The sequence below is a fragment of the Schistocerca serialis genome, unplaced genomic scaffold, assembly GCF_023864345.2.
Source record: "Schistocerca serialis cubense isolate TAMUIC-IGC-003099 unplaced genomic scaffold, iqSchSeri2.2 HiC_scaffold_1363, whole genome shotgun sequence".
In the NCBI taxonomy this organism is placed as follows: domain Eukaryota; kingdom Metazoa; phylum Arthropoda; class Insecta; order Orthoptera; family Acrididae; genus Schistocerca; species Schistocerca serialis.
The window spans coordinates 6,906,544-6,978,632 of record NW_026047584.1 but is presented as its reverse complement, the minus strand read 5'-3'; the positions used below and the strand labels follow the sequence as shown (position 1 = coordinate 6,978,632).

The 72,089-nt window shown below is 43.8% G+C and overlaps 1 protein-coding gene across 1 annotated transcript; it reads right to left on the bottom strand.

Moving 5' to 3' along the window:
* Positions 1-29,387: 29,387 nt before the first annotated feature.
* LOC126440395 (deleted in azoospermia protein 4-like) lies at positions 29,388-48,996 on the bottom strand. The gene is made up of 2 exons (XM_050090668.1): positions 48,952-48,996; positions 29,388-30,233 (listed from the first exon to the last, which is right to left on the bottom strand). The coding sequence occupies exons 1-2, from the start codon at positions 48,994-48,996 to the stop codon at positions 29,388-29,390; spliced, it is 891 nt and encodes a 296-aa protein (XP_049946625.1).
* Positions 48,997-72,089: the final 23,093 nt, after the last annotated feature.

The following is a 72,089-nucleotide window of genomic DNA, read 5'->3' as shown; positions in this document are numbered from 1 at the left end:
ATGGTAAATCTCTGTCCACTCTACACTACATACATGGGGTCGCGTCAGAGATATGAAGGTCAACTTTTTTTAAATAGGTTGCTATAGTTTGGTACTTATTTTCTGATCGCAGCTATTGAGTCAAATCCAGTAATGTGTAACAGTAAGGTCTTTGAAGGTCAATGAAGGTCACAAATACGGCATGAACGTCGTCCATTTACTGAAGGTATTTGAAGTGATGACCTTTGGTATCAATGCAGTGCTGCGATCTTATCATTTATGGAGTTGTATTCCTTATCACATCTGCACTCATCAAAGCACATGCGCTGACAATTCTCTCTTCCATATCTTCAGGTGTAGTTGGAACATGTTTATAAATAATGTGTCTGTATTTTTTATTGTAGGGATTCTCGAGAGACATTAAATCCGGCAAATGAGCCCGCCATGACACATCTCCTCTGTGTCCAATCCAATGATTTGGGAATTGTCTCTGCAACTAATTTACAGCCATCAGTGAAAAATGTGCTGGACACCCATCGTGTTGATAACACATTCTCTTCCTTGTTCATAGATTTCTCCCAATAACAGACCTAATGTTTATTGCAGAAATTTGGTTTACTTCCTACCATTAAGATTACCTCTGATAGAATAAGGGCCTATAATTCTGTCCTCCAGAATCCCACACCATACATTCACCAAACACATTTTTTGGGGTGCAACTTGCCGCAGCCAACATGGATTTGCAGCTGCCCAATAATACATGTTATGCAGATTAACATTCCCATGGATAATGTGAATGTAGCCTCATCAGTAAATAGTCAAATTAATAAATGTGCCGTCCCTCTGAATGTGAAGTTGAGCACATCAGCAGAACTCAATGCGATGGATACAATCTGTACCAGTTAATTCTTGGTGAAGACTGATATGGTAAGAATGATACTTATGGTGATACAGAACATGACAAACACTACTCTGGCTCGTGCCAGATTCCCTTGCAATTGGACATGAACTAACACAAGGACACCGAACAACAGTGGCAAGAGTGCTAATTTCTGTTTCCTCGTTAGTAACTTTCCTTTGCTGGATATGTTCCCAGTGCGTTAAAGATTCAGTTGTTCTCAATTTATCATACACACATTTAAATGTATGATGTGATGTGTAGGGTGAGTATGTTAAGGATGTATTTCAGTGTATAAGTCTCTAGCTCTCACTGAATTTCGTTGGCATTCTCCACAAATGAGAAACATATTGACCTGTTCTTTGAAGGAATACATCATTAACATTTGCTTGATTTGATAATAGTAGTCTTACCATTCCTATTAGTGTTGTATTGCAAAACTTTTGAATGGTGTTCACATGTCAATGGCACGTTAGATGGATACCCCGTGTGTTAGGTGAATATTTACTATTCGCACGATATATGAGAGATAATTGTCAGAGCGTGTGCTTTCATAAGTTCTGATGTGATAAGGAATACAACTCAATCCACAATAAGAATATCAAAGCACTGCCTTGATATCAATGGTCACCACTTCGAACACCTTCTGTAAAAGGACATTTGTGACCTTTGTTGACCTTCAAAGACCTACCTGTTACGCATCACTGGATTTGTCTTGATAGCCACTATCAAAACTTAGTGCCAAATTATAGCAACCCATTTAAAAAAACAAAGTTGACCTTCATATCTCTGATGTGACCCCACCTAGCAACAAAAAACAATCATATTATGACCGCCGGTGTACCATGCAACATTTATCCCACAAACTTTTCAGCTACTATCATACTTTGAGTAATGCTAGGTGGCAATAGTTAGTAACTTAGCCTGGATACTGGTTGATATTTACTTTTGCATTTTAGTTCTTCACAATTGAAACAGTCTAAACCTTCGTACAAGCAACCTGCCCTTGCTTCGCACATGTAGCACTACATTTCTACTGCTGGATGACTTGTCTGATGCAGTAGTAACTGATTATATGAACCAATCTCATGAATCAGTGAGTGAATGTGGTCGTGATAAATACATGAGAATATATAGTAGTTCCTGGTAATAACCTTCCAATACCTACTTCTACAGCTACATTATGCAAACCACTTTAAAGTACAATGGGGACCAAACATCCCACTGTACATGTTACTATGGTATTCCACCATATTGAGTGCAGAAAGAATGATGCGGAGGTTAGTCTGATCTTATCCTCATGATCACTATGGGAGTGATTTGTAAGATGTTGTACTATATGCATGGAGTCATCACTGAAAGCCAATTCATGAAACTTGCTAATTAGGCATTCTCAGGGTAATTGGCATCTAGTGTAGTGTGTCAGTCAGTTCAGCTTCTTCAACATCTCTGTCAAGCCCCCACAGGTCAAACAAACCTGTGACCATTCATGTTGTCCTCCTCTGTATGCTTTCAATGTCCCCAGTTAGTGCTATTAGGTACAGGTCCGATACTCGTGAACATTATTCTAGGCTGGGTCACCTGAGTGATTTACTAAGCAATCTCCTTTAAACTGATAGGATGTTGCTTTATTCTACCAATATGGGCACACACAGTAGTGCAGTAAGTGCTTCAGTTCATCACAGTACAGCCAGTACACATGAAACATTTCCAATATATCCAAAAACAAAGACGATGTGACTTACCAAATGAAAGTGCTGGCAGGTCGATAGACACACAAACATACACACAAAATTCTAGCTTTTGCAACCAACGGTTGCTTCATCAGGGAAGAGGGAAGGAGAGGGCAAGACGAAAGGATGTGGGTTTTAAGGGAGAGGGTAAGGAGTCATTCCAATCCTGGGAGCGGAAAGACTTACCTTCGGGGGGAAAAAGTACTCGCGTGCGCGCACCCAACCACACATATACAGACACAAGCAGACATTGTGTGTATGTTTGTGTTTGTTTGTGTGTCTATCGACCTGCCAGTGCTTTCGTTTCGTAATTCACATCATCTTCGTTTGTAGATATATTTTTCCCATGTGGAATGTTTCCTTCTATTATATTCATATCATTAATTTGAAACATTTCTAAACTACATATGAAACTTTTTTCATGAGTCAGTGAATCTGCTAGTAAACAATGGTTCCTGAGATTAGGCCACACATATAGAGAGAAAAGAACATTTTGATGGGGTTTAATTTAGTATAATGTACTGGTACTGTGCATTTCCATGTACTGGTTTTCATTTCTCCTAATGAGTGAGTGAGTGAGTGAGTGAGTGAGTGAGTGAGTGAGTGAGTCGTCTTCATTTTCTCTTCAGCATCTCAGTAGTTTTTATGGAACCATGGCAGACCTTGCAATTCTTTATGAAGCTCAGAGTTGGATTGAGGAATCATGGTCAGGGAATATTGAAGAATTGTGGTTCATGTGATGTGCTGTAGGTTACGTAGAGCTAATTATAGATGAAATTAAGATTATTGAAGTAAAGAGTACACTGGAAAAATTTGAAGCACAGTAGTTAAAAGGGTTAAACTACATTGAAAGACTGTCTGGTAATTGATATTGAGAAACAAAGTACGTATAATACTCAATAATGAGACATCAGTGGTGAACAGTTTTGTGGTGTCAACAAGCACGAATGACATATCTCTGCTGTCACAAGTTCTTTGACTTAGTAATCCAATAGCTCGTGCCATCTTGCTTATTCATTTTGCTATATGACATGCTATAATGTGGAAACCTCTATGTAATATACGGAGTCCTAAAAGACTGAGTGTGTTTTCCTTGGGCTTCAACCCAACAGATATACCACAGTTTCAGCACATGGAACTGTACTAAAATCAAGATGCAAGGGAGTGTTGTCAGGCACTTTACATTCCAATGAAAGGTAAGAATCTGGGTGCAGCAAACTTTTCAAGAAGCCCACAGACATCAAAGTGTTAGTGGAATCCATGCTGTATGGTTACAATTGTTAGGAAGTATTTTCCAGGAAATAACGTGAGAGGGTCATGAAGATACTACAACACCCATAGGAAAGAAGTGAGAACTGTTAGCACATGCTGTCATCATAAACTGTAGTTCTGCATCCATTGATGTTTCTAAAAGTTTAACAGGTCTTCACTTCTGAATAATGAAATCCTGTTCAAGTATCACTGCTGATTCTCTTCTTTTTGCAGATGACACTTCACTTGCTCATAAAATAGTTCCCATTATGACTGCCACTCCCGTCTGTTCCCTTACCCATCTGTAAGAAGAAAGTAGTAGTGTTGTGATGTATTGTAATTTCCTGCCTGATGTTGTAGTTTTAATGCAGAAACAACAAAAATATACTAAGCCATAAACTTGTCCTGTCATCATTTTGTGTGAGGTGACCATGGGAGAAAGTTCCATAACAACCAGAATGAAATTTTCACTCTGCATTAGTGTGTGAACCAATATGAAACTTTCTAGCAGATTAAAACTGTATGCCAGACACAAAAATATGTGTAGTCAGTAATTGCTTTCATTCTAAAGTTTTGGATGAATATAATGTGCATATTAATGTACAGTGTTTCGGACTGCACGACACGTGCACAAGTGCACATGCATGCATGCATGCATGCTCGAACATAGTTTACAACATGTATAATTCTTAAATTCAGTCAATAATTGTCTGAAATGCTGATACTTGACAGTTTTTTTGTCCCTTGACAATCTTTAGACGTGCAGCATGCAACAGATGTAAGAGTTTCAAGAACCTTAGATTGTCTTTGGGTCAATTTAAATTTGTGTGTAAAATCATTGACCTTGTTACAGTAACTCATTTTTTGTTTTTTGTTTTCTGTCAATCAGGAGAAGTCGCTCAACAAAGCAGCCGAAACAGGGTCAGGAGCCCCATGTTCAGGGTCAGGAGCCCCATGTTCAGGGTCAGGAGCCCCATGTTCAGGGTCAGGAGCCCCATGTTCAGGGTCAGGAGCCCCACGTTCAGGAGCAGGAGCCCCAGGAGCAGGAGCCCCACGTTCAGGGGCAGGAGCCCCACGTTCAGGGGCAGGAGCCCCAGGAGCAGGAGCCCCACGTTCAGGGGCAGGAGCCCCAGGAGCAGGAGCCCCATGTTCAGGGGCAGGAGCCCCAGGAGCAGGAGCCCCACGTTCAGGGGCAGGAGCCCCAGGAGCAGGAGCCCCACGTTCAGGGGCAGGAGCCCCAGGAGCAGGAGCCCCGCGTTCAGGGGCAGGAGCCCCAGGAGCAGGAGCCCCGCGTTCAGGGGCAGGAGCCCCAGGAGCAGGAGCCCCGCGTTCATGGGCAGGAGCCCCAGGAGCAGGAGCCCCGCGTTCATGGGCAGGAGCCCCAGGAGCAGGAGCCCCATGTTCAGGCGCAGGAGCTCCAGTGATTCTTCACAAGTAAGTTTAATTGGTGGTGGTGGTTGTGGTTGTGGTGGTGAAGCAGTAGCCATGGATTTACTTTGATATGCCATCAGAAAACTTTTATCATTTTAACAATGGTTTCTCCCCTTGCATCCACTTTTACCTCATGTTATGTGCACACAGGGCACCAGCCTTTGTAGTACTCATGTGCCATTATCATTTTATCTGGTAACTGCTTTTTGTAGAACTTAATGTTTGTCTGCAGAAATGTTACTTCCGGTCACACTACCTGTTTATTTCTTCAAATAATCAATCTCTACCATTCTCCAAATTTTATAGAAGTGAAAGCTGTGTTTGTGGGACATATTTAGCAGTATAGAACTTATTCCTTTGGCTTAGGGCTGGATTAACACTAGTGCCAGCCACCTATCACTTTGTATAACCCATTCTGTGAGTATTTGGAGGGTGGATGGTTGGGTCATCATGTACTGTAGCAGATATAGCCACTCCACAACTTGAGCACTGCACAAGGTGTAGTTATTTGGGTTTCCTGCACAAAACTCAATCAGTTGGGACTACCTGCTGTGACAGCTGTGGAAAAACCCCCCTCATGGTCAATTTTGTTGTTGATGCCAAAGAAAATGGAGAAATACTGTCCTGCCTGTGGAGAAACTGTAAGCATTAACTTCAACCAGCTGGGGTGTTGCCAATTGTTTGAATTTTTTGTGATTTTGCTGCCATAATTGCTGGAAACATTGGAGTGGGAACACACTATTATGTGAAGGTGGCAGCAATGTTATGAACTAACTGGACTCGTTGTTTCTAAGGGCCAGGGATTTTTCATTTCAATCCTCAGGCCATTCCTAAATATCCATTTACAGCTTCAGATTTGATATAACAACCTTTCAAAACAAAATAAAATACTGTACCATAGAAATGCACAAAAATTTCCTATAAGTTGACAGTTTTTTCTGAACCCTTTTTCTAACTGTCATTTTTCTGTACCGAGTGATAAAATTCATAATTTCTGTACTGTCATGCAGCATTCTCTTTAAATTGTCATATATCATGCTGTATGCAGTCTATGGGGATTCGTATCTGAATAACAGTCAAAAATTGATTTTTAGTTCGTCTGGAAAAATGGACCACAGAAAGTACCAAACTTGGAGGAATTTAGAAGTGGCTGGAAACACCATGACATTCTCATGACACACAGTCAGCTCCATTAAAAATAAACTTTGGCTCTCATTTGTTTCGTTTTGATGACTTTTTTAGTCCCTGAAGTTTGCTAACCTATGAGAGCTTTACAGTTGCTTATCTTCTGTTTATACAGACAGTTTAGTCAGCCGGCCGGAGTGGCCGTACGGTTCTAGGTGCTACAGTCCGGAGCCGAGCGACCACTCTGGTCGCAGGTTCGAATCCTGCCTTTGGCATGGATGTGTGTGAAGTCCTTAGGTTAGTTAGGTTTAATTAGTTCTAGGTTCTAGGCGACTGATGACCTCAGAAGTTAAGTTGCATAGTGATCAGAGCCATTTGAGCCCCGTTTAGTCATTGTTACCTGTTTTTTGGCGTGAATATTTTGTTTACAGTGAATAAATGTGTGCACGAGTTGCCTATTCCACTTGAAAGCAGTGTGAAGAATTAAGACATTCGGTGTCAAACAATGTAAATTTTATAGAAATTGGTTCACCAAACAGATTTACTCTGCTAATACTGAAATACAACATGATAAAACACTTAATCAGCTTCAACTTCTTAAAGTGCTTCAAAGCTAAAACTGAAATTTTTGGACAATGGACTTGACAGTATTAATGCTGGTAATATAGAGATGCCAACTATTGATTCAGATGGTCTTATTGTTGAACATTCTGCTCTATCTGAACTAATAAAGCTTTGCAGTATAAGGAATGTGGTAATAGTTGCGTGAAGGTAGTTGATGTGCTAGAACAACTTGTGCATAGAGATTAAGAATTGTTGGTAATTTTTGTAATGTAAGTGAATGTGGTTATACTTTTGGTTAACTAAACAGTGTGCATAACTCAAATATTAAACTTGCTTATGCATGAAGTATATAGGCAAATAGTACAGAAGTGCACAAATGTTCTGTGTTCTTATGGGCTTACCTCCCCCTACAGGGTTTGAGAGGTACAATTAAGTTTTTCTACAGGCTGTGGAAGTAGTAGCAAGTGAAAGTATGAAAAATGCTGTTCAGGTAAGTGTAGATGTGAATGACAGCAATACTTGTGTGTCTACAGCCCTGGCTGCATCCTTGCAATGATGAGGCCATAGTTCCCCAAATTGTGTAGTAACAGCTACTTCCTTGGACATTGGGAAAGTCATTGATGTGGAATGTATTGTCAAGTATTGTCATGACTTTGCTAGTGGAACTGAAAATAATAAATGTTTGATCAATTTTAGTGGTTGTAGTGGAGGGAAGGAATCTGAATGTGCTATTCAGATATTTCACAGGACAGTGAAGAGATATGGTGTGATGTATACATCTTATGTAGGAGATGGAGACTCAAAAGGGTACCAGAAAGTTATGCTGACACACAGATTACAAAAAATGGAATGTGCTGGATATGTCCAGGAAAGATTAGGTACAAGACTGAGGAATTTGAAGGGAAAGAAATTAGCTGAATGTAAGGGCATTAGTGGATGTGGTTGGCTTACAGGCAAAGAAATATATGGTTGCAGTATTATTATGGACAAGCCTTATGGCAAAATAAAAATGACCTTGAGGAAATGAAAAAGTCGGTATGAGCTACCTTCTTTCATAAATTCTCCACAGACAAAACTGAGGAGCAAATCTCCAACGTCATGAGACATGTCATTACATGTAATTAGTACATAAAAGTAATAACAGATAAAAATAAAGTTTCTGCAAGCCATGAACTTGGGTCATGAACTGCACTATTTGAAATCAAGCCAATGTTGCACACAACATGCTTTACTACCAAGCTAGTGTCATCAGCACACAGAAATATTGTAGAGTTATTCATAATACTAGAGGGCATGTATTTATATAAATAAGGAATGGGAGTGGCCCCAGCACTGATCCCTGGGGCACCCCCTACTTGTTACCCACTAGGACCCCACGTCACAGCCATTCCGAACGTTGTGAATAATGACCTTTTGCTGTCTGTTATTAAAGTAAGAGGTGAACCAATTGTGAGCTACTCCCCATATTCCTTAATGCCCCAACTTCTGGAGATATATCTTAGTTAAATCAAAAAATATGCCTAGCACTGAAGAACTTTTGTTTATCCCATCCAGTACCTCACAGAGAGAAGATAATATAACATTTTCAGTTAAGCGACTTCCATAGTTGAACTGTACATTTGATAGCAAATTGTGTGATATAAAATGATCAATTATCCTTGCATATGCATCCTTTTCAGTAACTTCAGCAAACACTGATGGCATAGAAGTAGGTCTAAAATTATTTACATTGCCCCTTTCTCATTTTTTATGGTGTAGCTTTACTACTAAGTACTTTAATCATTCAGGAAACTGACCATTCCAAAAGGAAAAATTACAAAATGGCTAAATACAAGGATAACATATGAAGCACAGTACTTCAATATCCCACTAGGCACTCCATCATAACCATGAGTCCTCAGTCCTCAGTGATTTAAGTACTGACTTTCTCCCCCTTGTCTGTATCACAGAGTAGTATTTCAGACATCAATCTCAGAAAGGCATTTGCCAGGAAAGTTATGATTCTTTGTAGAAACTAAATTCTAATTTAATTCACCAGCAATGCTCAGAAAATGATAGTTAAATGCTTTACGTATATCTGATTTATCAGTAACAGGAATATTTTTACTATGAACTGACTTCATATCGTCGATCTTGTGCTGCTGAACATGCACTTCCTTCACAACTGACCATATGCTTTTAATTTTATCCTGTGAATTAGCTATTCTATTTGAATACCACATACTCTTTGCCTAATAACATTTTTAATCACATTACAATATGGTTTGTAATGGGCCGATGCAGCTAGATTGTGACTACTTCTAACATTTTGATATAATTCCCACTTTGTTCTACATGATGTCCTTATCCCACTAGTCAGCCACCTGGGCTGCCTACTACTGCTAGTACCCTGCTTTGAACATTATAATGGAAAGCAACTCGCAAAGAGCATGAGAAATGTGTTAAGGAAAGCATTATATTTATCATTTATGGTGTAAGAACTGTAAACATCCTGCCACTCTTGCTTCTTGAGAAGGTTTAAAAACTCTCTATTGCTGTTGGATTAACTTTAGTACATAGTTTGTAATTACATGTGACATTTGTTTGAGTACAAAAGCCTTTTAGTGTTAAAATTTGTGCATCATGACCTGAAAGGCCATTCACTCTTTTACTAACAGAATGCCCATCTAGTAAAGAAGAATGAATAAAAATATTGTCTGACAGTGCTACTATTCTCCTCCACCCTAGCTGGAAAAAACACAGTGTGCACATAAGAATTTAGGATATATATACCAACATACTTTTTCTTGCACCATCATATACAAAATTTTTGTTGATGTCACCACACAACTAATTTCTGGTACTTCCTACAAAGTGAATTAAGAGCCCTCTCTAACTTGAGCAGAAAGGCTCTGAAGTCCAAGCTAGGGGACCTACAAACAACAACAATAAGAAGTTTAGTTTCACTAAATTCAGCTGTCACTGCACAACATTCAAATATTTGTTCAGCGTAGTGTTGTGCTAAGTCTATGGACCCAAATGGAATACTGTTTTTTCTGTACATAGCCACTCCCCCACCCCACAAGGAACTGCTTAACATCTATAAGAACTTCACTAACTTTATCTCTAATACCTCTTATATTCTGATGAAATATGCTAATTCCTTCTCTACTTGGAAACATGACATCCTCTGAAGGTGTGCCCTTATTTATAGGGACTTGCTTTAAGCAGGTAGGCCTATCAGCTGACTTCAGTCTAAAGAAGGTGCCGCTCTAACACCATTTTGCCATGAGTGATCCCACCTCCTGGAAAGAATTTCAAAGGTATGCCACACCTTCTTGAACTTCTACAAATTTCTGACTTAAATCTACAACATTGTTTCTACACAAAGCCGTGTTCTCTTACATTTCAATTTTACATTAATCACTTTACTGTCAGTTTCAGGAATTCCAATTCAGAATTACTTTCGTAAAATTACTTTCTAAGTTTAGCGTTTTCTTCATCCACATATTTCTGTAATTTTCTGAACCTCACTGTTTTCGGACAATTCTTGTGTGAAATTAGATTCAAAAGTTTCTACTCTTTCTTGTACTGCTCCCACAAGATTTTTGAGTACACTCTGCCCTGTCATGACAGTAATTTTTACTGCTGCCAGTCCCTCTTGAACTTCTTGGATTTGCTCAGTATTTTTGGTAACTGTTGATCTCAATTCTGAAATTTGCTGACTAATGTAATTTTTCACATGAGTTAATTGCTGACTTGGCTGACGAAAATAATTTTTCACCTGAGTTAAATGCTGACTTTGCTGACCAATATACTTCCTTATTTGCCCCATCTGCACTTTTGCTTCTTTCCTATGCTGAACCAATAAAATTAACAAGTTTTCTCCACTTGCTTTTTCCTGTGAAATTGGGGTACTATTAATAACATTTTCACTGGAAGCCCTCCCGCTGAAGCCTTGACCAACTTGTGGATTACTGGTAGTGCTTACCTTTGAAGATTGCTCACTGATACTATAGCCTAGGTTTGCAGTACTTTCTATTTGTTCACTGCCTAAAAGATTTTGCTCACTCATTTTTACATTCTCATTATCAACCACGGTAAACTGCAAAATAGAAAAATTTCCACACAGATATTTTGTCACTGCACAAAACAGTAAACAAATAAACTGGTACTCATGTGATTGTCAACAATGCTGTCTGAGAATTTGGTCCATTTTATCCACATCAGATTATAGTCTATGGTTTATCAACTCCATGTGGCAACATCCATTGGTTCTGTGTGTCCATAGTATAAATTATCCAAACAAATTATGTTTGGCAGTCATATTACATGCACCTGAAACAGTCACTTGTCACCTCTTAAACATAGTTCCATACACACACAAATCGATCTCTACTGTCCTCCACCACATGTAACTCTACCACTTTCTCTTCAATAATAAATATCCAAATGTCAAAATGATACAAGAGATGAGTGGAAGCAGACCTAAATTAATACATAACCTGTAGTATTTGTTGCTGCTTCCACCTTGTCGAATTCTTCTTCTGAAATATGCCTGGATCTGGATTTGCATGTAGAAACTATGTGAATGAAAGATTCAGGAGTATTTTCAATTTTGTTGTAGTTTGTTCTCTCCATGTTATAAACAGCATTACTAAAAGACCTACTGTCCAAAGCATGTAAAGACAAAACACACAGAAAGGAAACACTGAAACTGAGACAGGACTGAGCCAAATCAGCACTGCCGCATTCCTTTATATAGAATTTTGACAATGAATTTCAAAATAACCCATTATTAATTTGGTACAATTTTGATGTTACAAATAAAATTCACAAAACATAAAGAAACTGATGTTACAGCCGAATAAGGTATAAAATACAAAATTGAATGACATAATTTCTGTAGTATCATCTAATCTGAACTCTAATTACAATAATGTTTTTAGTATTATTGTAGTTACTAACATTTAATGACAGTACAGAACTTATGCTTTATCTAATCACATACATAAAATTCTCAAATATGGCCTCAAATTCAAGAAATCGGAAAGTTGAGTGGTGTAAACAGTGGAGAGTTAATGAGAAATGTAATTAGAAAGAATATTAATTACAAAGGACAAAAAATAAGTAACAAATGAAAATTGTTTGGTAATAACTTTTAAGCTATTTCTCAAGATAGTGAGGTTTCCTGTTATCAGATTTTTAGATAAGCATTTCATTACTTAGAAGCAATGATTTTTCAAGGTAATATTTCTGCAGTCTCTAGTTCCTTACTGCTACAGAATGATCACTAAAATTTTATGAAGTGACAACTAATTTGGCTTAGGCACAAGTTCTGTTAATGGTGTCAGTCAATTAATAATTAGGGATGTACTTGATGAATCTGGAATGTTACATTTACTTAGACTTTAGGACATGCAGCACTATAAGATACTCACTTAACTATACAGACAGTATCATAATGCTGATGTCAAGTTTTGGGAAGCAGTACTATTACAACCATAAAAACCCAAAGAAGTCAAACAGACGCAAAACGTCTTTTTCCTTTTCCGGATTGAATATCCTCTTCGAGTGTGTCACTATGTGATACACTTGCCTGGGTGATCTCCCTGCCACCAGAGTGCAACACCAATGGCTTCCCCACCCTCGTCTCGACAGGCTGACAACAGGAAAGTGCCAACATATCTGTAGATCTCAGGGAAGAGGATCCTCCTGCCTCTGTGCCCTGTAGCTGCAAGTCATCAAAGTCGTGCACTCGGCAGCTGACGAGGTGACACCCTTGATTTTTCCTTGTCCTGACTCTCCTCCAACAGAACACTTGAAGGTTTCAATTTCTTGAGGATTTATGGCTGTTCCTATAATCAGTGTCCACTTGTTCTCCGCCTTCAGGAAACAAAATTGCATCCTCACGATTGCTTTGAGGTCTTGCATTGCTTCCCAGTCTGTTTCGACCTTCCTCCTGACATGGACATTCATCCCATGGGGAAGTCTTGCTGCTCATATAGGATGATGATCCTAGGCAATCCATCTCCCTGACTACCCACCTTCAAGCTGTTGCATTTCTCCTTTTCCTTCCTCAGTTGACCTTTTGCCTTTGTACCATTTACAACCCTCTATCATACAATATCAGGGCAGACTTCCTCCAGCTTATTGAGCAGCTAACTCATCCCTTTCTGCTGCTTAGTGACTTTAATACACACCATCCTCTTTGCAGTTCTCCCAGAACGTGTCAAAGAAATGCCCTCTTGGCTGACCACCTCAATCAATATAATCTCCTCTGACTTAACACAGGATCAGCCACAAGCTTTTCAGACTCAATGCACACCTATTCCCATTTCGACCTATCATTCTGCACTGCCCAGCATGCATGCATGCATGCATGCATGCACGTGCACACCCAAATGGGAATGTACTAAGGTCAACTGGAGGCTTCACTCCCCCCTGGCGACCCTATTGAACAACATTTCCCCAGTTGTGACGCCTAGCTGGAATGTATTGTAAAAGTTACCCTCACCATCACAGTGTTCCATACCTCACACTTCCTCTTTACTCTGCCATGTCCCAGTCATTTGGTGGACTGAGGCATGCCGTGATGCAATTTGCACATAGAGACATGCTCTTCGTGTTTTTAACCATCATCCTACAATGGCAAACTGCATCCCTTATCAGATGAGTGCACAGTGTTGCTGCATTCTTTGGGATAGCAAAAAACTTTCTGGATTTCATTCACTAATTCCATAAACAGTTCCACTCCCTCTTCTGCCATTTGGGACAACCTGTGGCGACGCCCTGAAACAGAGATCCATTTCCTAATTTCCATCCTGACAGAAGTGGAAGATGTCATCGTGGACCTTAATGCTACCTCCAACATCTAGGGCTGCCATTTTGTGGAGATTTCAAGCTCTTCCCACTACCACCCTGCCTTCCTCCTTTGAAAACGAGTGGAGGCAGCTCAGGTGGTACCCTTCGCCAAATCGTGAGTGCTACAATGCCGCCTTTACTAAGAGGGAGCTAGATCATGCTCTCACTTCATCCTGATAATCTGCCCTGGGGCCAGACACTGTTTGCATTCAGATGACGCAGCACCCTTTTGTTGTGGGAAAGCATTTTATGGTTAATATATACAGCTGCATCTGACCAGAGGGCACATCTCCCTAACGCTGGCATGAAGCCACTGGACACCCATGCCTAAGCCCAGTAGGGACAAACACTTTCCTTCTAACTACCGCCCCATTCCTCTCACCAACTGTATTTGCCAGTGATTGAACATATTAATCATGTCCTGCTGGTGTTGTGGCTTGAGTCTCGTAATTTACTAACAATCATACAGTGTAGATTTAGATTGCGGCATTCCACAGTTAACCATATTGTCACTTCTGTCCACCCATGTCATGAATAATTTTTGTCAAAATCCCAGACTGTGGCCATTTTTTTTTCTTTTTTGTCAAACCGTATGACATCTGCTGGAGGACTTCTATCCTCCATATTCTCTACACTTGATTATTCTATGACTGACTGCCTCATTTTCTTCAGAAATTTTTAAAAGACAGTTTTCAACGTATGTGTGGGTCCTGCATTGTTGGACACATTTATGCAGGAAAACGGTATGCATCTATTGCAGTTCTCCATAGAGTTCCCTCATCTTCAGTGACATCTCAATTGTCTTTACTCAAGGAGCTTTCGTTTTTTCACTGAATAAACCATTTGTATGGATATCTGGCTGTGCAATAAGTTTCTTCCACCGTATCTTGGGCTCGTTGCTATCCTGTTCATCGTAACTACAAAATTCCATGGGGTCAAGCTTGACAGGAAATTTTCTTGGTCCTCCCATGTTTCTTACCTGGCACCCCACTGTATATGGTCCTTCAATATCCTGTGTATCCTCAATGGTACTTCCTGGGGTGCAGATAAAACAACCCTCCATTTGTACAGGACCCTTTTCTGTTTGAAACTAGACTAAGTGTGTTTTGTTTGCACATCTGCACGTCCGTCCCTCTTATTCTGTCTCAATACTGTGGCTCAGTCAGTAGAGCACTCGCCCGCGAGAGGTCCCGAGTTCGAGTCTCGGTCCGGCACACAGTTTTAATCTGCCAGGAAGTTTGTCTTCCATGCATGGCCACCCATACTATACCGAATTCCTCGATGACTCCTTTGACCACCAGTATGCGGCACATCCATCTTCTGTTACCTTGTGGAGTTTGCATCCAACTCTTGTCCTGGCAGCTTAACTTGATGCTACCTGCAACTTCCTTGGTGGGTGTGAACCCTTCACAATCTTGGCTTTGTGTGGTGACCTGTGTTCATCTTGCCCTTCATTTGTTTCCTAACGACATTACTCCAGTGTCACTCTGTCACCTTTAGTTTCACAAACTTCGTACGGTTCTCAGACTGACTGTGGTGGTGTTTGCCTTCATCATTGATACGCGTTTTTCAGTATTAGCTTCTGGAACAAGGCTCGGTAGTTACAGCAGAGTTCTTCACTCTGTATCAGGCCACACACTACATCCACTGGCAGAGGCTTTTCGATTCTGTGATGTGCTCCGACTCTCTGTGCCCTTCAAAGCTCATCGTGCTGTACACCATCCATCCCTTAGTGCAAAAGATTCAGGAGAGCTCTGACGTCCACATTCTTACAGAGCCACTGAGATGTTCATGTGGGGTCCCTACTCACATCGGTATGACAGGAAATGAGGCTACTGAGGCTACTGAGGCTGCTGTCAAGGCTGCAGTCCTCATACCTCAGCCCACTAGTTCTTACATTCCCTTTGGTGATCTCTGTGTTGTTGCATGTCAGCAGGTGGTGTCCCCTTTGCATCACCACTGGTTCTCCCTTCATGGGAACAAGTTCTGTGTTATTAAGCCTCTCCCAGCAGCCCGGATGACCACCTCTTGGCCCTCTCAATGTGGAGAGACCATTTTAACTAGGTTGTGTACTGGGCACTGTCTCTTTAACCATTACAATTTAAGTGGTTCTCCCCCACCACTTTGTGCTCATTGTCCTCAGTCTGACAGTCTGCCATTTCTTGATAGAATGTCCTTTTTTTTAACCACTTATGTTCTCATTTGTGTTTGCCATCTGAGTTATTGGCAATTTCAGCGAACAACATGCAGTGCATTCAACAGTGTTTTACTTTTTATCTATCTTTGCAATATGACAAAGAAATTGTTTGTTCAGGGCCTTTGTTTTTCTAAGGCCTATTTTATAAACATCTCTCCACATTCCTGTTTTTAGATGTCTTCTCTTCCATCGATTGTGATTAACAACTACCGAATTTAACTTCTTTGTCTTTGTGTTCCACAGTTTTGACATGGGCACATATGACCCTAGTTGTTTTTGTGGCCTGAGCCAAAAGAAAATAAAAATGGTGCTCTACTTGGACTTTTTTTTTAGGTTACCTAAAATTTCACCAAGCATTCATTAGGTACACAACTTCTAAACAAGTAGTATGATAGTACACTATATTTTTTTGGAACCTTTTTCTATTCATTCAAAGCAAAATTCATAGGGTCAAAACTGTCACTTCCATATATAGTTTGGTTCCTTATTGCAGAGTACTAGTACAAAGTATCAAGGCAGTAACTGTGAAAAGTGAGAACTGCAGACTAACAAAACTTTTAAAAGACTTTTGATGCACACACTTTGCTCACCTACTGGTAATTATCACAAAGGATACCAAAGCACAATTGATACTTTGATAAAGCCACAATGCAGTACCAACAGTCCATCCCAGTTGAATTGTCACATGTGGCAATGACCAGAAGAGTAAACACACAGTGGTATTTGCTTTGACATGACTACTGTATTGAGCGGTGTGGTGCCCGACTGCCGGCTCAGTTGCCACATATACTTTATTCCTATTATAGCAGCTAAATGATAACATAAAGGTGTTTGTGTTGTTTATTTACAGCACAGAAGTGAAATTACGCCTTTTGTGGCACTGATAACTCGGTCAATTCCTAATGTCATTAGTGGCAGCTGCACTGAAACTTGCAACGATTTAAATGAAAATATACAGTGGTATCTGAAATGGAAAAATTCGTAGTGTGATTAGGAAATATCATAATTTGGTACAAAATATGAATTTAGATTCAGCCTGGTGTAACACTAGAAATATTACTTCGCTGCAGTTGTCAGCAGTCAAAATTATGACAACTATCAACTTTTACTGATGTATCCATCGAGGTGAACAATCAGATTGAGCACAGTCGACAAGATGGACCACTGACACCTATGTTTCAGGTGGCAATGGGTGGAATATACTACCTTGATCATTATTTAGCCCTCATGTGAACAAATACACATGTGACAGGTTATCATTGATAATCAGAAATCTCGCCCCCCCCCCTCATTCCTTTTTTGCTTTTTTATGGTGGGGGCTGTGGGTTGTGAGGGGAGAAGTATCTCTGGTGGGGTTCCTACATCCTGGCAGCCTCCAGGTATGCCACTGACTGAATTATCTGCTAATTAAAATTTTGCTACCTGAGCCAGTATAGACAGAAAGCTATTTAACGTATGTGTACCCAATATTATTGGAATAACATTCAGAATCTGCACTACAGGATTTGCATTGCTGATAGCGTATCATGACTTGCTGCAGCAATGTAAAATTGGTACATGATAATCAGTGTTCCTCAAAGGTGCAGACAGTAAACATAGGTCTTGACAAGGTGAAGAGGGCATTACTTGGCATTTTAACAAAACATTGGCAATAGTGCTGCTTTTCTCAAGTATCAACACATTAAAGAGACAGTGTTAGGTGCTCTTTCTGCACCAGGGTCAAAGAATATAGTTCAGAAGTTCAAATAAACCGCCGATTTGTGGATTGCTCCTGGAAGAGGCCAACAGCCAATTGTGCCACAAATTGTTGCAAAAGTTACTCTTCCTATGACTGAGAATGCTGGATGCAGTGTGTATTTGATTTTGAAACAATGCACAGTCTATTGAAGATAAGTAGAGTAGGGCAAGTATCCAACATCCTACCAGAGATGCTTCTTGCAGCAGTACAGCAATCTGTAGTATAGTTCCAGGCTGTTGTGGAGGCAGATGATTGTTACTTTGAACAAAGTGTGTACCTTGGAATTTAAACATTGTGTGCAATTAAAAAATGTACCCTCTTGTGTGCAACATAAAATGTTTTGCAGTGGTTTAATCATTATTTCTCTTGCACATTTGTTTGCAAATGTTTCCATAAAATTTTGTATACGATCATCCACAGGCAGCAGATGTTCACTACTTATAACTGCCCTATAAAATGTGGAAAAGTGGGGTCCCAACTAACTTACTTCTGTGGTTCGAACATGAACTTAGCCTTGCATCTGTCAATGGCTTTTGGAAAAGAGGTAATGCCATTCATCATCCTTACTGAGAAATACTGAATCCATTAACAAATTTTGTTTGATGCCTGAATCTGCCATAATTTTTGAAGAATTTGTCATATAGCGTCAAATGTCTTAGACACATTGCCTCAACTTGTGGCTTTCTTTCTTTCTTTATTTATTTTTTTTGAGAGAAAAGCAAAATTTTATTTTCACGTGACTGATGTTTTCACAATTCATTCTAGTTGGAATCTAGGAGGTAATTCTATTCGATACACTTCATTATGTACGGTTTCACAATATTTTGTAGTATTCTGGAATGGATGGACATCAAACAGATATGAGAGTGCATTTGTGGTACACTTTTGGTACCCGTCCTGTAGGTGAGTATGTCCTGTACTTCCTTCCCGCTACTGGCCGCATTTTCTCCTTGTGATATCAACAATATACTGTATTACAATTAAAATTGGAGCTAACTCAGCTGTACATTGTGTATAGAATGACAGGGATTCCTTCAAGGCCCAAATCACCTGCCAATTTTAGTGGTTTTTAGCTGTTTCTCAATGCCGCCGACGCAAATATTTGTATCACTCATTTTTGTATTGGTGTGGGAAGTATAGTTCAGCAATTCATCTTCCTTAGAAATGGAATGGTGGAAAATGCAGCAGAGCATTTCTGATTTCCTTTTCTACCAGCGCACTCAAGAAAGACCAAAAATAGGGGAAAAATTGTGTAGTCGCAAATTTTTCTACCATGGCAGGAGGGAGTGTCATAAACAACATACTCTGAAGCCCCACCAGTACTGTGAGAGGGTGGTGGTGGTGGTGGAGGAGGACTAATTTTCACATTGTACGCAATGGACAAAATTGCAAATTAATAAAAATAGCATTTCATAGGTATAAAATTGGTAACTATTAAATTAAGTGGTTTAAGAACAAATATTAAATGTGTGTACCAGTGCAGTGAACCCATATTCTGGGAAAAATTATTCTGCGGCAGTAACAGGGTGGAGGGATAGTGTACAAATGTGGTAGTGTGAGGGGAGGTATGTTGCCAGATTGGGGGCATGCAGTTCACTATCATAGGACTGCATATGGACCAAATGTATGTAAATCTCTGGATACTGCTCTGCACTGTGAAAGGGAGATTGATTCTCAGCCATCCTTATGGCAGTTGCGGTGTACTTCCGAGAAACTTCCTCCATTAGAAGTGCTGCTGTTTGTAGTTTACAGATTTACTACACCTCCCGATCATTTCCTCCCCATTCCTCTGATGTGTGTGGTCGTAAATAACTTCACAGAGCTTGTGCTTATATACTAGTTATTTTCAGTCTATGAAGTGAGTACTTTATTGCAGTTGTTAAGTGAGCTGTCACAGAGAAAAGCTCAACAGCTGGAGCTATCAACTGTCTACCACACTGAAGAACCTGCCCCCCTAAGTGTAACATGCCATATATACACATGAGACAGCATAAGTTCTGTGCCACCTACCTCTGCCTGGAATACTTCTTTTAGTGTGAAGGATGTCAAATGCATCACACCAGCATTAAACTTCCCAACAAGTGATGAGGTCTGAATCTTGAATTCTCCCCCACTGTGTTAAGTCACATATATGGTACTCAACTTCATATATGAGGTTCATTCAAATGGAACCTTGTCAATGTGTCTACCTTTCCCTTACACGTAAGGTGGCACCACGTAACTGTTGGTGTGCTGGTGCCATCTATCAGTAGAGAGACTGACGTGCACACACCATTTGATATTGCATAGCACCAGTGTGGTTTCACGCTGAAGAGAATGTGGTCTCACAAGTTATCATCTGCTAGTGAACAGGAAGGCGAGTAAGCAGGAACAACGAGTGATGTTTCGATTTTTGGTGGCAGAGTGAGTTGGAGGCCATGAAATGTATCGATGGATGAAGGCTTTGCACGGTGAGTACAGTCAGTCATTCAAGTGTTGTGGAATGGTGCAAAACATTCCTTGAGGGACTCGAGTCACTGGAAGGCATTGCTCATCCTGCACAGGCTCATCGTATCATCACAATGCAAATGGTTGCAGAAGTGAATGCTTTAGTCTTGGACATGATCCATAGGTTTCTGCTTATTAGCATGGGCACAGCCCACACCATAATGACTGGATCCAACAGCTGCTTACTTGCTTCTTAAAGGACGGAATTGACCAGCTAGTGTGGCGGTGGTATAAATGTATCATCAGTTTGGGCGACTATTTTTGCATATCTGTACTGTTTATAACTAAATTTTTGAGTTAAGAAAATCATTACTGTTGCCTTACACTAGTGACTAGGTTTCATTTGAATGCCCCTTATATGTTGACATAATTTAAACAACGTATTACTGCAGATGACTGTTCTTCGCTCTTTACGTGAGTGCCAGCTATTCCTGAATGGAAGAGATTTATGCAGAAGTGAACTGGACAGGAAATGCTGCGAAGGTATAGTCTGTCTGTAACTTAAAAGAGGAGCACTTGCCATACTGGATGATGGAGTATCAATTTCCCATGTGACAGTGCAGAACAGTGTGCAGAGATTTACGTAGACTCTGCCTATAGCATCTATTGTGTAAGTATTAACAAACTCATTCATGTATTGAGTGTAGTGTCAATACACTTTGTATGAAATAAACAAGCCCAGACACCTCTGCACACAGTGACACCTGTGATTTGTAAGGCGATTTGGGGTGTGTAGATACAGCTTTGTGAAACTACCTGCAGTTGTTTCTTGCGGTGTAATTGGGTAGCTAAAGTGGAGAATCGCCTGCTCGATGTTAAACTTGAAGGCCTGTGAACAAGCAAACTTCATGCCCACAATCCGGCAATGTACCTCCCCTCAGACTACTGCCTTTGCACAGCTCTGCCACTGTTTGTCCCAGAACACAGTATATTTCTCTTAATCCTTCAAGTGCTGTGGGAATATATACACATACTGCTATGCCATTTCCCAGTTTCTGTGGATCTTTGTATGTACAGTGCTCAGGCTCTCTTACAGTGCTGTGGATGTCTGAATGTGTCCAGAGCTGCTGTTGCCTCACTGCTGTGAATCTACCACAGCAAAGAAAAAAGTTAAGAGTATTTATTGTATGACGTATGTGCCTCATTGCATGCGAAGATATGCAAAAAGCTTCGTTTCAATATCTTGAGTCATTTGAGATATGATGACTCTTAGGAATACACAATTCACAATATGTGAGGACAGGACTAGCCATGTTACATGCAATGGTCTTCGTGATATAAAACTCGATAACTAGAGAACAAAATGAGATATCGTTCTCCTCTGAATTTTAAATAAAATCTTGATATCTCACCTCGTTTCATTCACTGAATTGTGTGAGCTAAAATAAACTGTACACAATGTTTATGCAGTGAATTATTACTTCTATAAATTCTTTAAAATTCCATACAATGTTTTACTTAACTTGCTGCAGTACAGTAAGTATGATGGATAGAATGTTGAAAAATCAAATATTTTCATCTAATGTATTCTAAAAGATTGGATAAGTGTTTCATATGAGCAGGAGTTCTCTCTGTCAGCACAGGCACCATCATCTTGTGAGCAGTACAGGGCAAACAAATACTGTCTCAGCACGGAATACAAAGAGCATGTCTAGCATTGAAATGATTAATACTGCTCCACTGCATTTAGATGGCACATACACATTATTTGTTCCTAAATCCACTTCATTTAATGGTAAACATTTAGTTTCCACCATTAGAACACTATACTGAGTTCACAAGTAAATTGTGTGACAATAATTGCACTTGAAACTTTCTGGCAGAATAAAACTGTGTGCCCAACCGAGACTTGAACACAGGACCTTTGCCTTTCACAGGCAATTGCTCTACCATCTGAGCTACCGAAGCACGATTCACACCCGGTCCTCACAGCTTTACTTCTGCCAGTATCTCATCTCCCACCTTCCAAACTTCACAGAAGCTCTCCTGTGAACCTTGCAGAACTAGCACTCCTGAAAGAAAGGATACTGCGGAGACATGGCTTAGCCACAGCCTGGGGCTTGTTTAAGGTGTTAATTTACGCTTTACTGTCCTTTGTAGCATCTGAAGATGGCCTTTAAAGGCCTAAATCATTTATGATTGTATCATAAAGTGATTGTATCACAAAAAAAATTTACTAATATTAACAATCTCGAATTTTTTCATCTCCCACTATGTGGAAACTGTTAATCCTAGAGAAAAATCAATAGGACCTTTTCCTGTAGCAAATATAACAGTTTTTTTGTATTCGAACGGATGTTCACTAGAAGTAAATTTAATTAAGAAAGATATAGGAAAGTGAACAAGGCATCACCCCACCTCCCTCAGATGCTCCCAATCAGCAGTGTGAATTTTTAGTACATATTCTGTTAATAACACTCCCTCCTAGTACTGTACAAAATTTGGCGAGTACATTACTTTCCCTTAATTTTTCTTTGTTGACTGGACTACACTGTGAAATAGTTTCTCTGTAATCCTTTAATAACTGTATGCTACCTTGGTTGGTCCTGTTGTTGTTGGCATATCATAAGAATTTCTCTCTTCTTGAGAAATAATTGTTATGCTATGGTGGTCACTGGAGCCCCAATGCAGAATGAACCATGGATCTAGACTTGGTGAGGTAGCTTAGGTGCCTCAGCATAGATAGAGGTCAGACTAATTCATGGCTGCAAAATGACAGTGCCCTTTCAAATAGTTGCACGGCAGTAGTTTTCATGACTGAATATTGTGGTCTTCGAAAATCAACCTGCGTGGCCTTGCTGTTCTGATACTGCAAGTGTATCAAAGCAAGGGGAAATTGGAGCCAATACTTCTCCTGTGAGCATACAGGTCTACTGCTTGATGTAATGATAGGGCATCCTATTGATAAAGTATTGTTGTTGTTGTTGTTGTTGTTGTGGTCTTCAGTCCTGAGACTGGTTTAATGCAGCTCTCCATGCTACTCTATCCTGTGCAAGCTTCTTCATCTCCCAGTACCTACTGCAACCTACATCCTTCTGAATCTGCTTAGTGCATTCATCTCTTGGTCTCCCCCTATAATTTTTACCCTCCACGCTGCCCTCAAATACTAAATTGGTGATCCCTTGATGCCTCAGAACATGTCCTACCAACCGATCCCTTCTTCTGGTCAAGTTGTGCCACAAACTTCTCTTCTCCACAATCCTATTCAATACTTCCTCATTAGTTATGTGATCTACCCATCTAATCTTCAGCATTCTTCTGTAGCACCACATTTCAAAAGCTTCTATTCTCTTCTTGTCCAAACTACACTCCTGGAAATTGAAATAAGAACACCGTGAATTCATTGTCCCAGGAAGGGGAAACTTCATTGACACATTCCTGGGGTCAGATACATCACATGATCACACTGACAGAACTACAGGCACATAGACACAGGCAACAGAGCATGCACAATGTCAGCACTAGTACAGTGTATATCCACCTTTCGCAGCAATGCAGGCTGCTATTCTCCCATGGAGACGATCGTAGAGATGCTGGATGTAGTCCTGTGGAACGGCTTGCCATGCTATTTCCACCTGGCGCCTCAGTTGGACCAGCGTTCGTGCTGGACGTGCAGACCGCGTGAGACGACGCTTCATCCAGTCCCAAACATGCTCAATGGGGGACAGATCCGGAGATCTTGCTGGCCAGGGTAGTTGACTTACACCTTCTAGAGCACGTTGGGTGGCACGGGATACATGCGGACGTGCATTGTCCTGTTGGAACAGCAAGTTCCCTTGCCGGTTTAGGAATGGTAGAACGATGGGTTCGATGACGGTTTGGATGTACCGTGCACTATTCAGTGTCCCCTCGACGATCACCAGTGGTGTACGGCCAGTGTAGGAGATCGCTCCCCACACCATGATGCCGGGTGTTGGCCCTGTGTGCCTCGGTCGTATGCAGTCCTGATTGTGGCGCTCACCTGCACGGCGCCAAACACGCATACGACCATCATTGGCACCAAGGCAGAAGCGACTCTCATCGCTGAAGACGATACCTCTCCATTCGTCCCTCCATTCACGCCTGTCGCGACACCACTGGAGGCGGGCTGCACGATGTTGGGGCGTGAGCGGAAGACGGCCTAACGGTGTGCGGGACCGTAGCCCAGCTTCATGGAGACGGTTGCGAATGGTCCTCGCCAATACCCCAGGAGCAACAGTGTCCCTAATTTGCTGGGAAGTGGCGGTGCGGTCCCCTACGGCACTGCGTAGGATCCTACGGTCTTGGCGTGCATCCGTGCGTCGCTGCGGTCCGGTCCCAGGTCGACGGGCACGTGCACCTTCCGCCGACCACTGGCGACAACATCGATGTACTGTGGAGACCTCACGCCCCACGTGTTGAGCAGTTCGGCGGTACGTCCACCCGGCGTCCCGCATGCCCACTATACGCCCTCGCTCAAAGTCCGTCAACTGCACATACGGTTCACGTCCACGCTGTCGCGGCATGCTACCAGTGTTAAAGACTGCGATGGAGCTCCGTATGCCACGGCAAACTGGCTGACACTGACGGCGGCGGTGCACAATTGCTGCGCAGCTAGTGCCATTCGACGGCCAACAGCACGGTTCCTGGTCTGTCCGCTGTGCCGTGCGTGTGATCATTGCTTGTACAGCCCTCTCGCAGTGTCCGGAGCAAGTATGGTGGGTCTGACACACCGGTGTCAATGTGTTCTTTTTTCTATTTGCAGGAGTGAATTTACCGTCCATGTTTCACTTCCATACATGGCTACACTCCATACAAATACTTTCAGAAATAACTTCCTGACACTTAAATCTATACTCGATGTTATCAAATTTCTCTTCTTCAGAAACGCTTTCCTTGCCATTGCCAGTCTACATTTTATATCCTCTCTACTTTGTCCATCATCAGTTATTTTGCTCCCCAAACAGCAAAACTCCTTTACTACTTTAAGTGTCTCATTTCCTAATCTAATACCCTCAGCATCACCCGACTTAATTCGACTACATTGCATTATCCTCGTTTTACTTTTGTTGATGTTCATCTTATATCCTCCCTTCAAGACACTGTCCATCCGTTCAACTGCTCTTCCTAGTCCTTTGCTGTCTCTGACAGAATTACAATGTCAACGGCGAACGTCAAAGTTTTTATTTCTTCTCCATGGATTTTAATACCTACTCCAAATTTTTGTTTTGTTTCCTTTACTGCTTGCTCAATATACAGATTGAATAACATTGTTGAGAGGCTACAACCCTGCCTTACTCCCTTTCCAACCACGGCCTCCCTTTCACATCCCTCAACTGGTTTCTGTAAAAGTTGTAAATAGCCTTTCGCTCCCTGTATTTTACCCCTGTCATGTATTGAGGAAACAGGGAACAGACATTCTAAAATTTGGCATCTGGATTGTTATGGCCCTCATTCAGGTTGCCAGGTTACAGAATGTAAATATGGAAGTAAAGGGTATTTTAAAGCTAGAAGTAACGTGAATTTGTGAAGTGTTGAGGCAAGGAAGACTTGGACTGACTATTGGTCAGGTTGGTCAGAGTCTAAAAACTCTCAATTAAATGAGGATAGTCCCCCCCCATGAACCATGGACCTTGCCGTTGATGGGGAGGCTTGCGTGCTTCAGCGATTCAGATAGCCATACCGTAGGTGCAACCACAACGGAGGGGTATCTGTTGAGAGGCCAGACAAACATGTGGTTCCTGAATAGGGGCAGCAGCCTTTTCAGTAGTTGCAAGGGCAACAGTCTGGATGATTGACTGATCTGGCCTTGTAACAATAACCAAAACGGCCTTGCTGGGCTGGTACTGCAAACGGCTGAAAGCAAGGGGAAACTACAGCCGTAATTTTTCCCGAGAGCATGCAGCTTTACTGTATGATTAAATGATGGTGGTGTCCTCTTGCATAAAATATTCCGGAGGTAAAATAGTCCCCCATTTGGATTGCCGGGTGGGGACTACTCAAGAGGATGTCATTATCAGGAGAAAGAAAACTGGCATTCTATGGATCGGAGTGTGGAATGTCAGATCCCTTAATCGGGCAGGTGAGTTAGAAAATGTAAAAAGGGAAATGGATAGGTTAAAGTTAGATATAGTGGGAATTAGTGAAGTTTGGTGGCAGGAGGAACAAGACTCCTGGTCAGGTGACTACAGGGTTATAAACACAAAATCAAATAGGGGTAATGCAGGAGTCGGTTTAATAATCAATAGGAAAATAGGAATGCGGGTAAGCTATTACAAACAGCATAGTGAACGCATTATTGTGGCCAAGATAGATACGAAGCCCACACCTACTACAGTAGTACAAGTTTATATGCCAACTAGCTCTGCAGATGACGAAGAAATTGAAGAAATGTATGATGAAATAAAAGAAACTATTCAGATAGAGAAGGGTGACGAAAATTTAATAGCCATGGGTGACTGGAATTAGAGTGTAGGAAAAGGGAGAGAAGGAAACGTAGTAGGTGAATATGGATTGGGGCTTAGAAATGAAAGAGGAAGCCGCCTGGTAGAATTTTGCACAGAGCACAATATAATCATAGCTAACACTTGGTTTAAGAATCATGAAAGAACGTTGTATACATGGAAGAACCCTGGAGATACTAAAAGGTATCAGATAGATTATATAATGGTAAGACAGAGATTTAGGAACCAGGTTTTAAATTGTAAGACATTTCCAGGGGCAGATGTGGACTCTGACCACAGTCTATTGGTTAAGACCTGTAGATTAAAACTGAAGAAACTGCAAAAAGGTGGGAATTTAAGGAGATGGGACCTGGATAAACTGAAAGAGCCAGAGGTTGTACAGAGTTTCAGGGAGAGCATTAGGGAACAATTGACAGGATTGGGGGAAAGAAATACAGTAGAAGAAGAATGGGTAGCTTTGAGAGATGCAGTAGTGAAGGCAGCAGAGGATCAAGTAGGTAAAAAGACAAGGGCTAGTAGAAATCCTTGGATAACAGAAGAAATATTAAATTTAATTGATGACAGGAGAAAATATAAAAATGCAGTAAATGAAGCAGGCAAAAAGAAATACAAACGTCTCAAAAATGAGATCGACAGGAAGTGCAAAATGGCTAAGCAGGGATGACTAGAGGACAATTGTAAGGATGTAGAGGCTTATCTAACTAGGGGTAAGATAGATACTGCCTACAGGAAAATTAAAGAGACCTTTGGAGATAAGAGAACGACTTGTATGAACATCAAGAGCTCAGATGGAAACCCAGTTCTAAGCAAAGAATGGAAAGCAGAAAGCACAAAGGTGGAAGGAGTATATAGAGGGTCTATACAAGGGCGATGTATCTGAGGACAATATTATGGAAATGGAAGAGGAGGTAGATGACGATGAAATAGGTGATATGATACTGCGTGAAGAGTTTGACAGAGCACTGAAAGACCTGAGTCGAAACAAGGCCCCGGGAGTAGACAACATTCCATTAGATCTACTAATGGCCTTGGGAGAGCCAGTCCTGACAAAACTCTACCATCTGGTGAGCAAGATGTATGAAACAGGCGAAATACCCTCAGACTTCAAGAACAATATAATAATTCCAATCCCAAAGAAAGCAGGTGTTGACAGATGTGAAAATTACCGAACAATCAGTTTAATAAGCCACAGCTGCAAAATACTAACACAAACTCTTAACAGAAGAATGGAAAAACTAGTAGAAGGCGACCTTGGGGAAGATCAGTTTGGATTCCGTAGAAACACTGGAACACGTGAGGGAATACTGACCTTACGACTTATCTTAGAAGGTAGATTAAGGAAAGGCAAACTTACGTTTGTAGCATTTGTAGACTTGGAGAAAGCTTTTGACTATGTTGACTGGAATACTCTCTTTCAAATTCTAAAGGTGGCAGGGGTAAAATACAGGGAGCGAAAGGCTATTTACAACTTGTATGGAAACCAGATGGCAGTTATAAGAGTCGAGGGACATGAAAGGGAAGCAGTGGTTGAGAAGGGAGTAAGACAGGGTTGTAGCCTCTCCCCGATGTTATTCAATCTGTATATTGAGCAAGCAGTAAAGGAAACAATAGAAAAATTTGGAGTAGGTATTAAAATCCATGGAGAAGAAATAAAAACTTTGAGGTTCTCCGATGACATTGTAATTCTGTTAGAGAGAGCAAAGGACTTGGAAGAGCAGTTGAACGGAATGGGCAGTGTCTTGAAAGGAGGATATAAGATGAACATCAACAAAAGCAAAACAAGGATAATGGAATGTACTCGAATTAAGTCGGGTGATGCTGAGGGAATTAGATTAGGAAATGAAACACTCAAAGTAGTAAAGGAGTTTTGCAATTAGGGGAGCAAAATAACTGATTATGGTCGAAGTAGAGAGGATATAAAAAGTAGACTGGCAATGGCAAGGAAAGCGTTTCTGAAGAAGAGAAATTTGTTAACATCAAGGATAGATTTAAGTGTCAGGAAGTCATTTCTGAAAGTATTTGTATGGAGTGTAGCCATGTATGGAAGTGAAACATGGACGATAAATGGTTTGGACAAAAAGAGAACAGAAGCTTTCGAAATGTGGTGCTACAGAAGAATGCTGAAGATCAGATGGGTAGATCACATAACTAATGAGGAAGTATTGAATAGGATTGGGGAGAAGAGAAGTTTGTGGCACAACTTGACCAGAAGAAGGGATCAGTTGGTAGGACATGTTCTGAGGCATCAAGGAATCACCAATTTAGTATTAGAGGGCAGTGTGGATGGTATAAATCCTAGAGGGTATAAATCGTAGAGGGAGACCAAGAGATGAATACACTAAGCAGATTCAGAAGGATGTAGGTTGAAGTAGGTACTGGGAGATGAAGAAGCTTGCACAGGATTGAGTAGCATGGAGAGCTGCATCAAACCAGTCTCAGGACTGAAGACAACAACAACAACAACAACAACAACAACAACAACAACATTCCAGAAGTAAGCTTAAACCCTTCAGATCCACTAGTAAAGAAATATTGTTATCCATCTTCAATAATATTTCTGTTACTTTGAATCGCTTGACCAACAAGGTTCATAGAATGTTGTTTTAAAAAATTAATGGCTAGATTTCTAAAAATATTTTTGTACATGACACATTGGCATTATAGACCAGCAAATTATAAAAATCGAAGTGGTTAATACACTGTTTGTGTGTTCTGTAAACTAGTAACCAAAGGGGGACTGGTAACCGAACGGGGACTGGTAACCGAACGGGGACTGGTAACCGAACGGGGACTGGTAACCGAACGGGGACTGGTAACCGAACGGGGACTGGTAACCGAACGGGGACTGGTAACCGAACGGGGACTGGTAACCGAACGGGGACTGGTAACCGAACGGGGACTGGTAACCGAACGGGGACTGGTAACCGAACGGGGACTGGTAACCGAACGGGGACTGGTAACCGAACGGGGACTGGTAACCGAACGGGGACTGGTAACCGAACGGGGACTGGTAACCGAACGGGGACTGGTAACCGAACGGGGACTGGTAACCGAACGGGGACTGGTAACCGAACGGGGACTGGTAACCGAACGGGGACTGGTAACCGAACGGGGACTGGTAACCGAACGGGGACTGGTAACCGAACGGGGACTGGTAACCGAACGGGGACTGGTAACCGAACGGGGACTGGTAACCGAACGGGGACTGGTAACCGAACGGGGACTGGTAACCGAACGGGGACTGGTAACCGAACGGGGACTGGTAACCGAACGGGGACTGGTAACCGAACGGGGACTGGTAACCGAACGGGGACTGGTAACCGAACGGGGACTGGTAACCGAACGGGGACTGGTAACCGAACGGGGACTGGTAACCGAACGGGGACTGGTAACCGAACGGGGACTGGTAACCGAACGGGGACTGGTAACCGAACGGGGACTGGTAACCGAACGGGGACTGGTAACCGAACGGGGACTGGTAACCGAACGGGGACTGGTAACCGAACGGGGACTGGTAACCGAACGGGGACTGGTAACCGAACGGGGACTGGTAACCGAACGGGGACTGGTAACCGAACGGGGACTGGTACAGTATTTAAATAAAACATGGTTCCTTGAGTAATTGTTTTACTGTCATATAGTGGATGTAAATCTTCAGCTGTTGTGTTTAATGAGTTGCCTCTATGGACAAATGACATACAGATAGATGAGTTCAAACATATCTGTGCTGATGTATGTTATGAAGTTCCGGTGGGGCTAATTTTTCCCATGTGCATCTTTAAAAGGTATAGTACTTGGCAAGGACTGAAACACATCTGTATGTCACCAAGCAGGTTAATTTCATCATTTTGGCAGAAGTAATTGTGGATTGGTCACATCTGAGTTATCATCAGATGACAAAACTACCGATCTTGGGTCGGTAGGTGTGAAAAGTAATCACCATCCTTTGATGGATATCTATCCCAGACTGATGAAGTGTCAGTCAAATGGTTTACCCTGCTTGTGACATCTCGTCTCCTGACACTAAGTGTAAATATTTATCTGTTTTACCATCTATAAAATCACCATTCTTTTCTTGTTATTGACACACATGTGAAAGTCGCACAACAAAGTATTGAAAAGTGCTAACTTAGTGCTTAACGGAGCTGATATTCTGTCAACAATAAAATAGCATCAGTTGAAAGTAGTTAGCCTGAGAATGAATGAACAAGAACACACACTTATAGAACCTAGATATTCTTTTGCTGTTCTTCCACTGCAGGCATTAGGTGAATCTTACCACTCAGGATGCTGAAGGTTGCTCTGGTGAATCACGATACCTCATGGAAGCTATCAGCACATGTATCTTTGGTGTTACACGGATTCTGTATGCAGACAAAAGTTACGAGTTTTGTGTCTTTTAGTGGGGGAGGTACAAAATTAAGTATATAGGCTTGGATACATTGTAGGAACCACAGAGCTTAGTTTGAGGGAGTGTTAGGCAACTTTGTACTAAAAAAGGGAAATTAATACAGTAGATGATGAACAGGTAGATTTGAGAGACAAAATATATAAGGCAGCAGAATCTCACTTATGTAAGAATGAATAAATTAAATAAATAAAAAAATAATTAAAATTGATTGATGAAAGGAGAACATATGAAATATGAAGCAGGCAGTAGCGAACATAATGTCTGAGGTAACGTTGTGTCCTTACTACCAAAAAATCCTCAGTCCAGTCATAAATTAAGTCTTATTTCTCAAATTTCACCTCGTTAACCAATGATCATACTTTGCATAATAAGTGTAGACATAGTACTGAGTTTAACGCATTTTGGAAATTGAGAAGTACTGCAGCTACGTGACTTCATTGACCCGTGGCTTTCAGTAAGTCAAATGAGAAACACATGACTTGGGTTTCACTTGATCAGTGTTCCTGATTTTCATGGAGGACATAATTTTGTTATTGATATTTCATTACATTTGAGATCTTAATATGTTCCATGAGTCTACAACTGAAAGATAAAAGCTGTGCAAACTTCGAAGGAGACTAAGGTGAAATTTGGAAACGGAATTGAATTTCAGGGAGAATAAATATAAACATTGAGGTTTACAGTTGACATTACAGTTGTCAGATGGCAATATACTTTGGAGAATAGTTAAATGTGATGTACAGCATTTTGAGACGGTGAACATAAACAAAAGCAAAACAAGGTAGTGTGGTAGTAGTAGTAGTATGCATTTTGCTATTTGGGCAGCAAAATGAAGATTTGCAAAGTGGAGGGGATATCAAAAGCAGACTGGTGGTAGCAAGGAAGAGGAATTGGATAACATCCAATATCAATTTAAATATCAGGAGTTTTCTGAAGGTGTGTTTCTGGATTAAATGAAATGTGCATAATTAGCAGTTTCTAAGACGAGACAAACTTTTTGAAATGTGGTGACATATAAGAAAGGGTAGATCAAATAAGAGATTAGGAGAAACTGAACAGTAAATTTATGGCATAACTTTATTAAAAGAATGGTTCAGATAATAGAACACCCAATGTGAGGTATCAATAAGTAGTCAGTCTGGTAATAGAGGACAATTCGTGGAGAAAAAGTAAGACACACACAAAGGCTTCAGTACAGTAAGAGGCCCCAGATGGATGGATGTATGTTGTTCTGTAGAGATGAGGGGTTGTGTGCTGGTTGTACCACAAAGAGAACTGCATCAAACTAGTCTTGAAGATGACAACAACGATGACGACAATAACAAGTCATCAAAGTTTCATGTTTAGACCTCTTGAGAGCGAAACATGATCACTGCAGTATCTCTCTCTCTCTCTCTCTCTCTCTCTCTCTCTCTCTCTCTCTCTCTCTCTACAAACCTATGCTTTATTTTATACCTACTATGCAGTAGTTCATGTTGCCATACAGTGACTGTGTATGCTGGAGCATCCACCCCATCACAAGCTGTGGTTCTAGGATTTGAAGAACAAATTTTGAGCTGGAGAGAGTGTACAAAGAAAATGTGAAAATTCTTTGGCAGGTAATGAAAACCTCATAACTCCACTTTGTTAAATTTTACTGCTTTTTAAAAACTAATATAAAGTGAACAGAAAGTTGCTACACATTTAACTTTATAGTGGAAGCCTAACTATGTATGGATTAGAGAAATTGACACAGTTTCAAACCACAATTTGATTATGGAGTTACTGGAATTAAGATTTGCAGAAAGATGGAGTTTGGAGGTTTCCATTGTATCTCTTTGATATGTGACACTATTTTGACTGTATTTTTGTCTAGTTTTATAGCTTCTGACTATATGTCTACCGTTTATGTCTGACCTGCACTAACTGACCTGTGTCCATCTTCCCTTCTTCCATACTATAATAATAGGTGTCGGGACCACTGGACCACACAAGAAATGCTAACACTCTCTGTGGGGTTATGAATATACTTAATTCAGTTTCTTTCCATGTAGTTATGGCAATTAGAGAATAGACAGATGTTCTATTTATAAAATTTTATATCTTGTAGCTCTTGTATTTAAACCAGCTGTGAACAAATCAGTTTAAATGGTATTTTCATCACGTTCAGTTTGGAAGCTTCAAAGTGTTTGCATTGGATGTAGTATGCTGTCCTCAATGCTTGGGTGTGTACAGATGAATGTTACGTAGGTGGAATTACTGATGTAATTAAAGTGTTCAAATGTGTGTCTATGCTCCTAAACGCGCACACAATGCACCTCCTAAATGACCTGTAAGTGAGATATAATGTAATCAGTGTCATAGGGAGTGACAAACTTCAGTAACAACCTTCATTGAAGCACCATTCAAAGTTGTCTGGGGTGGTGAGTTCAGTGACCTGAAAAGATTCTTTAGATATTTCCACATAAAAAAAAGCACTATGTTAAATCCAGAACCTTCACAGGTCATTCATGAAGAACATGGTGCTCCAGCTATCGTCCTGGGAATCTATTGTTCAGTTCTTCCCCATCACTGTGTACAGAATGTGTTTGAAGTCCATGGTGCTGCATTGACATACAATCTCTAATGTCTAGATAAACATTTTTGAGGTTATAACATAAGTTGTCAACAATAAAACCTCGGTACATCTCACCTGTCAGTCTATGTATGAAGTTGTGTGGACCAATGATTTCATCACCAAAGATTCCACACCACACATCAATGGATCACTATATTAACTATCAACAGGATGTACCCATCTAGGATTGACTGTGGTCCAGTAATGGATATTATGATGGTTCACTGCGCCATAATTTGTGAATGCTGATTCATCAGAGCTCATAATTCCTTATAAGGTGTTCAGAGCAAAATGACATATGTCCCGTTCACAGACAGTAACTCTCAGATTAATATAATTCCCATGCCCTTCGTGTGTCAGTGACAGCATGTGGTACAGTGAAACCTGTGACCCTGTACTATACAGAACACCTGTGTAAGGCTCAATATCAGTATAGCATCAGCATTTTATAAGCTGACACAAGGATCATGGTGTGTTGTAGCTAAAACAAGCACCTGCATCTCCTCACTTCTTGCTGGTATTTCTCAGGTATTGCTGCACTTTATCCAACTACACATCTGGCAGTTTCCAGCAACTATAAGAAGCTGTATGGTGCTGGCATGAAAGACTCATTTGTCCCCCTTCACCATTGAACTTGCTTGGAGGTAATTTGATCATCTTCTTTTCAGGATAGCCAGCTGCGTCGATCTCCCCAACTTCTTCTCCGAAGATATATTGCTGTTTGGATGAATTTTCTCTACTCTCAATATGATTCCATACACTCAAGACACTTCTAAATAAGTCCCACTATATTTTCACTTCCACAAACAGAACACCACATAAGTTTTCACATTCCTCGTACTACCTCTTCTTCACGTCGCGTTTCCGGCCCCTGGTGGAATGAGGCTTGTAGAGATGCTATCCCTGCTCGACGACGTGCTTTACCAAACTTTCGCCGCCATCCTACGTTGGCGATTTGTATTGGATACAATCGACTCTGAGCGCAATGCCGTAGAGTCATCAAAGACAGCAAAAAAGCTTGTTGGGCCTCTTTCACCAGCTCCTTTAACCGTTTTACTCCCTCTTCTGTCTTTTATTAAGGCCCACTCCTCGGTACCTGGCCTGATTTCAGGTAATGAGGTCATTGTTGATCCTGTGGCTGTCTCAAACACCTTCGGCCGCTTTTTCGCAGAGGTTCCTAGCTCCGCCCATTACCACCCTGTTTTCCTTCCCAGGAAAGAGGCGGAAGAGGCTCGGCGACCTTCCTTCCACTCGCTGAATCTGGAAACTTATAATGCCCCCGTTACTATGCGGGAACTCGAACGTGCGCTTGCACTGTCCCGGTCCTCTGCTCCGGGGCCAGATGCCATTCACGTTCAGATGCTGGCACACCTTTCTCCAGCAGGCAAAAGCTTCCTTCTTTGTACCTACAATCATGTCTGAACCGAAGGTCCGGTCCCCATGCGTTGGCGTGACTGGTCGTTGTTCCTATACCCAAACCTGGGAAAGATAGACACCTTCCTCCTAGTTACCGCTCGATTTCTCCTACAAGCTGTGTCTGTAAGGTGAAGGAGCTCATGGTTAATGCTCGTTTAGTTTGCATTCTTGAATCTCGACAGCTACTTACCAATGTTCAATGCGGCTTTCGTCGCCGCCGCTCCGCTGTTGACCACCTTGTGACCTTGTCGACATTCATCATGAACAACTTTTTGCGAAGGCGCCAAACGGTAGCCGTGTTCTTCGACTTGGAGAAGGCTTATGATACCTGTTGGAGAGGAGGTATCCTCCGCACTATGCACAAGTGGGGCCTACACGGTCGTCTGCCCCTTTTTATTGATTCCTTTTTAACGGATCGAAAGTTTAGGGTACGTGTGGGTTCCGTATTGTCCGACGTCTTCCTCCAGGAGAACGGAGTGCCTCAGGGCTCCGTCTTGAGCGTAGCCCTTTTTGCCATCGCGATCAATCCAATTATGGATTGCATTCCACCTAATGTCTCAAGCTCTCTCTTTGTCGATGACTTCGCGATCTACTGCAGTGCCCAGAGAACATGCCTCCTGGAGCGCTGCCTCCAGCGTTGTCTAGACAGCTTCTACTCATGGAGCGTGGCAAATGGCTTCCGGTTCTCTGAAGAGAAGACGGTTTGTATCAACTTTTGGCGATATAAAGCGTTCCTTCCGCCATCCTTACATCTCGGTCCCGTTGTTCTCCCATTCGTGGACACAACTAAGTTTCTAGGGCTCACGTTGGACCGGAAACTGTGTTGGTCTCCACATGTCTCTTATTTGGCGGCCCGTTGTACACGTTCCCTTAATGTCCTCAGAGTTCTTAGCGGTTCATCTTGGGGAGCGGATCGCACTGTCCTGCTTCGCTTGTATCGGTCCATAGTCCGATCGAAGCTGGATTATGGGAGCTTCGTCTACTCGTCCGCTCGGCCATCCCTCTTACGCCGGCTCAACTCCATCCACCATCGGGGGATACGTCTTGCGACCGGAGCCTTCTACACTAGTCCTGTCGAGAGTCTTTACGCTGAAGCTGCCGAGTTACCGTTGACCTACCGGCGCGACATACTGCTGTGTCGGTATGCCTGCCGGCTGTTGTCTATGCCCGAACACCCCTCTTACAAGTCCTTCTTCGCCGATTCTCTCGACCGTCAGTACGGGTTATATGTGTCTGCCCTGCTGCCCCCCGGAGTCCGCTTCCGTCGCCTGCTTCGACAATTGGATTTTGCCCTCCCTACCACCTTCAGAGAGGGTGGGAGCCCGACACCACCTTGGCTCCAGGCTCCGGTTCGTATTTATCTCGACCTCAGCTCACTCCCGAAGGAGGGTACTCCGGCTGCAGTGTATTCCTCACGGTTTGTCGAACTTCGTGCTCGACTTGCTGGTCACACCTTTATTTACACCGATGGCTCCAAAACTGACGATGGTGTCGGCTGTGCCTTTGTCGTCTGGACTGCCACCTTTAAATACCGGCTCCTTGACCAATGTTCCAGCTTTACGGCCGAGCTTTTTGCTCTCCATCAGGCCATTCAGTATGCCCGCCGCCACCGCCATTCATCGTATGTCCTCTGCACTGACTCACTCAGTGCTCTTCAGAGCCTTGGGGCTCCCTATCCGGTCCATCCCTTGATTCAACGAATACAGCAGTCCCTCCATTGTTTCGCTGATAATGGCGGTTCTGTCAGCTTTCTGTGGGTCCCCGGACATGTAGGAGTGCCTGGGAATGAGGCTGCGGATGCTGCAGCCAAGGCTGCAGTCCTCCAGCCTCGGCCAGCCTCCCATTGTGTCCCATCATCTGACGTTTGTGGGGATGTATGTAAGAGGCTTGTGTCCTTGTGGTGGGATGCTTGGTCATCCCTCCAAGGAAACAAGCTCCAGGCAGTAAAACCGCTCCCAACTGCTTGGACAACTTCCTCCCGACCATCTCGGCGCGAGGAGGTCCTTCTGACCAGTTTGCGGATTGGGCATTGCCGGTTTAGCCACCGCTACCTGCTCTCTGGTGACCCAGCCCCGCAGTGCCCTTGTGGTCAGGCATTAACGGTGCGCCATGTTTTATTGTCGTGTCCCCGTTTTAGTCAATTTCGTGTTGTCCTGTCCCTGCCATCTACCTTACCGGATGTTTTAGCTGATGACGCTCGAGCAGCTGCTCGTCTTCTGCGTTTTATAACTTTAACTGGCTTGACCAAAGACATTTAACCTTTTTACTTATTTCATCTGCATCTTTGTCAGGTCCTTTTGATGTCCCCCCATCCCCTTGAGTTTTAGCAGGTTCCTTGTGCTCTAACACCAGTGACTGGGCGCTAATGACCTCAGCAGTTGAGCGCCCTTAAACCCCACCAAAAAAAAAAAAAAAAAAAAATCCTTATATCTCGGTCCTGTTGTTCTCCCATTTGTGGAAGCAACTAAGTTTCTAGGGCTCACATTGGACAGGAAACTTTGTTGGTCTCCACATGTCTCTTATTTGGCGGCCCGTTGTACACGTTCCCTTAATGTCCTCAGGGTTCTTAGTGGTTCATCTTGGGGAGTGGATCACACTGTCCTGCTTCGCTTGTATCGGTCCATAGTCCGATCGAAGCTGGATTACGGGAGCTTCGTCTACACGTCTCCTCGGCCATCCCTCTTACGTCGTCTCAACTCCATCCACCATGGGGGGTTACGTCTTGGAACCGGACCCTTCTACACTAGTCCTGTCGAGAGTCTTTATGCTGAAGCTGCCGAATTACCGTTGACGTACGGGCATGACGTACTGCTTTGTCGGTATGCCTGAAGGTTGTTGTCAATGCCCGACAACCCCTCTTACCAGTCCTTCTTCACCGATTCTCTCGACCGTCAGTATGGTTTGTATGTGTCTGCCCTACTGCCCCCTGGAGTCTGCTTTCGTCGCCTGCTTCGACAATTGGATTTTGCCCTCCCTACCAACTTCAGAGAGCGTGAGAGCCTGACACCACATTGGCTCTAGGCTCCAGTTCATATTTATCTTGACGTCAGCTCGCTCCCGAAGGAGGGTACTCCGGCTGTAGTGCATTGCTCACGGTTTGTCGAACTTCGTGCTCGACTTGCCACTCACACCTTTATTTACACTGATGGCTCCAAAATTGATGATGGTGTCGGCTGTGCCTTTGTTGTCGGGGCCGTCACCTTTAAATACCGTCTCCTCTACCAATGGCTTTATGGCGGAGCTTTTTGCTCTCCATCAGGCCATTCAGTATGCCCGCTGCCACCGCCATTCATCGTATGTACTCTGCACTGACTCACTGAGTGCTCTTCAGAGCCTTGGGGCTCCCTATCCGGTCCATCCCTTGATTCAACGGATACAGCAGTCCCTCCATTCTTTCGCTGATAATGGCGGTTCTGTCAGCTTTCTGTGGGTTCCCGGACATGTAGGAGTGCCTGGGAATGAGGCTGCGGATGCTGCAGCCAAGGCTGCAGTCCTCCCGCCTCGGCCGGCCTCCCATTGTGTCCCGTCATCTGACGTTAGTGGGGTTGTTTGGAAGAGGCTTGTGTCGTTGTGGTGGAATACTTGGTCATCACTTCAAGGAAACAAGCTCCGCGCAGTAAAACTGTTCCCAACTGCTTGGACAACGTCCTCCTGACCATCTTGGCGAGAAGAGGTCCTCCTGACCAGGTTGCAGATTGGGCATTGCCGGTTTAGCCACCGCTACCTGCTCTTCGGTGACCCAGCCCCACAGTGCCATTGTGGTCAAGCATTAATAGTGTGCCATGTTTTATTGTCGTGTCCACGTTTTAGTCAATCTCGTGTTGTCCTGTCTCTGCCATCTACTTTACCAGATATTTCAGCTGATGACACTCGAGCAGCTGCTCATGTTCTTCATTTCATTACTTTGACTGTCTGTCCAAAGACATCTAACCCTTTCACTTATTTTATCTGCATCTTTGTAAGAACTTTCTGGTGCCCCCCCCCCCCCTCCCTTGAGTTTTACTAGATTCTATGTGCTCTAATCATTGTGGCTGGGCGCTAATGACCTCAGTAGTTGAGCGCCCTTAAACCAAAAAAAAAAAACTTAATCCCAAACTAAATATGATAGAAATGTAATTACACAGTTAGTTTAAATACATTGAGTACATTACATAGAAACTAATGTTGTATTTAAACAATTTTATCATGTCGCTGTAGATTCCGGAAAATAACTCAAGTGTTTATGCTCGCAACCTCTACAGCAATAGTAACATTATGTATCCGGACCTATCTCAATAAATATGCCAGTCACCTTTTCTTTTGGAATCTAGAGCGGTGCACACATTATTTGAAAATCCCCTTGTATAAATCACATGGTCTACCTAGTTTTTGGCACTCTGGCAGGGAATGCCAAAGTACACTGCTTAATATTTTCACTTCCATACCCAGTGCTTCTTACCATTGACAGTCTCTCAGTTTGTCAGGTGTTATTATTGATACATGCAGACTTTCTTTTCCAGCTACGTTCCTGTCCACTCCCCCTTTCCCTATTTTTGCTTTCAGATTACCAAGGCTCCTCTTTGTGTCATGCCTTTGAATGTTTCAGAATTCCTCCTCTAGTTTGCAATATAAAGCATTATTTTCATTTTCATCTTCATCTGATTCCTCCATGGGGGCATATGCACACATCATTATAACATTAAACAATTTTCATCTAAACCTCGAAGAACACAACCTGTCTGTAAATGTTTTGGAACTAATGATATTTGTCTTCATTGAGTTATGCATAAGAAAGCCAGTAATGTTATGGCCCATCTCCCCTCCACTATACATCAGTATTTGTTTCTCCGAGGAAATTATCCTGTCATTTCCTTCACATTTATTGTAATGCAGGTGTTTTCATCTATACTTATCCATTTCTTCTCTGATTTCTTGCAGTTTCCCAGAACTCTCAAAGTGCCTTGACATTCTGGCTCGCTGTCAAGATGTCCGTTTTAAATTTTGATAGAAATTTTCTTTGGTTTATCACCTATGAATCCTTATCCTTGTGAGGCTGATGTATGGTATCAGTGACACATCTAATTTGAGGTTGAGTTGTTAGCCCTACACCCAACTCCCGACGTGGAAAATGAGAATTTCCAGTTGTGTTTTAGTCCCAAAACGGAGGGAGGTGACTTCACTACACCTACAGAGCTATGCCCCCCCACCCTCCCCTCCCATGCACTATGTGGCACCCAATTGGTGTGGCTGCTCTGTATAGGTCAGTCTGGCTCGGGTGACCCTGGCAGTAGCTGTGTGACCACTGACATAACCCTAGATTTCTGTGGAGTGTGTAGACCATCCCATCTGACACTGAATGCTGTGAGCTGGCTTTTGCTTCTGCTCACTGAATGAATACAGAACCAGTAAAAGAATGCACATTGTAATGGTCCCAGATTAATGTTGCGAATAGCACAACTAAAGATGTGGACTGATAAAATGACAGAAAATGCAAATTGCATATCATGACCTGACAAATGTTCTGTGCTGTGTGATTAGTTAATATTCTTGCACTACCACCTCAAATTACTGAAGGATTAGGTTGTATGGTAATAGAAATATAAAGATATTGAAAATTAGTATCAGGTGTCTGTCCAATTGCAGAGTGGTGCCCTGTTTGAATGATGCACTTCTCCCACAAAAATGTTGAAACATGAAACTAGCAGCACAATGATTATTAACGTATAAGTATGTGGACTGGTAAAAGTGTTGAAACACATCTCAAATTCAAGTTAGCTCAGATATACACTGCTGGCCACCGTAAATGCAACACCCTGAAGGAAGCATCCGAATCGAGTGAAATTTACACCATGAGTTTGCAGCGATGAGATATAAAACCGATGAGAATTTCAGCGCAGATGCACATCACGTGCGCCTGTGGCGCCACCTCACAGCACCATTTAAGGCTTGGTGATTTCGACGAGTGTACGTTCGGCACGTGTGTTTACTTTGTGGTTGTTTCACAAGACGATCAGTTAAGCCGCGTAGATAACAGCGAACATCTTTTGATCAAGAATCCGAGTTCGACAGAGGAAGGATAATGGCTTACCGAGATTGTGGATTATCATACAGAGAAATCGCTAGTCGTGTCGGACGAAACCAAACAACTGTAATGCGGATTGTGACCGTTGGATGCAGGAGGGCACGACGGACCGACGTGGTCGATCGCATTCACCTCGGTGCACCACTGCATGTGCTGATAGGCAAATTGTGTGAATGGCAGTGAAGGATTGCTCAGTGACATCCCAAACCATAGCACAGCACATTGTGTCTGTAACGCATCATCCAGTGTCTGCGCGTACCATTCAACGCCGTTTACAGCTGAGTGGTCTGTCCGCAAGACGTCCATTGCTTGGTCTACCATTGACGCAGAACCACAGACGTCTCTGTCGCCAATGGTGTGATGACAGATGGATGTGGATGGCAGAATGGAATGATGTTGTCTTTACTGACGAGGCACGCTTCTGTCTGCAGCACCACGATGGTTGGATTCGAGTGTGGAGACACAGTGGAGAGAGGATGCTGGACAGCTGCATTATGCACCACCACACTGGTCTTGCACTGGGTATTACGGTATGGGGCGGTATTGGATATTACTCTCGCACACCTCCAGTATGCATTGCCGGTACTTTAAATAGCCGGCGCTGCATATCCGAGGTGCTGGAGCCAGTTGTCCTTCCTTTCCTTCAGGGCTCGGCCACAGCCATATTTCAATAGGATAATGCATGACCACACGTGGCACGCATTGCCCAAAGGTTCTTTGTCAATAACAACATTGAATTGCTTCCCTAGCCGGCTCGCTCTCTGGATCTTTCGCCGATAGAAAACATGTGGTCCATGGTTGCTCAACGAGTGACCCAGATTACATCCACAGCTGCCACACCAGATGATCTTTGGCAACGTGTGGAAGCTGCTTGGGCTGCTGTACCCCAGGAACACGTCCAACGTCTCTTTGACTCAATGCCGAGACGTGTCGCAGTGGTGATCTCCAACAATGGCGGCTACTCTGGCTACTGATTCTGACAGGAACCACATGTCACAGACGTCTGTAAACGTAATCATTTGATACTTGGTCAACATGTTATCTACAAAATAAATTTTGTTGTGCTACCTCTTGTGTTTATTGGTGTTGCATTTACAGTGGCCAGCAGTGTATTATAAATTATTCAGAGTTGCAGACAACAATGCTTAAATGATGGCCAGAATGGTGAAAGATGAAAACAAACAGCCAGGCACCTCCTAGCTGCCCTCAAAACAAAATTGAATGCCACACCCTTATTTATTTGTACAGATGGTATATGTATGACCATGTGGACTCTTCTCCTCATTCACACGGTGAGGTCCTTACAAAGTGCCTTTGACAAAGTTATATTTTGTGGGAGTAGTTTAGTGGACCAGTATTAAATGGGAAATCTAAAAGCATTCATCAGCTCCCGTCTCCTCCAGCCACCCTCTCTCCCCCCCCCCCCCCCCCCCCCTTCTCTTCGTATAGGGGCCACATAGACAAGACTGCACTAATAACACCACTCAGTCATTTAAGCAGTTATTCTTTCCTTACTTGCATGTGAATGTACTGGAAAGTAACATCCAAATCGGTATAATGAAAAGCATTCACAGTCCTGTAGTTCACAGTTGTCTGTACAGAATAGGTAAATGTTTATTATGTGGTGTTGTTTTAATTTACATAAACTTTGTTTGATAAAGTAAAGTTCTTTCTCATTTAAAGTTTTCAGTAAGAAATAACTGAAGCAAAATAATTTTGTTTCCTATGAAAAAAGCCTCAAGATTACCAAAATATTGTCAGGGGTGATGGTAAATTTGTTTAGGGAAAATTCCGCCATAGTATAAAGCTGTTATCTTACATTGTTTTAGTCTTCATTATATTACATTTTTCCCAGATGATACTGCAAAATAACTGGCCAACAACTGCAATCCACCCTGAAGAAATAAGTACTTTTGAGTTATGTAGTACCTGTTGCACATTGATTACATAACTTTTCCAGATGTTCTGACCCACATTATTGTGCACATTTTGTGAATCTCACTTAGTTGTGGAGTCTTGTTTGCCTACTACATCAGCAGATGAGGTGAGATAGAAAGTCGGTCTGAATGTTACAACTGATTTTTCTGAAGATTCCTTAAACCGTTCCTGAGGAGTTCTTTGATGATTATATCAAACAGACCTTTGTCATCCAGAATCTTGTTTGTCATCTGGTTTGAACCACCTCCTCCTACTCCTCCTCATACTTCTACTACTCAGTCTCTAGCACTCTTAGGTAAGGTCTAAGACTTTCCACTTCTTAACTTTCCTTCTTCCATTCTCAAGTGACAAATATGTAACATTGCTTGTTATTTGTAAATTTACTTTTTATGCTATATAACTTACACAGAACTACTGCATTTCAGGCTGAAGAATATCTCAGTACCTGGAGTCCTCTAATTGACCAGGAGGGTGATCTTTGCATCAAGGGAACCTGGTAAGATTAAGGATTTCCACATCTGATACATATAATTTATTTCCTGTTATTTTTTTATGTGAACAGTTGTCCTTATGTCCAGGTTTATAACCTTAGCAGGTTGTGAGTTTACTTTTTTCCTTATATCCTACCCATTTTTACGATTGGTTTCACTTTTTCAAGACATCACAAGTAATTGTGGCTGTAGTGATGCAGACTTAAGGCAGGACATGATGCTGAAATCCAGGCACTTGCTGACACCCGCTGTCTCAGCTGTCTCAGCTGTCTCAGCTGTCTCAGCTGTCTCAGCTGTCTCAGCTGTCTCAGCTGTCTCAGCTGTCTCAGCTGTCTCAGCTGTCTCAGCTGTCTCAGCTGTCTCAGCTGTCTCAGCTGTCTCAGCTGTCTCAGCTGTCTCAGCTGTCTCAGCTGTCTCAGCTGTCTCAGCTGTCTCAGCTGTCTCAGCTGTCTCAGCTGTCTCAGCTGTCTCAGCTGTCTCAGCTGTCTCAGCTGTCTCAGCTGTCGCAGTACACAGTTGGATGTGTGGTGGTGACATGTGATGGAGCAGTAACTGGAACTAGACATTTTCACAGTGTTCGGCAGGTGGAATATGCAGTCTCAGTTTCAACCAAACCTGCCTTTGTGTGTGTAAAATTTGGCTTTCTGGCAAAGCCAGCCTAGGCAAGGCAAGGCGAGCTCCAACAGCTGAGCTTTGAATTGGTGTGTGCTGTGTGCCGGCAGCCCTCACAAGTCTGCTGACTTTGCTCTATCACAATGGGACTGCCAGCTAGGTCTAACTATAGCCCAATTGGTACAGTCTTTGAGTTGATGTAATTTCAGATCAGAACCAATGGGATGTGTGACATGAAATGTTGAAGTGTTCAGTCCTTCGGGGGTTTATAGGAAAGAACACTTCTGTGTAGTATTGGAAAGAACTTAATGGGGTAACACAGAAACAGGGCTCTAGTGTCAAGTTTTGTGGATCACATAGAGACGATAAACATTAATATGTATAAATTGATAGGTGATGACATTATTAATAGCCGTTTGGGAAGACACAAAACAAAGAGAGATACATGCATTTTTGTGAGCTTTGCCTACAGATAGGTAACAGGAATTGCATTTAAAATTTCCAAAAGCCGTAAAAACAGTAGCAACATCTGTGGTAACTTTTACTGAGGTTTATGCAATGACCGAGTCTAAAGGGAGGAAAGTAGTTTTTAACAGCAAGTGTTTGTTATAAATGTGGTCTGGACCACGTATCGTGATACTGTTGAAAATTGCAGTGTAAGAAGTGTAAATCGGTTGGACTCTCTCAGTGAAATTGCCAGTGCAGGGACATATGAATGAGAGAGTGGAAGTCATGAGGTGGATCTCACACAGCAGTGTAAGATGAAAGATGAAATGGTGCAGTCAGTGTCCAGCATTCCCATTGACTGTTGGCACGAGGCACTGTGTGCAGAATTGGTGGCAGTTGTTTAACCTGATGTCTAGAAGGAAGGAGTATGCAAAGTATGCTAGATATGAGAAAGCAGGTATTCTTTGAAAGTCAAAACGTAATTGGTATAACAAATTTAAAGCCATCTTGTTGTAGGAAAAGTTAAATAGGTGGGGGGTAGCATTCGTTCAGTCAGTTTGGATGTGTAGGGTTTCCAAATTTTCTGTCAGATGTGATTATGGTGGGGGAAATGGAGAGAGAGGAAGGGGGGAGAGGGGGTGCAAGGCTTTGAGGCCTGCATGGAAGTTCTCCATAATGATGTAGGCATAAGCTGCAACATTATAGTTTGCCTTAATTTTCTGATTAAACATAACCTCAAAGCTGGTCTACATCAGAGTGTAGTGAACCTGGATGGGACATTCTTCCATCAATTTTGCTGTTGAAAGAATTGAACTGATCCAAGGTAGAAGACAGCCATAGTAAAGATGGCCGAACTGTGTTCTATGTCTTTTAGGCTCAACTTGCGAACTGTACCCAAAGGTACAAGGGAGGTAGTCTGGATGGATGTGGGAGTGGAATCCGAACTGATACTCTGGCTGACCCCTTGATGGAAAATAAAGAACTATATAAGGTACACTGTTTTATTAAGTACAGTTTATCCCACTTGTCAGAGGCTGGCAGAAGCTGGATAGTGCTGTCTGTACAGACAGTTTCAGTTCACTACAGGTGGGGCTGTCATGAGGAGTACTGGTAGTTGACTTGGAATTGTTGGAGGAAGAAGAATTAAATAGCAATTTCAGGGAAGAGTATTTGGAGCTGGGATGGTCTATCAATCTTAAATGCAAAGAAGGTGTCACTTTCAGAAGGATATGATAAGGAGGAGATAGAAACATTATTAGAAAAGTGTGAAGTTTCTTCAACCATCCCAGATCATTGCCAGCTATGCCATTAATGCACTGTAGGAGTGAAGCACCAATGTGTAGGAAACCATACGGAATTCCACACCATGTGCAACCAGTGATGGAGGAATTTATTATTTCTTACAGTTCAGTCATGTGGCACTGTGCACAACAAAAAGTTGGGTGGATTGTACCCTATTCACCGACCCCTGTTAACGCAAGTAACTAATTATTACTGTTGGTCTCCATTGCACACAAGTGAATTTTAAACTGAATTCTATAAATGATTTAATGGATGGATATCCTTGAAAGTAAGGATATGAAATGATTCTTTTATTCAAAAGAAGCAAATATATGTGTTTTTAGAACTGTGCAGTTTTACTCCTGGCAGTCATCCAAATTCATTTTCATTTAATTCCAAAGTCGAAAGTGAAGACAATAGATATTCAAAACTTTGAATCACATGTTTCATTCATCTTCATTACAATAATGTTGGTTATCAAATGTGATAAGCTTTCCATAAAAAATTAAAAGATTGAGAAAAATATGTGGCACCTCAGTCAAAACTTCTCAAGCTGCCTTTTTGCTTGGTTGTAATATTTTCTACAATATTACATGCCCATTACATCAGTTCATTGAGTTTGAAGCATGTTGCAACAGCATCATTCAAGAGCAGAATGCTGTGATGCTTTTCATCTTTTCTGATAAGCACTTTTTCATGCTGCTACTGCAGTGTGTAATGAAAGCCTTATGAGAAAACAAGAAGTTAATGTGAATCATTTTAGACCTGCATAGCTCATGTATCAAATTAATAACATATGTACACATTTTAAAGGTGCTCTGTACTTCTTTCTAATTATGATAATCAGATTATGGCATCCGGCTTTTGCTTCCTCCAGACCAGTGCTCACATTTCCCTGTTAAAAAAAAAAAAATTCCTCATATGACTGGTGATCCACAAAACGAATGTTGCTAGAAAAGTGGCAGTTGTCAATACTTTAATGACTACCATATCAGAGTCCAAAATGTAGAAAATGCCACGTATATACTCAATATATTGATTGGCAATGACATTATAGAAGATAAAGAAAGCTTTTAAAAGTAAAAGGTGCTGAAGTCCAAATCCTACTTCAGCACTTGGAAACTATCAGATCCACTTGTTTGCAGTGGCCAGGAAATTCTTATTAACTTTTACTGTCAATATAAATATTATTGTAAAATCAGGTCTCCTTTTATTATTATTTTAAATCTAAACAAATAAATGGTTACGATGGAATTAGAGATTAAAATAATCTTTATCGTGGAGTAAACAAATTTTATGATATCCACAGTTTTTAGCAAGATTAGGTATGTTTATACATCAGTTTCCTTTATATACTGAATATATGTGGGTAATCATTCGAATATTTCCACAGTGGCAATTTTGTGACATTTTAGTAGTTGCAGCTGTATACTCAATACAACCAGAGTATCTGATGAGGCACATTTTGAAGAGAGATAATATAATCATCACATAAGTTAAGGACTGCTGAACACTGTGAGGGTGCAGATTGGGTGTGGATGAGTGGTCATCTGGTGGAGGGGCAGAGTATGTGGATAAAACAAAGGCAACCAGTGGTGACAAATAATTTACTGGCCTTTGTCAGACATGATTAGGTGTTGTTCTGACAGATGCGGTTGGTGAACTTGGGTCGTGCAGGTGGGTGATTACAGACTGGTGTTGGTGCATTTCATCAGTAGGGTTCAGCTGTGACTTTAGTACTGCCCCAGTGCTGCAAGAGATGACAGCACTTCTGCCCAGACAACTGTGGTCATGGCAAGCTGATGTAAGATCCCGACAGTAGTCGGCAGTGACACATGGTCGACTCCTATGACTGGTGGCTGGACAGGAGGACTGGTTGTGGTGGACCCCCCAAAGGTTTGGAGGTGAGAGGACATTGGCTTGAACCCTGTGCCATCTGGGCGGTGTTAAGCACCCAAACTAACAGCCCCATTGGTGGAAGAATGTCAGCTGTGTCTCACAGCAGCTGGCAGAAAAAAGACACAGAATGGGAAACCCAGCCTGGTTAGGTGGCCAGCTTTTTTACACAACATGGCAGGTCCCATTTCAGCTCAGGCCAGGATGTGGTGTGCTGAATGCCACTGAAACATCTCAAATGCTGGTTATTGCTCCAGCACCCCTGCAAAACATGCAGAGTCACTAGCATGGTGTAACCACTGAGCTGGCAGGTGTTGGCAAGTGCCTGGATTTTGGCACTGGACACCTGCTCAAGCATACTCTGCTACTCACTTCCCTCTTCAAATAATCTGACCAGCCACATTTCTGACTGGACTGAGTCTACCTCTTACAGAGATACTGTAACCTTTGCAGTTAAAAAAACCCCCAGTCAAAACATGAATCCAAAATACAGTTTCTAGGTTATTAGCTATTTGCCTATACTCCCAATTTCCCTATTTGTATTTACATTATTTACATCATTGTTCGTTGTGGTCTTCAGTCCTGAGACTGGTTTCATGCGGCTCTCCATGCTACTATATCCTGTGCAAGCTTCATCATCTCCCACTACCTACTGCAGTCTACATCCTTCTGTATCTGTTACACATTCAATTACACATACTGAGCCACTGATTCTCGATTTCTACCTTATTTTAGTTTAATATAATAATACTTCAGTCATATCCTTACCCTTGCTGACTACTACTGACACATGGCCACTCTGGGTGGCCAGCATTTGATCCACGAAGGCTGCAAGTGATGGGTCTGAGAGGTCACTTAGGATTAGTTTAATGGAGCTTCAAAATATCCTAAAGTAGTGTGTGGGTGGTGTTGTGCTGTGTTTCTGAAGACAGTGGTGTGTAAGAGGGAGGTAGTTCCTGAGATTTCGCAACCATAACCAGTGGTAGACAGCCCTCAACCTGGCATTCGTAAGTGCTATTTACTACAAAAGTGTCTTCAGTCATAACAGGTACAAATGATTTCCATAGGGTTGTGTACTGGAAAGAGGCAGTTTGATCCTTCTATTTGGAAGAGGTACTTTTCACTTGCACTTACCTCCTTAGGGCTCACACAACAGATTGAGCTTGCATGAGCTTGCATGAGGTTGCTACTGTATGTATTATTCTTTGAGGCATACTGTAGCTTGCTTTGCCTGACACTGCAGCTAACCTGAAGTGAACAGTACTGCATGAGACTTCCTGTCAACTGCTAGCAGAAGTATCTTGTGTACTGTCATGTCTAATAATTTTCTCAGCTCCCCAATCATGTTAAATCAGCAAATTGATCCAGGAAACAGTATTTTTCAGAAAATAGCCTTTAAATTTGAAACTCAATACTCAATACTTAATACTGACATACTCACATCTACATACTCACATACAATGGCAACCAGCCAAGCCGAATCCAGATTTTCTTAAGGAAAAAAGGTTCTACAAAAACCACTGTAACAAATATGTTGGAATATTGCATTATGTGGTAGCACTGTTTCCTATCAGACTAAACTATATGCACTTTCAACTATCAACAACAACACTATAAATGGAAATGTCACTTAAGTTTCTACAACCTATCCCCACCGTCAAGCACAATAATATGTTTGCATAAGTATCACCAATGACAATTGGAGAAACACAGATAAATTTCACATATGTCCTTCACTTCAGAAGAAAAGGTAATCCACTGTCCCCTCACAAGGCCACCTTTGATCTTAGGGCATATACATACGTTGAAATAATCACAGATGTATCTTCTTACTTTTGTCTGACCTTATTTTTCCATTTCCCTTCCCCCTTTTCAAAGTAACTGCTGGTAACTAATGTAGTTCTTCAGAGGTGCTTGTAAACTGGTAGATTCAACCTACTTGTACAGCCATTGTGTAAGACAAAGTGTTGTAGTTTTACTTTAAGCAGAGATATCATATCAGCTCCTGTATAATGCCCTCAGTAGTAGGTAAGCAACATCTTTATTTTCCATTTAAGCACATAGTAATGAGTTAACGTTGCCCACTGTGATGTGATACTAGGGTACCTTGACCTTTTTCTTGCACATGCTCTGACCACTCCAGGGCTTCTTTATTCATCTCATGAACCTGATGAGATATAGTCTTCTATCTCTCAGCAAAATTCCAAATAGAGTATATATGTTTCTGAGGGGATAGTTTACACAGTTCACTAAGGGATAGCCTCTTTTGTCCATATAAAACTTTGTGTGATGTTAAGCCTTTACTCACAAGTACTTTCCGATTGTAGGCCACTATTACGTCCAGTAGTAGAGTGTACCAGTATAATCAAATACCTCAAGCAGCCAAATTCAGCAACTTTTGCTGTTTGCATATCAGCTAGTTCAGGTGACAAATGGGTTCACATTTTAAGATGTTTCACATCAAGGTCACTCCATTTTGGGTTTTTGAGTGTGGGACAGTGTTGGTTGATGAAATTTAATTGTACTGTACAAACAGCCTTTATTTTGCAAAATAATGGCTGTTGCTACCATAGTATTATATTTCACATACTGACGTTATTGCCTTGTAGTATAGGTTTCTGGGATGTCTCATCACCCAGAAAAACAGTATTGACTTCATGATGTGGGCAGTGGGAATAAAAGTTTAGGTCATCCACAGCCAACTAGTAGAAGCACCTTCAAGGATTGACGCTTTCTAACTGCTCCTTAAAGATGCATAAGTAATCCACAATAATATGTGAAAAATTGCATTCTTCACAGTTACACAGCTATTATGATTTGATACATCATTTTGTTAAAGTTTGCTTCTTTCCTAGTTCTTCTTTCATAATAAGAGTGAGTAGTTTCTTTGCATGGATTTCCACATGGTCAGAGTTTCTACAATGAGAAGCTAGTCCTCATCACTAGCCTAGTGTTAAGTAAAATCACTGCTGTATCCTATGGTCCATAATGCTGCAAGAAAACTTACATATAGGTTAAACAAAAACGAAAATTCATAGCTGGAAAAATACATAAAATAAGGGAAAGGCCATCACTTATGTACAGAGGATTTGTGCATGGTGCACAACATAGAAAACAGTTAACATTAGCTTTCAAACTCTTGTGCTGTTTTTGTAGTTAGAGCATGTGTACACACACACACACACACACACACACACACACACACACACACACACACACACACACACACACACACTTGCAATACTTATTATTGAATATAGATTATCAAAAGTGGTTGTGTGCGTAGATGTAGGTAGTACCTGCATGACGGTTCCCTCTTGACTATACAGGGGTGCCCATGGGGAGAGCCTTCAATCAGAGCAAGTAGCACTGTACAATTGAAGCTGTAAGACACCAAAGTGTTTCCATCCCTGACTACAGCATGAGAGGGAACATGGGTTCAGAGAAAAAGGGCGAAATACTCCCCCCCAATACATACTTTGTTCTAGGAAAAATGACACTCTTTCTCATTGAACACCTCGAGGACAATTCTGAGGAAATAGCAGTGACTTCAAAAATGAGAAGTGGCTTTGCTCTGACTAAAATGGCCTCCGCTCCTCATTCATGGGAACTGCTTGCCTGCATGGTAAGCTGATATAACATACCTGTAACTATAACTCCCCAAGCAGCCTGTGTGGTGCAGGGTACTGTATTCTGCCGTGATCTCCTTTTATAGATTGATTAAGAGTTACATGACACTTTGAGCTACAGGTTGTGCATTTTGTCTGTCATGTCCAGAAGGGATTAAAAGACAACAGTATTCATCCTGCCCTGTGAAGGTGACTCATAACTTGAAAAATTCAGTGATGGACTATCAATACGATGTAAATCCTTATGTTTGCCCGCCCTTGTGGTGCTACAAATGGATGAGATTAACACACATCTTAGTGTTGCAATGCCAGGCCCACCTCTAGTGATTTTGGATGCCCATTGCATACGAATGCTCCTTGTGCACTCTTTCCATCTATATCAACTGCAGGGAGAACTGTTCCCATTACTCACTGTACTACACTGTCTTCAAAAGAGAAAATAATATCCAAGAACACAGGACTCATGTCAACATTTTAAGCAGATACCTGATCATCTACATCCTACACACATGCTGATGATCTGTGCTATGCCTATCAGAAGGTCATCCTCTCTAGTGACTATGCTATCACACTACACGTCTTCTACGTCGAGCACTTGGGGCCGCTCACCTACACCCACTCATTTGGTGATCGGGTGTCCTCCACCTATTTCTTTACCCATACTCCCGACCCTGTAATAGGTCACCACACTCTGGCCAGAGAAGCAACAACCTCCCCTGGCATCTTGTCCGAGGAATGGGTCCCTCACAATGCTTACTTCCCAGGACACTGCTGGCCTTCAACCTGACACCAGCCAGTGGCAGAAAAAGCCACAGAATCATTGTCATAGTGTATCTTCTGCATCCCATAATATGGGGCAAATTGATCCTTACAGACAATGAAATCATCTAAGGAAAAAAAAAGTAGTAGTCCGAGGAGGAGCAGATTTTAATGGCCCTGTGCCATCAGTCTGTGCCTGTTCTGCCTCTGTCTCTGAGGTGGTGCCCGTGATAGTTCCTGTGCCCCCCTACTCTCCTAGAGTGTGTGTGTGTGTGTGTGTGTGTGTGTGTGTGTGTGTGTGTGTGTGTGTGTGTGTGTGTGTGTGTGTGTGTTTTCCCAACAGTGAAGTGTCCCAGAATGTGCTGTCTGCCTTTTTATTTATTTCCGACTTTCTCACACTTTATAATATTGGCTGACTTCAGTGCCCACAAATCTCTGTGGGGTTAAAGTACAACCACAGACTGTGGTAAAGCTGTCGAAAGTCTGAGTGATCATTTTCCAATCATCTTGATCCTCCCTCAATGTCTCTCACTTGGGAATCCTCCCAGGTGGTCTCAAGAAAGCTCTGCTGTCAACATATGCACACAACCACATGGAGGTATTGATGCAGTTGTACAGAGGGCAATTGTTGTCATTCTTTTGGCAGCTGACTTGGTGATCCCTTATTGCTCAGGACCTCCCCCTCGAAAGACAGTACCTCATTAGACCCCCAAAATTGCCATACCTATTAGAGAATGCAAATGGACCCTGACATGATAAACACCAATGTTGATGGAGCACTCACTCCAGGACCATGTTTCCTTTGTTTTTCTCCACCCTCACACTTTCTTCCTCTATTGGTCTTTCCCTATGTTCCCTCTTCTCCTTGCTTTCATGCCCTGCTTCTATCTCTGCCTCATTCTCCTTGCCCTATTCTCCCCTTATTGTTTTCCATGTCTTATTCTCCACCTTGGCATTTGAGATTCTTTCTTCTATCCCTCTCTCTTTCCTCTCTTTGTGTGTCTGAAGGCCGACCCATGCATTCGCATGCATAGGCGGTGATGCGGTAACGCATAATTCCCCTCCCTGTGTAGACAAGTAAAGCACGCATGTACTGCTGGTAAAGGCCAGGCCCAGGGAGGGGTGATTCCCTGAGCTGTTACCTTCTGAACGTGCCATTTGGTCCCTCTGTCCGTTTCTTGGAAAGTGTAACATGAGGTGTGGACAATCATCTAAGGGAGTGCCCTCTGAGAGGGCCCCCAGAAGAAAGGAGGGCGCCATCAGAGATGCTGGCAATCATGGGAGATTAGTCTGCAGTGGTTTTTTCTTCTTCTTCTTCTTCTTCTTCTTCTTCTTCTTCTTCTTCTTCTTCTTCCTGTCTTCTGCCCAAAAAAGAAAGCTAGGTGAATCTCCAGTTCCAAAAATTCTACCACCAGCACCAAAGTTTCTTGTTGTCACAAGATCTGATGCTCACAATTTCTCAACAGTCAATCCTTCCATGATTCAGAAGCGTGTAGATGCGATGGCAGGACCAGTGAAATATTGTACTCGGTTGCCGTTGGAGACAGAGCACCTTCCAGGCCCAAAAATTACTTTGAGCCACTCTCTTACACACATTTCCTGTACGGGTGGAGGCCCAACGCACCTTCAATTCATCGCGTGGCATGTTGTATACCAGGTCACTTGACGGACTAACTGATGATGAGATTGTCTTTCCTCTCTGACAAGGGAGTAATAGCCGACCATATTATCATAAAAATGGTTGACATGGACCCCACACTGACGCGAACAATATTCCTGACTTTCGACAATATGCAATTGCCTTCATGAATTAAAGCGGGTTATTAAATCGTTTCTGTTCAGACGTATGTACCCAGCCCTACAAGGTGTTAACAATGTCAGCCATTTAACCATACCCGGCAGTCTTGTTCAAGTGCGGCTAAATGCATTACCTGTCACTGGGATGCCCATGAGGGTGACTGCCCACCTCCGTCCTCTCGCATCATCTGCGTGGGCAACTATGCTGCCTCCTCTTGCAACTGTCACATCTACAAAGATGAGAAAAGTATACAGGACATTCGAGTGAAAGAGAAAGTGTCAACCTCGGCTGCTTGCAAGTTATTCAATAGCAGAAAGCCCACTGTGCTTCTGACAGGTCAATACAGTACTGTTCTCGCCTCTCCTCAGCGTAGAAGGGAGGTAGCTACACAGACATGCGATCTAACATTTAGTGATACAGTCGTCAGATCGGCCAGTGCAAAGATGGCCCAATCAACATCTACTGCTAAGACGATGACCTCTAAATCAGATGCTCGCACGTTCAAAAATGAACCAACACGTGAAGTTTTCTTGTGTACACAACCTTCACAGCCATGAACTGTTCTTTTGACAAAACGTAATTCTTCAAAGCAGGCTCATCGAAAGAAGAGCTCTCCATCTCTGCCGAGGTGAGTTTATTCACCTGCGCCACCCAGTTGTTGCTGTCCCAGACCATCTTCAGTTTCGCCAGGCCGCACTGCTGGTAGCTGATCATCTGGCTTGTCACCAGCAGAGGAAGCTGCCCTTCCTGACCAGCTGAGGAAAGTGGCAGACCCAACTGTTGAGTTGATGGACCATGACTCGCCACTTATCGATTGCGGCAGCAGTGCTCCCTCGAAGCCAGGCCCTCAGTGGCCATCGAGGTGACCCTCTCTTGTTTCTACTTTTTATTTTCGTTTTCATAATGCACTTCTTCAGTGGAATATTTGCAGCATTTGGTCCAACTGAGAGGAACTAAAATTGCTCCTTCATTTCTCGGAGACCTACGACAAGTGGGCAGTGCATTCGAAGATACACCCATGTGATCGTATTGACCTGGCACACTATAACTCTGTGTATTTGACCTACCCCCTGCCTTTACTAGGGCAGACATGATACAACTGATTGCCCAGCTTCCTACACCATTTTTTTTTTTATAGGAGACTGCCCATTATCCCCTTTGGGGCTCTCCAGCACCCTGCCAGAGAGGCTTCCTCTTGGCAGACCTTTTCAACCACCCCAATCTAGTCTGCTTAAATATTGGTACACTTACCTTCCTTTGAGATGCAACACATACCTATTCCCACCACTTGGACCTCTCAATATCCACTATCCAACTTTCATGTCGTTTCGTGTGGTATGCTCTGTCTGACTCATACTCAAACGACCATTTCCCCTGTGTGATTTGAGACTTTCTCGGCGTATTCCATTCGTGAAATCTTCTCGGGTGATCAGCCGAGTAAAGGCGTCGTCTTCTCGCAACGTTTCGAAGGGTTTCGTACCCATCATCTTCAAGCGAAGTGTCGAGATGCTATGTTGCGCGGTCCTATAAAGGCTCCTGGACCAGTGACTGATTCCGGGCACCGACCAATCAGGTACCTGCGGAATCGGCCGCCGCGCCAGTGGTGGAGGGTTCACGGCGCGGACCGGGCGTAGAGTCCCTGCTGGTTCCTAATACGTCTGTGGCCGCTACCGTCTTCGTGCCGGAGCGTTCTCTTCAAATTTTAGTTATTGCGGGATTCCAAGCTGTACTAAGTTGGAAACCAGTGTCTCGATTGATCAGGTTGCTGTTCAACCGAATTTCTACAGCGTCTTTGAAAACTGAATCCTAAAATCCTTTAGCGTCACACAGCTTCTTCGTACCCTCAAAGAGGAAGGTGTGTCCTTCGTTAAGGCTATGTTCCGCTACCGCCGATTTTTCTGTCTGACCAAGGCGTACATTTCTAATGTGTTCCGAGCGCCTCTGCGTGATGCAGCGCTGCGTTTGTCCGATGTATTTCGTACCACATTCATATTCAATACTGTATACGCCCGGAGTCTGCAGTCCTAGGTGGTCTTTGACTGAGCCAAGTATGTCCTTAATTTTACTTGGGGCATGAAAAATTGTCTTGATGTTGTGTTTCTCCAGAATGCGGGCAATCTTGGCTGTTGGCGGTCTCGCGTATGGTAGAAATGCCAGGCATCTGGTCTCATCTTCTTCTTCTGGTGTGTCTACCATCCTGCTCTTGTGTAGGGCGCGCGAGATTTGTGTCTCATTATAACCGTTGCTGCGGAAGGTCTTCCTTAGGTGTTGTAACTCTGCAGGTAGGCTGTCATCATCACAGATGGACTTGGCCCTGTGCACAAGTGTGTTAAGCACTGAGTTGCGTTGTGCTGGGTGGTGGCAACTCTGTGCATGAAGGTATAAATCCGTATGTGTCTTCTTCCTATACACAGCGTGACCCAAGGTGCCATCAGGGTGCCTCTTGATTAGAATGTCAAGGAAGGGCAAGTTTCCGTTTTCTTCCACCTCCATGGTGAATTGTATGTTGCTGTGTATGCTGTTGCGATGTCGCAGGAAGTCTTGCAGGTTCTCTCTGCCATGTGGCCACACGACAAAAGTGTCATCCACATATCTGTAGAAGGCTTTAGGTTTCAATGGGGCGGTGTCCAGGGAAATGTCTTCAAAGTGCTCCATGTAAAGATTAGCGATGCCTGGAGCTAAGGGGGACCCCATGGCTACACCATCCACTTGTTCATAAAATTTGCCTCCACACTTGAAGTAGGTGTTTGTTAACACATGCCGGAACAGCTTTATTGTGTCCTCACTAAAGCGTGTTTCGAGCAGCGCTAGGGAGTCTTCCAGCGGTACTCGTGTGAAGAGTGAGGTGACGTCAAAGCTGACAAGAAGATCTTCTTTATCCAGGCGAAAGCCTTGTAGTACCTTCACAAACTCCGCCGAGTTCTTGACATGGTGCTCACAGTGACCCACGATCGGTTTGAGCAGTTGTGCTAGGTACTTGGCTAAACCATATGTCGGTGAGTTGATGGTGCTCACTATGGGTCGCAATGGAACTCCGTCTTTGTGGTTCTTAGGGAGCCCATATAGCCGTGGTGGTGCCGGTGCTCTGGGGTACAGCTTCCTGATGACGTCCTTTTCCAGTCCAGAGTCATTGAGCAAGGCGATGGTCTTGCGAGTCACGGAAGCTGTCGTGTCCTTGTCCAGTTGCTTGTAGGCAGTATCTTGTAGCAGTGAGTTTATCTTCTGCCAATAATCTTCTTTCCTCAGTATCACCGTGGCATTGCCTTTGTCAGCAGCTAGAACGACAGTGTCCTCATCCTCACGTAGGGCCCTAAGAGCCTTCCATTCAGCAGACGTTATGTTGTTCTTGGGCGTTTTTGCCTTCTCCAGGACCCTGCACGTCTCTCTGCTAACTTCCTCAGCTGCCTCCGTAGGGAGGCCGCGCATGGCTTGTTCGATGCTGCTGATAATGTCTCGCTTAGGTAGTGTCCTGGGTACTGGAGCAAAATTAAGTCCTCTCGACAGCACTGATATTTTGGTCTCATCCAGTTCTTTGCCTGCCAGATTGATGACAGTATTGGCATCGGTTGTGTGGTCGGCATGTTGCCGGGCTCCAGACAGTCTGGTGAACTTGCCACATTGTTTTTCCGTGGCTTTTCTCTTGTGGATCTCACTGCTTGCATATGGGTTTCCGTCGATCCACTCCCATGTGTGTGGTGGGAGATAGGATGCCAATCGAAGGTGTTGAGTAAGCAGCATCCTTGCGTTCTTATCTAACTCCTGCCTGGTGACCCGTATGTGTTCGCGCACCAGGGCCGCACCGGCTCGTTGTAGTATGCGTCTGGATCTTGTCGTGCTCACAGGGTGTCGCAAGTTGGCAACCCTTCCAAACGTTGCGAGAATACGACGCCTTTACTCGGCTGATCACCCGAGAAGATTTCACGAGCATTTCCCCTGTGTCATTCATCTAAAGCATCACACCCCTTCTCCACATTCCACTATCTGGAACATCTCCAAAGCCGACTGGGGGCTTTTCACCTCCCTGGTGACTTTCCATGATCAAACCTTCTCCAGCTGCGATAGTCAGGTCGCTTACCTCACGGACATTATTCTCACTCCTGCTGAATATTCCACCCCTCATACTTCCTCTTCTCCTCGTCGAGTCCCAGTCCCCTGGTGGACTGCAGCATGCAGCGATGCTATTCGTGCTCGGCGACGTGCTTTACACACCTTCCTATGCCACCCTACGATGGCGAACTGTATCAGTTACAAACGACTCTGTGCACAATGTTGTTGTGTTATCAAAGAAAGAAAAAAGGCTTGCTGTGTGGCTTTCACCAGCTCATTCAACAGTTTTACTCCTCCTCTGGTAGAATGGGGAGGCCTGCGCCGGCTGTCTGGCACCAAGGTCCATTCCCAAATTTCTGGCCTGACTGTAGCAAATGAAGTCCTTGTGGATCCTGAGGATGTCTCAAATGCCTTCGGCCACTTTTTCGCGGAGGTTTCGAGCTCTGCCCATTACCACCCTGCCTTCCTCCCCAGAAAACAAGCAGAGGAGGCTCAGCCACCTTCTTTCCAGTCTTTGAATCATGAAAGTAACAATGCCACATTCACCGTGCAGGAACTTGGAAGTGCACTCACCCAGTGCCGATCCTCTGCTCTGGGGCCCGATGGTATCCATATTCAGATGCTGATGAACCTTTCTCCTGCAGGTAAAGGCTTTCTTCTTCATGCCTATAATCACATCTGGACTGAAGGTCATGTTCCCACATGCTGGTGTGAAGCAACTGTTGTTCCCATACCCAAACCAGGAAAGGACAAACACCTTCCTTCTGGTTATCGCCCCATCTCCCTTACAAGCTGCACCTGCAAGATGATGAAGCGCATGGTAAATTCTCAATTGGTTTGGGTCCTTGAATCTCGGCATCTCCTTACCAATGTCCAATGTGGCTTTCGTAGGTGCCGCTCTGCTGTTGACCACCTAGTTACCATGTCGGCATTCATTATGAACAACTTTTTGCGTAAGCGCCAGACGGTGGCTGTGTTCTTGGATTTAGAGAAGGCTTATGACACCCGTTGGAGGGCGGGCACTCTCCGCACCATGCACACTTGGGGCCCTTGTGGGTGCCTCCCTCTTTTTATTAATGCTTTTTTAATGGATTGAATTTTCAGGGTACGTGTGAGTTCTGTTTTGTCAGATGCCTGTCGCCAGGAGAACGTGCCCCAGGGCTCAGTTTTAAGCATGGCCCGTTATGACATAGCTGTCAACCCAATAATGGATTGCCTTCCAACTGACGTTTCAGGCTCTCTTTTCGTGGATTTGTTTACGATCTACTGGAGCACTCAGAGAACAAGTCTCCTGGAGCTTTGTCTTCAGCGTTGTCTAGACCATCTATATTCCTGGAGTGTCGCTAACGGTTTCCGTTTTTCTGGTGAGAAAATGGTCTGTATGAAATTCTGGTGTTATAAACAGTTTCTTCCTTCATCCTTACATCTTGGTCCCATTGCTCTCCCATTTGTGGAGACAACAAAAGTTTAAGGTCTTACATTTGACAGGAAACTTTGGTGGTCTCCACATGTCTTACTTGGCTGTTTGTTGTACCTGTTCCCTAACTGTCCTCCATGTTTTCAGCAGTACATCATGGGGAGCAGATGGAATGGTCCTGCTTCACTTATATCAGTCCATTGTCTGATCAAAGCTGGATTATGGGAGCTTTGCCTACTCTTCTGCCAAGCCGTCCATCTTACGCCGTCTAAACTGAATCCACCATCGGGGGTTACGTCTGGTGACTGGAGCATTCTACACCAGCCCTGTTGAGTCTGTATGCCGAAGCTGCTGCATTACCACTACATTACTGGCGCACAATGTTGCTTTGTCTGTACGCCTGCAGACTGATGTCAATGCCCAACCACCCGTCATAATTCTTTCTTTGACGACCCTCTCGACCACTAATAGGGGCTGTATGTCTCTGCCCTGTTAACTCTTGGAGCTCGCTTTCGTCGCCAGATAGAGCAACATGATTTTAGCCTCCCTACGACTTTCCGAGTGAGAGCCCGATGCCACCTTGGCTCCAGACTCAGGTTCGCGTTATAACAGCACATAAAATCATGTATGTCAGTAATTTCTTTGTGTAATGTTTTATGTAAGTATAGCCTTTCACTGCGAGTTTAACAACTAGGAGACAGCTATTTTTCTTCATGTGAGAAGGTGGTTGGCGGTCTTTGGATCAGGAGCGTGGGTTGGAGGAAGTGGTGATACAGATGTGGTGTAAAACAAGGTCTTACTTCATATTATTTTATAAGTGATAAATGTAAATAAATGAATTAAGTAGTGATGTGCAAAACTAATGTAGCGTTTGCTCTCTAAAATTCAAAATACCACGTCGCCCTGCAAACCAGTTAGTCTGATCCAAACACAAAGAAAACCATGGGAACATCACAGTGGAATCACCTCTAGACTTTATGAAGACAACAACGCAGCCATTGATATGAGTTACGTACCAAACTGTCTGTACTTGTTAACGACCTCGGACTATAAATTTGAATCTCCTGTAGTCCCTGAAGTCACCATGTGGACAAAGGAGTAGGACAACTTATAGACTGTGGAAATCTTAGGAAGAGGTCTGTTGAAGTGTTCACCTCGAACTCAGCTTGCTCCCAAAGGAGAGAACCGCAGTTCCGATATACCACTTGAGGTTTGTCGAACTTCGTTTGAGGCTCGCTAATAACATCTTTATTTACACAGATGGCTCCAAGACTAGTGCTGGCGTCGGATGTGCCTTTGTCATTGGGCTGATACCTTTCAATACCGGCTCCTTGACCAGTGTTCAAGCTTTACAGATGAGCTGCTTGCTCTCTACCAGGCTGTTCAGTATATCCGCCACCGACGTCATTCTCCCTATGCCATCTGCTGTGATTCTTTGAGCGCCATTCAGAGTCTGCATGACCCATATTTGGACCACCCTCTCGTGCAACGAATCAAATGGTCCCTTCAGTCGCTAGTTGATACCAGTGATCTTGTCCTTTTTTGTGGATTCCTGGCCATATTGGTGTGCCTGGGAATGAAGCTGCTGATGCTGCGGCCAAGGCTGCTGTCGTCCTGCCTCAGACAGCTTCCTTTTTAGTGGGGTCCTTTGTTGGTGTGTTTCATCATTGTGGTTTGAGGCTTGGTCCTCTCTTCATGAAAACAAGCTTAGGGCCATCAAACTGATCCAGACGGCTTGGACGACCTCCTCACGCCTTCCCGGCAAGGGGAGGTCATTTTGGCCAGGTTGCAGATTGGGAATTGCCGATTAAGCCACCACTACCTTTTGTCTGGTGATCCTGCCCCGCAGTGCCCCTGTGGTCATCCATTGACGGTGCACCATGTTTATTGTCCTGTTCCCGTTTTCTTCACTCTTGTGTTGTCCTGTCTGCCGTCTAACTTACAGGAACTTTCAGCTGATGACGCTCGAGTAGCTGCTTGTGTCCTTAGTTTTATTACATTGACGGACTTGTCCAAAGAGATCCAACTCTTTTATTTTGTTTATCCTAGTCTTTGTAAGTACTTTCTGGTGTTCCCCCTTACGTTTTTCTACGCTATTAGTGCACTAACATTTGTGACTGTGTGCTAATGGCCTTAGTAGTTGAGTGCCATAAACAAAAAACAAAACAAAAAATAAAAAAAATACAGCAAACAAGTGGCTGTGGCTGCTTGTCTAAAGACATCTGTGGAACTTATCATGTGTAATGTGTACCTCTCTCCTGATAATGAAGTGCCCCAGACTGCGCTGTCTGCACTTCTTTCTCACCTCTGCCCACCTTTCCTAATACCTGGTGAGTTAAATGCCTGCGGTCGTTTGTGTGGTTGAACTAAGATCACTGGCCATGGTAAAGCTGTTGAAAACTTGATCGTTGAGCTCAGGCTTCATCTCTTGGGTACTGGTGATGCAACACACTTCAGTGTGGCATACGGATTTTATTCAACCATATGGTTTTTATTCAACCACTGAACTTTTCATTTGCAATCAGGTCTTCTCTCATTCATCCAGTGGAGAGTCCATGATGAACTGTGTGACAGTGATCTTTTCCTAATGACTTGAGCCTCCCCCAGCATCATTTGCCTGGGCATTCACCCAGGAGGGCTCACTCCAAAACTGATTGGTATGCTTTCACATCTGCCATTGCCCTTCACCAACAATGTGAAGGTATTTGTGAAGCTGTCCAGACCACAACTACAACCATTGTATTAGCAGCTGCCTAAGCGTTTCCTCATCTTTTGGATACCCATAAACCCATTGAAAGGCAATATCTTGGTAGACCCTCAAAACTGTTGTGGCCATTAGATCTCGAGTGGGGCGTGCAATGCCGTAAGTGACATCTGTTGATGGAGCACATCATTGCCATTAAATGGCTCCATGCCCTTGTCTGCTACCTCATAAAATAACAGAAACAAGAAAGCCGGTGTGACAATATTATGAATCCCCTCCAGTGCCGTGGATAACAACAGGCCTGAAGTATTCCTGCCTGTCTTAAGAGGTGATTAGAGTCTCACACATTTAGGCTTTATGTGATGATCCCCTGTAGGGTTTAACTTCCATTTTCAAGATTTTTCCCAAAGAGCGAGCCAATTGGCAGTGAACAATTACATGTGCCCACATTGCATGCACCCCATCCCCAGATCTACCTCAACTTCTCATTTCAGACTGAAGGGTGAAATAGGCACTATGGTTTTTTGCTGCCTGTTCCTGGACATCCTTGATGAATTATTGGCTCAGACACATGGTATATAGTTCACTACACATGTGATGTAGCTGATTTGGTTTTGCACATTACCTGTGAAGATGGTTTTTACTTCCATCTGTGGTGTAGGGCACATTAGCCTCATCGGCGGGACTGGATGGGTACCCCAGCACCTGCTCCTACCCGAGGGCCCCATGGCCCTTTCTTGATGATGGTCCAGACTGGCACCTGCCATTTTTCTTGTACATTTAGATCTGTCATCAGTTGACAGACTCATTGTCATATTTCTTTCATGAGATTTTTGTCTTGTCTCTGTAGCTATTTTCTTGTGGTAATGAAGGGTGTGTAAGCACTAGTCAGATACAGACAGTGTGTCCCTGGTCACATAAGACATCCTGGGAGCCTTCAGCTGCTTTCTGGGTGGAGCTACTCTCCCACCTTCCCCTGCCTCATTTCTAATTCCTTCTTTCTCTTGGTCTTGTTTCTCGGATACAGTTGAGTACATTTGGATTTGCCGTCTATGTCCTTCCTGTCTGGGGGCTATTCCTGGCTTAACATGCAAAGGATTAAGGGACTGATGGCCCCATAACTTGGTTGCTTTAACTCCATCCATCCATCCATCCATCCATATTCTGAATATATAAGTATGCCGATTGCTGGATTCTGTTTCCAAACATTCAGGTATTTCATTCACAAAACTTTCTTGCAATTTGTATCCGTCAGTGTATTGAATCTTGATGAATAGTGTTGCTTCCTTCATTTAAGTGTATATTTTTGACATTCAACGGTCATTCAATGAGGTGGAAAATGCGAAGTATGGAAATAATAAGGTACAATTCACAGTTGAACAACATAGGATCAGTACACACTCCCTGTTGGAGAAAGTTCATTACAATTCACTGTGTGGTGTGATGATTGTCTTGACTACTGACTATATGAAAATGTTATTAAACATTTAAATTCAACTAAATATTTGTGACAAGCAAGAAAATTAATTTTAATTCTACTCATTTCACTCACAGCACTTTCAGCTGTTGTCCCAGGATCCTGCCTGTCCACATGATTGGAAATTGCAATGTATTTGGAATAAATAGTATAGGATTCGTAATGAGCTATAACAGAAATATATTTGCTGGTTGTGCCTGTTGGAGTAGTTTCATCTTTCAATCTTTAATCAGATGGAAGTCACAGAATAGATGAAATTCATTTCTAAGAGAGGAAATTCTTATATGTAAGTAACACACACGCACGCATGCACACACACACACACGCACGCACGCACACACACACACACACACACACACACACACACACACACACACACACAAAGAGAATGTTACAGGATTCAAAACAATTTCTTGTGGCACAATAATTGCATGCCTCAAATGACAACACCAGGTCATTCACATACAACTACCTGCTGAAGTACTGTTTATCTTAAGGTCTCTAACACCTTTTTGCATTTGTCATTAACTGACATTTATCTATAACAAATTGTACCAAGAGTGATATCTGTGATAAACATCAGTGCCCCATTGCCTTGAAATGGCATACTGCCATAATGTATAGTTTATAATACAATAAAAATAAAATAATGATAAAAATTGGTATTGAGTCTTTGAAGTAACCAGTGAGGAATGTCATGTGATCCAAACCAAATGCTGCTGTTGTTGTTGTTGTTGTTGTTGTTGTTGTTGTTGTTGTTGTTCTGGTGGTCTTCATTCCTGAGACTGGTTTGATGCAGCTCTCCATGCTACTCTATCCTGTGCAAGCCTCTTCATCTCCCAGTACCTACTGCCACCTACATCCTTCTGAATCTGCTGAGTGTATTCATCTCTTGTTCTCCCTCTACGATTTTTGCCCTCCATGCTGCCCTCCAGTACTAAATTGGTGATCCCTTGATGCCTCAGAACATGTCCTACCAACCGATCCCTTCTTCTAGTCAAGTTGTGCCACAAACTCCTCTTATCCCCATTTCTATTCAATACCTCCTCATTTGTTAAGTGATCTACCCATCTAATCTACAGCATTCTTCTGTAGCACCACATTTCAAAAGCTTCTATTCCCTTCTTATCCCAACTATTTATCATCCATGTTTCACTTCCATACATGGCTACACTCCGTACAAATACTTTCAGAATTGACTTCCTGACACTTAAATCTATACTCGATGTTAACAAATTTCTCTTCTTCAGAAATGCTTTCCTTGCCATTGCCACTCTACATTGTATATCCTCTCTACTTTGATGATCATCAGTTCTTTTGCTCCCCAAATAGCAAAACTCCTTTACTACTTTAAGTGTCTCATTTCCTAATGTAATTCCCTCAGCATCACCCGACTTAATTCGACTACATTCCATTATCCTCGTTTTGCTTTTGTTGATGTTCATCTTATACGCTCCTTTCAAGACACTATCCATTCCGTTCATCTGCTCTTCCCCCCCTGCAGGTCCAGGGGTTAGAATAGGCCCGAGGTATTCCTGCCTGTCGTAAGAGGCGACTAAAAGGAGTCTATCCCCCTCAAGGGGGTAGTTAGCGCCTGCGTCCGGAGACGGATGGTTCCACGACCTATATTTGTGGATTTTTTGGTTTTTCATTTCTCGTTTCTTCCTTCCTTTGGTTGGTTCCTTTCTTTGTTCTTCTCCATCTCAGTCTTCCTTACTCTTCCCCTTGCCTGCTTCCCCTTGCCTGCTTCCCCTTGCCTGCTTCCCCTTGCCTGCTTCCCCTTGCCTGCTTCCCCTTGCCTGCTTCCCCTTGCCTGCTTCCCCTTGCCTGCTTCCCCTTGCCTGCTTCCCCTTGCCTGCTTCCCCTTGCCTGCTTCCCCTTGCCTGCTTCCCCTTGCCTGCTTCCCCTTGCCTGCTTCCCCTTGCCTGCTTCCCCTTGCCTGCTTCCCCTTGCCTGCTTCCCCTTGCCTGCTTCCCCTTGCCTGCTTCCCCTTGCCTGCTTCCCCTTGCCTGCTTCCCCTTGCCTGCTTCCCCTTGCCTCCTTCCCCTTGCCTGCTTCCCCTTGCCTGCTTCCCCTTGCCTGCTTCCCCTTGCCTGCTTCCCCTTGCCTGCTTCCCCTTGCCTGCTTCCCCTTGCCTGCTTCCCCTTGCCTGCTTCCCCTTGCCTGCTTCCCCTTGCCTGCTTCCCCTTGCCTGCTTCCCCTTGCCTGCTTCCCCTTGCCTGCTTCCCCTTGCCTGCTTCCCCTTGCCTGCTTCCCCTTGCCTGCTTCCCCTTGCCTGCTTCCCCTTGCCTGCTTCCCCTTGCCTGCTTCCCCTTGCCTGCTTCCCCTTGCCTGCTTCCCCTTGCCTGCTTCCCCTTGCCTGCTTCCCCTTGCCTGCTTCCCCTTGCCTGCTTCCCCTTGCCTGCTTCCCCTTGCCTGCTTCCCCTTGCCTGCTTCCCCTTGCCTGCTTCCCCTTGCCTGCTTCCCCTTGCCTGCTTCCCCTTGCCTGCTTCCCCTTGCCTGCTTCCCCTTGCCTGCTTCCCCTTGCCTGCTTCCCCTTGCCTGCTTCCCCTTGCCTGCTTCCCCTTGCCTGCTTCCCCTTGCCTGCTTACCCTTGCCTGCTTACCCTTGCCTGCTTACCCTTGCCTGCTTACCCTTGCCTGCTTACCCTTGCCTGCTTACCCTTGCCTGCTTACCCTTGCCTGCTTACCCTTGCCTGCTTACCCTTGCCTGCTTACCCTTGCCTGCTTACCCTTGCCTGCTTACCCTTGCCTGCTTACCCTTGCCTGCTTACCCTTGCCTGCTTACCCTTGCCTGCTTCCCCTTGCCTGCTTCCCCTTGCCTGCTCTGGTCTCCGCCTCGGTGTTTGAGACAGTCTGTCCTCTCTCTCTTCCTTTTCCACTTCTTCCTTCCTCCCTGTGCGCGCCTGAAGGCCGACCCACGCGTTCGCACGCATAGCCGATGACCGGGTAACACGTAATTCCCCGCCCTGGGTAGACAAGTAAGGCACACACGTACCCCCTGGTAAAGACCAGGCCCGGGGAGAGGTGATTGCCTGAGCTGATACCTTCTGACCACGCCGATTGGTCCCTCCGTCTGTTTCTCTGGAGGTGTGACCTGAGGTGTAAACATTCACCTAAGGCGGGAGTGCTCTCTGAGAGGGTCCCCATAAGGAAGGAGCACGCCATCAGAGTTGCTTGCAATCATGGGGGATTCCTCCGCAATGGATTTCTCTTCCTCTCTCTCGACTTCCGACCTCAAATGGAAACATGACCAGCCACCAGTGACAAAAGTACTACCGCCTGCCCCACAGTTCCTCACCGTTTCTCTATCTGAGGATGGAAAGGATTTCTCCTCTGTCAACCCTTTCGTTATCCAGAAGGGCGTAAATGCCATAGCCAGATCTGTCAAGTCATGTACCAGGTTGCGTAATGCTACCTTGCTACTAGAAACTGAGAACGCCTTTCAAGCACAGGAACTGCTTCGAGCCACACTCCTGTACACGTTCCCTGTCCGGGTGGAGGCTCACTGAACTTTGAATTCGTCTCATGGTGTGGTCTATACTAGATCCCTCGACGGATTGACTGACGAGGAGATTCAGTCTTTCCTCGCTGAGCCGGGCGTGACGGCTGTCCATAGGGTCATGAAAAAGGTCAACAATGACCTTGTACCGACCCAGACACTTTTCTTGACTTTCAATAGTGTTCAGCTGCCATCGCGCATCAAAGCAGCCTACGAGGTTATTTCTGTTCGCCCCTATGTCCCGACACCTACCCGCTGCTACCAGTGTCAGCGTTTTATTCACACTCGCCAGTCTTGTTCCAATGCGGCTAAATGTGTCACTTGTGGCAAGGATGCCCATGAGGGTGACTGTCCACCTCCATCTCCTCATTGTGTGAACTGTCAGGGTGACCATGCAGCGTCCTCCCGCAACTGTCCCATCTATAAGGAAGAATGCTGTATCCAAGAAATTTGGGTCAAAGAGAAAGTGTCCACCTCGGCTGCTCTCAAGCTGTTTGCTAGTAGGAAGCCCACGCTGCTCCCAGCGGGGAAATACAGTATTGTCGTCACCTCTCCTCGGACTACGAAGGAAGTGGCAACACAGACATGCGGTCTGACCTTCAGCACCACAGTCGTCCGTTCGGCCAGTGCTATGATCGCGCCGTCGACGTCCCCTCTTCCTCCAATCACCCCACAGACACAAGCAACTTCATCATCTTCTGCTAAGACAAAGACCCAGAAGTCAGATGCACAGGCCTTCAAGAAGGAACCGTCCCGTGCAGACTTCCTACGTACCTCTACCTCCCAGCCATATACCAGTTCTTCCACCAAACGACCTTCAAAGATGGCTCATAGGAAGCAGAGTTCTCCTTCTCCGCCACAGCGCATTTCTCCTCCTGCGCCACCCAGCGGTTGCCGCCCCAGGCCGTCATCCGTTTCGCCTGGCCGCACCGCTGGTATCCGAACATCTGGCCGTTCACCTGCGGAGGAAGCTCCCCTTCCCTGCCATCTTACCAAGATGGCCGATGAACCTATAGAACCAATGGACAATGACTGTCCGCCTACTGATAGCGGCGGCAGTGCTCGCTCGCAGCCAGGCCCTCAGGGGCCTTAGAGGTGACCCCTTCTTTCATCTTCCTTTTCTTCTTACAATGGCACTTATTCACTGTAATATTCGCAGCATTCACTCCAATCGAGAGGACTTGAAGTTGCTGCTCCGCTTGCACCGTCCGCTCGTCGTAGCCCTCCAGGAAACGTAGCTACGCCCATGCGATCAAATTGCCTTGGCACACTACACCTCTGTGCGTTTTGACCTACCCCCTGTGGTAGGTATTCCGGCTCATGGAGGGGTTATGTTGCTAATCCGGGATGATATTTACTACGATCCCATCACATTGCACATCGGCCTGCAGGCTGTTGCCATCCGAATTACTCTCCACAATTTTACATTTTCCGTTTGTACCGTCTACACTCCATCGTCATCTGCCGTTACCAGGGCAGACGTGATGCAACTTATTGCTCAGCTACCTGCACCATTTTTGTTACCTGGAGACTTCAATGCCCACCATCCCCTTTGGGGCTCTCCAGCATCCTGCCCGAGGGGCTCCCTGTTAGCAGACCTTTTCAACCAGCTGAATCTTGTCTGCCTCAGTACTGGCGCCCCTACTTTTCTTTCGGACACATCTCGCACCTATTCCCATTTAGACCTCTCTATATGTACTACCCAACTTGCACTTCGGTTTGAGTGGTATGCACTTTCTGATACATATTCGAGCGACCACTTCCCGTGTGTTATCCATCTCCTGCAGCATACCCCCTCTCCGTGCTCATCTAGTTGGACCATCTCCAAAGCAGACTGGGGCTCTTCTCTTCCAGGGCGACCTTTCACAAACCTTCACCAGCTGCGATCGTCGGGTCGCACACCTCACGGAAGTCATTCTCACAGCTGCTGAATATTCCATCCCTCACCCTACTTCTTCTCCACGTCGCGTACTGGTCCCCTGGTGGACCGCAGCATGTAGAGACGCTTTACGTGCTCGTCGACGTGCTTTACGCACCTTTAAACGCCACCCTACAGCAGCGAATTGTATCACTTATAAACGATTACGTGCATAGTGTCGTCGTATTATTAAAGAGAGCAAGAAAGCCAGCTGGGCTGCTTTCACAAGCACCTTCAACAGTTTTACTCCTTCTTCTGTTGTCTGGGGTAGCCTGCGCCGGCTATCTGGCACTAAGGTCCACTCATCTGTTTCTGGCTTGACGGTCGCGAATGACGTCCTTGTGGCCCCTGAGGGTGTCTCCAATGTCATCGGCCGCTTTTTCGCAGAGGTTTCGAGCTCCGCTCATTACCACCCTGCCTTCCTCCCAAGCCAAAGGGCAAAGGGGCTAGGCCACCTAACTTCCGCTCCTCGAATCGTGAAAGTTATAATGCCCCATTCACCATGCGGGAACCCAAAAACGCACTTGCCCGGGCATGGTCCTCCGCTCCAGGGCCTGATTCTATTCATATTCAGATGCTGAAGAAGCTTTCTCCTGCAGGTAAAGGTTTTCTTCTTCGTACTTACAATCGCATCTGGATTGAGGGACATGTGATGGAGCGAATGGTTAACTCTCGATTGGTTTGGCTGCTCGAGCCTCGACGCCTACTTACCAATGTACAATGTGGATTTCGTAGGCGCCGCTCTGCTGTTGACCATCTGGTTACCTTGTCGACCTTCATTATGAATAACTTCTTGCGGAAGCGCCCAACTGCGGATGTGTTCTTTGATTTGGAGAAGGCTTACGACATCTGTTGGAGGGCGGGCATTCTCCGCACCATGCACACATGGGGCCTTCGTGGTCGCCTCCCTCTTTTTATTCGTTCCTTTTTAATGGATCGACAGTTCAGGATACGTGTGGGTTCTGTCCTGTCAGACACCTTTCGCCAGGAGAATGGTGTGCCACAGGGCTCAGTTTAGAGCGTCGCTCTCTTCGCCATAGCGATCAATCCAATAATGGATTGCCTCCTAGCTGATGTATCAGGCTCCCTTTTCGTGGACGATTTTACCATCTACTGCAGCGTGCAGCGTACATGTTTCCTGGAGCGCTGTCTTCAGCGTTCTCTGGATCGTCTTTACTCCTGGAGTGTCGCCAATGGCTTCCGTTTTTCTGCCGAGAAGACGGTCTGTATTAACTTCTGGCGCTACAAAGAGTTTCTCCAACCGTCCTTACGACTCGGTCCCGTTGCTCTCCCATTCGTGGAGACAACAAAATTTTTAGGTCTTACATTTGACAGGAAACTCAGCTGGTCTCCACATGTCATATTTGGCTGCCCGTTGTACCCGTTCTCTAACCTACTTCGTCTATATCGGTCGATCATCCGCTGGATTATGGGAGCTTCGTATACTCCTCTGCACGGCCATCAATCTTACGCCGCCTCAACTCCATACAACATCAGGTTTTACGACATGCGATCGGAGCATTTTATACTAGTCCCGTCGAGAGTCTTCATGCTGACGCTGGTGAATTGCCACTCACCTACCGGCGCGATATACTGCTTTGTCGGCATTCCTGTCGGCACTGTCAATGCCCGACCACCCGTCTTATCGTTCCTTTTTTGACGACTCTCTAGAGTGTCAATACGGGTTGTATGTCTCTGCCCTGCTACCCCCTGGAGTTCGCTTTCGTCGCCTCCTTCAACACCTTAATTTTTCACTCCCTGCAACCTTTCGAGTGGGTGAGAGCCACACGCCACCTTGGCTCCAGGCTCAGGTTCGCGTTCACCTTGACCTCAGCTCGCTCCCAAAGGAGGTTACCCCCGGGTTCGGTCTACCACTCCCATTTTGTCGAACTTTGTTCGAAGTTCATTAATATGACCTTCATTTATACAGATGGCTCAGACCAATGATGGGGTCGGGTGTTCTTTTGTTGTTGGGGCACAAAGTTTCAAATACCGGCTCCATGGCCATTGTTCGGTCTTCACAGCTGAGCTCTTTGCCCTCTACCAGGCTGTCCTTTACATCTGCCGCCACCGACATTCTGCTTACGTTGTCTGCTCCGATTCCCTGAGCGCCATCCAGAGCCTCAGTGATCCGTATCCGGTTCACCCTTTGGTGCACCGGATCCAACACTGTCTTCAGCAGCTGGTGGACGTCAGTTCTCCGGTTACCTTTACGTGGGTTCCTGGCCATGTCGGTATCCCTGGGAACGAAGCTGCAGATGCTGTGGTCCTCCAGCCTCGGACAGCTTCTTGTTGTGTCCCTTCGTCAGATTGTAGGAGGGCAATTTGTCGGCGCATTTTATCGCTGTGGCATGCCGATAGGGCTGCACTTACAGACAACAAGCTTCGGGCCTTGAAACCTCTTCCCGCGGCTTAGACGTCCTCCTCCCGCCCTTTTCGACGGGAGGAGGTCGTTTTGGTCCAGTTATGAAGTGGACACTGCCGGTTCAGCCATCGCCATCTGCTGACGGCTGCGCCGGTGCCGTTCTGCCCATGTGGGCAGTTGCTGACGGTCCACCACATTTTAACATCCTGTCCGGATTTTAACACACTGCGTCTTGATCTTGGCCTGCCATGTACTCTAGATGCAATTTTAGCGGATGACCCATGAGCAGCTGCTCGCGTTCTTTGTTTTATCAACTTGACAAACCTCTCTAAGGACATTTGATTATGCTGTTTTTTAATCCTATGCCTTTGAGTGTTATTTTATCGTGTTTTCCCTTTCAGTTGCTGTTTTAAACTTGTGCCTCGCGGTGCATTCCTAATGTAGTCTGGGCGCTAATGACCATTGAATTTGTGCGCCCTAAAACCACAAAAAAAAAAAAAAAAAAAAAAAAAAAATATCTGCTCTTCCAAGTCCTTTCCTGTCTAAGACAGAATTACAATGTCATCAGCGAACCTCAAAGTCTTTATTTCTTCTCCATGGATTTTAATACCTACTCTGGACTTTTCTTTCATTTACTGCTTGCTCAGTATACAGATT

Bases quoted from the DNA above. Each gene is read 5' to 3' on its own strand.
- LOC126440395 (XM_050090668.1), bottom strand. From the start codon at position 48,996: ATGCAAGCTCATGCAAGCTCAATCTGTTGTGTGAGCCCTAAGGAG. The intron at 30,234-48,951 runs GTAAGTGCAAGT...TTCGGTTACCAG, and splicing joins GTTGTGTGAGCCCTAAGGAG to TCCCCGTTCGGTTACCAGTC.